The sequence below is a fragment of the Zootoca vivipara genome, chromosome 10 (assembly GCF_963506605.1).
Source record: "Zootoca vivipara chromosome 10, rZooViv1.1, whole genome shotgun sequence".
NCBI classification, from domain to species: domain Eukaryota; kingdom Metazoa; phylum Chordata; class Lepidosauria; order Squamata; family Lacertidae; genus Zootoca; species Zootoca vivipara.
Genome location: NC_083285.1, coordinates 19,616,429 through 19,688,517, shown reverse-complemented (window position 1 = coordinate 19,688,517; position 72,089 = coordinate 19,616,429). Strand labels below are relative to the sequence as shown.

The 72,089-nt window shown below is 40.4% G+C and overlaps 1 protein-coding gene across 1 annotated transcript; it reads left to right on the top strand.

Moving 5' to 3' along the window:
• Positions 1-14,300: 14,300 nt before the first annotated feature.
• On the top strand, positions 14,301-63,550 carry MDFIC (MyoD family inhibitor domain containing). The gene is made up of 5 exons (XM_060279586.1): positions 14,301-14,556; positions 14,923-15,111; positions 23,018-23,149; positions 44,249-44,515; positions 57,185-63,550. The coding sequence occupies exons 2-5, from the start codon at positions 15,018-15,020 to the stop codon at positions 57,430-57,432; spliced, it is 741 nt and encodes a 246-aa protein (XP_060135569.1). The 5' UTR covers positions 14,301-14,556; positions 14,923-15,017; the 3' UTR covers positions 57,433-63,550.
• The last annotated feature ends 8,539 nt before the right edge of the window (positions 63,551-72,089 follow it).

Below are 72,089 nucleotides of genomic sequence, written 5' to 3'. Positions count from 1 at the left end.
AGGCAAAAGCACATGTGTGTGCGTGAAGAAAGAGCAAGGAAAGGTGTTGGGCAAGCTGCCATTTATCGATCTCTGCAAGCGGGCCCAAGCGGGCCCATTGGCTGGTTGGGCCTGCTCCCAGAGGAACACACTTCAGAGGCTGCCGGCATTGGTCAACCATCCAGTCTGCCATTCGCAAGATCTCTTGAAAGATCTGGGGCCTGGCCACAACACTGCCCACCAATGAGAATGAGTGGACTTGCAGCCTTTTTGACAATTCCAGGCATTCTTAAAAAATCTGGGAAAACATGACAGACTTCACTTAAGTATGTAACATTGCAACCTATCTGCAACAAATTTCTAGCTCATTGTTTTGTTTCTGGTTTATGGTGTACTGTGGGTGGGTGAAGAGAGAGTGCATGTAGTGTTTAACTCACACTGAAAGTGACTGAATCTGGGCTAGTGGAACACTTTGAAAAGACCTTGCAATGATATAATTTTTTTTTTGTTTTCTCTTTCACTATTTATTTCTGTGAAGTGCCCTATTGAATCTCAACTGTCTCTACTAGGAGAGTGAGCCATCCTCTGCTTACTGTGATAGGTTGTCATCTACTTTGCAAACAAATTGCTTGAGTATTTTTTCATCTCAGAACCAACAATTAAGGCACATATTCTGACATATTGTCATTTCAGAAGGACATGCTATTGTTAGTTTTTCGGCTGAAGCACAAGTCTCTCAACATTCAAAGCAATTGTTGCTTTATCATGGTGGGGGATTGTGGTTTGATACTTCCTACCAATCTAGAGCTGTTGCCTAATTGTTTTATATTTTTGGAGAACTTTCTAAAGCCATGCTTGCCACCATGAGATTTTTGAACTGTTCTTAATAGATAAACGGAAGAGTCAATCAATCAATCAATCAATCAATCAATGTTTATTACGACAAACAGCTAGCATATAAATGGAAGAGTTGATTGTCTTATAATCTGGAAATCACTATATACATGCTAAATAATACACAATCACTCTGCATTCAAACTGTTTTATTTCCAAACTTTGCATCATCTCGAAACCAGAAGGACTAAAGCTCTTTGAGAAAGGTTTTGTCTAAGCTTGAGTAAAAATTAGTGGGATAAGTCAGCAAACAGCTGTATATTTAATTTTTTTTTCCAAATATACTGAGAAAATGAGATATTCTTCATTTTGTTTGTGAATCCTGCTTCTGCCTTGTTGTTTCGCAGTCATTAATGTTCATGGGGCTAGAATATTTGAGCAATAAACAGCTTCTGCAATTACCAAATGCCTGAGCTCTACTTCAGCATCTAATCACTCTTGAATGCCATAAATTGCCTCATATATTTCTCTCCACCATGAGCATTATCCCTTAATCAAAGTTTTAGAGATATTACACATTTTATATGAACTCTGGTGGATCATTAGAAAAATTAGCCAGATGCAGTGGCAGTGTGTGTGTGTGTGTGTGTGTGTACACACACACACACACACACACACACATTTACGTACCCATACATATGCATACATACAGTGGTACCTTGGTTCTCGAACAGCTTAGTTGTCGAACAAATCGGCTCCCGAACGCCACAAACCTGGAAGTAAGTGTTCCGGTTTGCGAACGTTTTTCAGAAGCCGAATGTCTGACGCGGCTTCTGCTTAAGTGCAGGAAGCTCCTGAAGCCGTGCTTTGGTTTTCGGGTGTTGAACGTACTCCCAGAACAGATTAAGTTCGAGAACCAAGGTACCACTGTATATACAATTACACACATGCATACTCTCAGCTTATTCTGGAGACTTATGGTGATTGATATATTTTTCAAAACAGAAATGTGTTGAAAATTTGAACTGATTTGGAACTAGAGGCAGCAGCGCCTGGAAACATGATAAAATAGAAAGCATGAGTCATTCATAACTTCTTTCTCCTCACTCCTGCACAATTTTCAAGTGAATCCAAATAGAATTCCCTGTATTGTCTTTTGAGGTACATACAATAGCAGGACCTTTCACTTCAATAAGCAATCCAGCATTCTAGATGAGGGAAGTCCAGTATCCTGTTCCCAGACTGTGCACACATTCCTGTTTACTCTACCCCACTGGTGCGCTCCCACCACTGGTTTGGAAGTGGTATACACATAGCATTAGCCACAATCCATACCTATCCTGTAACTATCCTCGTTTCTCATGAAACAATGCCTTTTCATGTGTTTTTCCCCAAACCAGCTTCAATCCGAATTGACAAAATTTAAAAACTTGGCTGTGTTGTAAGATGGTAATGCGAACACAGCCTCATGGTGGCTGATCAGAGGCCTGTGAGAAACAGGCAAGCACTGCAAGAGCTTCAATTTCCTCGCTGTTTTTCTTTTGAAGTTACTGTCTTGATGCTGCAAGTCTCATTTGTTATTCTAACTGATAAAATATGTTCTATTATATTTAAAAATGCATAATAGATGCACACTTTTCTTCATCAATATGGCAGTACTTGAAGGCGAGTATAGCTATAACTGGATGTCCATATAGACCTTTTAGGAATATACAGCCATGTGTTCCCCATAACACACATTTATGCTCCCAAATTACTGAAAAATGTCATCATAAACCAATAAAACAAATAGTTTAAGCCCTTGAAAAAGTGAATAGCCAAGTGCAATTCTACACATGTATACTCAAAAGCAAATCCCACTGTGTTCAAGAGCCATACTCCCAGGTTCTACAATCTTCACAAAATTAAGGTAAAACAGAAAAGGCTACTCAACTGATGGCACATTTTCATATGAGACCTGAATGCATTACTACTTATCAGTAATACACATTTATCCCAAGAAACCCGCTATATTCTCTCCCCTCCATTTTATTTTCGCAACCAGTGAATTTCATGGAGTAGAGATTTGAACCCAGGTCTTCCTATCACACCATGCTAGCTCTATAAGTGTGTGCCTACTGCCCACTATTATTCCTTTCTGCAGAATATTACATATATTGATTAGAATCATCTTTGTCCTCAAAGAATGCTAATAATAATGACCAGTCCTTTTAGTATCATCAGAACTGTCCACTGCCCAGTTTCTTCTCATAAAACATTTCAAAGAAAAAGAGATTATGACTTCCATTTATGACAGCTGCAAGGTTTTTCTCAAAATCCTTTGGATTCTTTATGTTTTTGGTATTATAAGACATTAGTGCTATGGTTGAACCAGGGTCTTAAAAGTAACTCTTTTATTAAAAAAAGACACACACACACACACACACACACACACACACACACAAACTTTCACCCCTCAAAGTTTCAAAGGCTTCATATTATTGTCAGGAATCTCTTATGAGCACTGAGTTTCTAATTTGAATTACCCTCATTCTTACTAATCAGTGTGGGGAGGTGAAAAATCAGAGTGAAAATTACTTCAAGGCTATATTTTGAGATAAACTTTCAGTTTCAATTTTCACGAATCAATTTATCTATCTACCTATCTACATATATGGGAGGAGTTAATGTTATATTCAGGACACATCTTATTGCAAATTGCATTTTTCATTTTCTTTTAATGAGTTTCCTTATATTCCTTGTTTTCTTTCTGAAGTATATGAGGGCCTGTCATATTAATAACTTTGTTTATTGTTTTGTGATTCCGCTAATATGGCAGACAAAATGAAGACAATAAGTTAGAAGATAATAAATGTTTTATATGATCAATCACTTTTTGTAAGTTTCTCCTATTCATTTATGGACATATTTATGCTTTGTAAACATAAAGCAGGAGAATGTTTTAGGAGCCTTAAGTTTTAGGGCTGGGGGGGGGGGGGCTGGGAAAGCAGGACAGGCCAGAAGAAAAGAGAGAAGGGAGGGGAAAATAGACAAAGAAGAGATACAAAAAAAATAAAAATGGAGGAGAGCAGTGTATGCCACCTGGAGCTGATTGGTGGAAGGAAAAAGGGAAAATATACAGTGAATGAATGAAAGCAGAAGAATAATACAAAGTCTGCAAAGTGAAATATCTTAGCTGCACCAAAAGATGACATCAAAGACCAGAAGCGGCACTTCAGGTAAAATTGTTCACAGTTAAAATCTCACGAGAAGGCAGATCATCTCCTTATCTTGGCAATACCCGCCTGCAATACATGCAGCAGGGGTGGGGAACCTGTAGCCGGCTACAACTTCCATTATCTGGCTATTGGCCATGCTCACTGGGGCTGATGGAGTCCAACAACATCTGGAATGCTGCAGATTCCTCAGCCCCACTCTACAGCCTCAGGTAGAATGACAGACAGTTAAAGAAGCAGTAGTTGCTTTCCAGGTGGGCACAGCCTTTGAAGCTGCTGCTCTTACGGAAATAAAGGTAAGAGAAATCTCTAACTGCTGGAAAAAAGAAAGGCAGATGAAGTTTTTAATGCACTTACATAATACTTTCTTTTAAGAGCTAATGTTTTTAAAACCTTGTTCTCACATATATTCCGGCTGTCATAACCAACATGACACAACTTCCATCCTGGAATAATGATGATGAACTCCAAATGCCATACCAAATGGTTACTAGAAAATCAGTTGACCATGGCCAATGCTTCAGATTAGGCTCATGCAGCAAAGTTGCAATCTTACTAGCTCATGTAAACTGACTTTGGTGTTCTGACCTGTGCCTAAGATGATTGCACCAAATTGTAATGACAATGTAATTTGTTTAAGGATTATTAACTAATTTCTAAGGTGCCAGCATTGTATGTGGACATAAGCTTCAAGAAACTATGGGGAAGAACAAATTGGTGTCAGTTAAACCATTTCAAAATGAGTGAGTGAAGAGAAAATAACACCCTTTTAAAAAGAGATTATATATATATACATATACATATACATATACACACACACACACACACACATATATATATATATATATATGTTCTCAAAACATAATTCTTAACATAATTTTGCTTCTCTGGCTTCCTAACATCAGATAATGTTAAGTGAAATTATTCTTTTAAAATTATAAGTTTTAGAGCATTTAAACTAATACTTTAAAATAGTAGGTATAAAATATATTGGAAAGAGAAAGGGAAAGAAATGAGGGAATTTGTACAATGTAATAACCCAATCCACTAAACTATAATGGTAACTATTTCTTTTATAAAGTGAGAATGCTAAAAGTTCATGATTTCTTCCCCCGTAATACTGATAAATAGTCGTGCCAGTAATATGAAGATTCTGTTGGGTAGGATTACCTCTCATTAGGCACCTTTCTGCGTCTAGTTACTATATTATAATCTTTTAATTCTCCAGACAGTGAAGCATATTTACTTACAGGTTTATAAACGTTTGATTCTGGGGATTTTGGCACGTTGCCATTAATTACATGAGTTCATTTTAGAATGCACTTCATCTAGTGGCTCTGAAGTGATATCAAGATTATTAAATGCTTTCAGATGAAGTACTTTTCACTGTTCACCAATCACAATTTTTCATTTATTCCCTGCTTATTTCAAGTTTTACTATGGCATGATAGTGTTGTGGACTGAACAGGGAGGGGAGATGATTTGTCCAGGTTGGGGAGATGCACAAGTTTTATTTTGCATGCAAAAGAATTGTGGAAGGACCAGAACAAGGTACATACTTCTGGTCCTTTTTTGCTGAGCAACACTGTTACTTCCAAAGCTGATTCTGGGTAGTGTGAGGCAGGGATAATGTGTTTCAGCCCTTTCTGTCCCTGGCTCCTGCCAGTTCCCTGCTCAGCGGGTGCTGGTGTTTGTTTGTTTGTTTGTTTGTTTGTTTTTTGGCCCTTCAGTGTTGCTTTTGTCTTTTCTCTAAGCCAACTGGGAAACAAGTGACCAAGTTTATGGCAACTCTCCATATTCATCCATATTGGGTGGACCTATACTCTGAGGTTCCCAGTCAGTCTTGCTTGATGGCAAGAGTGGGTGGATACCATTGGCTTTGCAGGGAGTTGCCACAGCATGGAAAAAGATCAGCATCCAAGAACATAAAATCAGTTTGAAGGTGGTGAGTGATTATTCTTGGAAGTTCTCCCACCAAATTCCTGAATTAATATTATTGTGGAGTCCAGCTTTAAAAACCTCATTGTTCCAGATCTTGTATGTTAGGGGAAAGTGTATGAATTAGGCAGAGAACGTTTTACAAATATTTAAGGGAGGAAATAATGTCCCACTGAATTCCCTTCCCCATTTTGAAATGCTCAGGCAGCATGAAACTCAGCCTCTCAAAATGGTAGAAGCATATGGTAAAGCATGAGTGAACAGGTTCTGTGTGTATGTATAGTAACCATTTTTAAATAATATGCATTTCTTACTGTGGATTCAATATTATAGACTCATAATATGCAAACGCAGTCTGCTTTTAATACACATTCATGGCATACATGTTAATAGCTCCAAAGGAGCTGTTACAAGATATGCTCTGAATATGTATTAGGAACAGTACACAATATGTAACTAAGACCATTCTATATTATATTATGAATCTATAAGGCAGAATGCATAGCACAGTGTTATACCTCAAAAGGAACTATTATGATTGATGTTATGAATGCCTATTAAGAATAATATTGACAAAATATTTAGCTGCTCTCCAGGGTAATATACTACATAGTATTTCTTTTTACTGTATTATTCACTATTTACATAACATTTTTTAAAAGATATATTTACTGTTTTAGGAAAGGTTAGAAAGGTATTCTTTTGTTTAGAAATTATTGTTGTGCTTTGTCTCTGGCACTTTTATTACTCTTAACACCACTGAGTAAATTCAATGCAATTTTATGGGTGCTTGCAACTCTCTACAAATGCATGTTAAATAGAGATTTCAACCGACACTGGGCTGAAACACCTTTTACTTACCAAAATGAAAGAAATACCATAATCTCGGAAATCTCATTTTTCCTCCCAGTTGTATTTTACCTATTATGTGTACAAATAACATCTAAAATTACTGTAATTGAAATACACTAGTGTGATAAAATTGTTTCCATTTATTCAGTTTGTTTACTCTGTGCATCTGATAGCATTTTTTGTACTGCTGATATTACTGTTTGCTGATGGTGATTGGTACTTTCCTCATATGCTTCCTCCTCCACTAGCAATTTCATGCTGTTGCTATTCAATCTACTTTGCTGGAAATCTACTTATAAACAACGGTTATTCAGAAATTCTTTGAACATGTTTCTAAAGAGCTTTTTTAAAAAAGAAAAGAAAAAAGTATGTAATCTGTGATGGTGCTGTTTAGATAGCTAAGCATTATTCATACTTGGAATTCTCCCTCGGATTTGGGCCACACCTTCTGAAGTTTGTTTCTGGGAAGATATTATAGTGCCAATATCCTAATTGTCACAAGGTAATTTCTTTAGTATTACTGCATTTTCAAATATGTTTGTTTAGAGTATAATGAATTACTAGCTGATTTTTGTTGTGTCAGTTTGTTTGCTTTTTACTGTGATCACTTCCCTTTCCACACAAGATACAGATGTGTGTGAATTCAATAGGATTTACTTCCTATACTCGCTGCCTTGAGGGGCATCTTCAAGAGGGGAAAAGGCTAAGGAGTAAACCCTACAAAAATCCAGGGGGGAGTCCCTAAAACGGTTGGATGATGTCTTGTACACCTCATTCCGGCAACTCCTACAGCCAAGCTGCTGCCAAATGTATTGCTCTACTTTCCTTTGGAAGGCCAAGAGATGGGGTCTTGTTGCCTGGGCAGCCCAGGACTGTGCCCTGGAAAGATCACTTCAGTGCTGCTAATGCAGCAAAACAATGCAAGAAGCAGCAGTTATGAGTTGTTGTTGTTGTTTGTATACCGTCCTATGCCCGCAGCTGTCAGGGCAGTTTCTGCAGCCACAGCAGGCAATGTGATTGTCCCGTGATTTGACTTCACCACCACAGTCACACTCCATTGCCTCTCAAAACAGATGCCAACAACAGCAAATTTTGTTAAATATTTTTAGGATTGTGGGCATAATTCCAGTCACCAGTGCTATTATACTAATGGGACTAAATCTGACTTTTTAATTTTAACTGAGTTGTGGCCAGTTAAAAAGCTAAATTAAGTTCTTCTCCACTGCCCATATCCATAATATGTTGTACTAGAGCTGAATAATAGCAATGGACTCAGCAGTCTACTTTAACAGAGGAAAATTGGGCAAATGAAACTTGTTACCTATTTTAGCCAGGAGTCTCACTACCCCAGTGGAAAACCGTTTGTACGCAATATTCAAAATGTTAGCAGGACCAATAATACACCCCTTCTATCACACACACTTTAGCACAGACACACAATTCAATTGACTCTTCTCCCTTTTGCTAAGCCTCCTCTCCTCAGCTGGGCCATGCATATCAGCAGAGACAAGTTATTTTCAACACTATCACCACACAGTGGGTGGGGTTTAAAGCACCATGAGATGAGGATTAAAATCAGGCCTTTCTTACTTCCTCATGCACATCAACTGAGTAGTGAGGAGGGCACAGTGTGTATCCTCACTATGGTGTGGAAAGGTTTAAATCTCCATATGCCACAGTAGGGAAGACTGCTCCCTCCACAGTTTATCAGAGCAAATTAACTGACAAGGAGATTAGTTTCATCTACAGTGTGCCATGAAGGGAACAAAAAAAGGCCCTGCCTATTCCTCAGCTAAAGGGGGATATTTAAACCTCTTCCTCACACAGTGTACCACAATGGAAGAGAGAAGAAGAAACCATACTGGTCTGGAGGGGTCCCCAATGAACCAGTGTGCTTGCTGGTGGGCACCAGTGTTGGGTAAGGTAGGAAGCAGGATGTGAGGAAACGCCAGGGGTTAGATGCAGAGTTTCCTGACCTCTTTTTTCCTTTATCAAATTTAACCAGGTAAGACACCCAGGTAGCGCTGTGGGTTAAACCACTGAGCCTAGGGCTTGCTGATCAGAAGGTCAGCGGTTCAAATCCCTGCAACGGGGTTAGCTCCCATTGTTCAGTCCCAGCTCCTGCCAACCTAGCAGTTCGAAAGCACGTCAAAATGCAAGTAGATAAATAGGAACTGCTACAGCGGGAAGGTAAACGGTGTTTCCGTGTGCTGCTCTGGTTCGCCAGAAGTGGCTTTGTCATGCTGGCCACATGACTTGGAAGCTATAGGCTCGCCAATAATGTGAGATGAACGCACAACCCCAGAGTCGGTCACGACTGGACCTAATGGTCAGGGGTCCCTTTACCCTTTACCTAATTTAACCAGGTAGTTACAGGTAGGTAGCCGTGTTGGTCTGAGTCGAAGCAAAATAAAAAAATTCCTTCAGTAGCACCTTAAAGACCAACTAAGTTTATATTTTGGTATGAGCTTTCGTGTGCATGCACACTTCTTCAGATACCAGGTAGTGTTTAAACTAAAGGGAGCAACTTCTCAAGTAACTCAAGACTCTTCTTCTGTCTGTATAAATCATGGAAATACAGATGGTTCAATAAATTACAACATTTATTTAGAAATGCCAGGTTGGTCTTTATCCAGCCATGTATTCAGATTTTTTCATACCATGATGGAGGAATGAGTTCAAATAGGCACTTAATTAAGTTACAAACCTAATTTGCTTGCAAGGTTTCAAGTTACAGACAAGGCAGGGACAAGGCAGTAAATGAGAAATACATGCTCCCTTAGGAATTAAAAAACCAAAATGGAATACATGTCTGAATCTCTAGCTCAATTTAGACCTCACAGAGCCCTTGAAAGACAGACAACAGAGAAAGTAAGGCCTTGTGATCAGTACATTAGCAAAGCTGGAGATTACTTTTGAGAGCACAATAGTACAGTCAGTTGAAACCAAATCTGATTGTGTGTTGATGAGAAACCAGGAGGCATTGCTAGGTACTTAAAGGATTCGGGGCATGGGCCCATGACACAAATTTGCATGTGCTAATTTATATGCATAGAAGCCTCTGGGCAGATTAAGATGGCAGATGGCTGGGGTGGTCTCACCAGTACTGCACTTTGTAGTGGACTCAGATGCACGGTAAGCAAAGTATAGTAACATCCCTGATTATAATGTTAGAGATTTATTTTTTTGTTTTAAGTGATTATATAAATGAGTATAGATTTTTTTAAAACAGCAACAACAACACACACACACACACACACACACACACACACGCACACAAGACAAGGTTTTTCTCAATTTTCTCATAATTTTGCAAGGTTATGGAGAAATTATGGAGCAGGCCATGGTCTGAAGGCATATGAGGCTTCCACCCTGCTGCTGCTGCTACTACTAATCAAGTCTGGATCTAGTTAATGCCTGGTTGGGAGAAACTTAAGTATCCCTGCCTTACCTTCCATGAGGGGCCAAAAGTGGAGATATAAATTTAAGGAAAATAGATAAGTATATGCAAATTATGCCTTGCCATACCACTCCCCCCTCACATTTGAAAATGCAGTTGCATGAAATAAGAAAAACAGAACAAGATGCATTTGGGACATAGAACTTCTTGTAATTGTGAGGAAACTTACCACAAAATCATTTTCTGGTGGTTTCTTAAGATAGGGTTCACCTCTAGTCACAGTGATAAGTGTGTAAATCTCCCACAGGTCATGACAGATACATGTGTTTTGAGGAGTCTGGCTTAATTATCTTCCTGTTATAGCTTCACACATGCTGCAGCCACAAGGTTTAAATCCCTGTGCTGCTCAGGACCAGTTTACTGCAGCAGAGACTGTCTTACATCCCAGTAGGTCCCTGCATTCTGTAGGAGGGTGTCTCCTTGAAGTCCCTAAGATAGCAGAAGCCTACTCCACAGCAATTTGGAGCAGGGCTTCCAGCATGCATCCCTACTGAGATATGAAATGTGCCCACTATTTTTTACTTTGCAGAAACAAGTAAAGACATTTTTGTTTTGTTTTGACTTTTAATATATATCCTTGAGTGTTTTATTTGTATTGATTTAAACCTTTTAGTTGTTTTTATTGCCTTTATTTCTAATTTTAGCTTGCTATTATTGATCAATTGTAAACTGCATTGAAACTTAAGTGAAAGCTGATTCATAAATTCATAATTCTCCCCTGCTTCACTGTAGAAAAAGTAGGGTATCTGAACTAAACTGCCTGAACTGAAGCAGGATGCCAGGACTAGATACTGTAGGCATTTAGCCTGATCCAACCAGGCTGCTCTTACCATTCTGAGGGAGTTGATCAGTATCACTAAGTATGCTGAGTATGTTTTTAGTAGATAAGACATGAAAAAAACTGATCTTCTGTATATCCTGTATTAACATGGGCTTTTAAAAAATATATCCAAGATTAACCAATGGGAGGGGAGAGAACCTAGTGAGTCATGTGACATTGGGCAGTCAGGACTAGCTGTCATAGTTCTGCTCCTAGTTCAGGTGTTGATTTCCCACCCCCAAATAATGGGTGGGGAGGTAGCAGAGGTCTGAATAACAGAAGTCATACCTTTGCTATTTTACAACCACCTTACAGGTACCTTACCTGGTGGTCTGGCTAGAGTCATTCCACAAAAATTAAGAATTTTTTAAAAAGTGTGCTGCTATGAATTGCCTTTGGTTTTCTGTGATTCCCCATCTAGTACTGTATTCTACAGCATTTGCTATCTTTTTGTGAAGCATTTCAGAAACTGTTGTAATATCAATAACATACTCAGGTGCTGAGTTGTGATGGTTGGCAACCCCTGGCTTAACTCATAGGGTAAGAGGCTGCCTTTCACATCAGTTGGTGCATTTGCTGTGAATCCTTTTGTGCACGTCCCCCTACCCCCCACAATCTGGGAGGGGGGACAAAATAGGACCCAAAGGAATACAGCTGTACCTTGGATCCTGAACACCTTGGTACCCGGACATTTTGGCTCCCAAACGCTGCAAACCCGGAAGTGAGTGTTCTGGTTTGCGAACGTTCTTTGGAACCCAGACATCCGGCGGGGCTTCCGCAGCTTCCGATTAGCTGCAGGAGGAGCCACGCTTTGGTTTCTGAATATTTTAGAAGTCAAATGGACTTCCGGAACAGATTCCGTTCAACTTCCAATGTACGACTGTATTCCAGTAATTATGGGGTCAACATTGGGCTTCATTTGATTTTACTGCTGAGGTTCAACTCTGGAGGCCTACAAGTTGGTAGCAATAGTAGTGAATAAAATACCTTTCCCTCACCTTTGAATTTCTGTGATGTATTCTAGGCTTCTGGGAAAGACAGAGGATTCTGTTGGGGTACTTTGCATGTGAAGTCTGTTACTACAAGTACAGCTATCTCCCCAGTTATGCAGGGGTTATGTTGCCAGGTACCACGTGTATACGTGAAATGAACTAGAGTGGGGAACGCCATTTTAAAAGCCTGTAACAGCCAGTAAACCTCTGGGAACTCTTTAAAAAACCCAGCAGCACTTACCAGACTGGCATGAATGATGGCACTGGTGGCTCTTAGTCTTCCTCATCGCTGGAGGATGATGTGGAAACGACAAGGGAGCGGGTAGACTGGTACCCCAAAGTCCTTGGCCATGGTTCAGATTCATTTGCTGCTGATGGTACTACTGCAGGTGTCCTGCAGAGGAACAGGGTAATGGGCAGCTGGCGCTGTTGTCTTTTAAGCTGGTCAGGGTACGCTTGGGAAACCTCCTTGTCCGTGGATGTAGCTTCACCAGTGGTGTGGATTTCCTTCAAACTGAAGTGACCCTACAAGCGGTGCAGCCAACCAGAGCTGATTTGGAACGCCTTCACAGACTGTTTCCTCCCTCCAGAAGCAGACTTGAAGTGTGCGAACAGCCTTCTGGCACAAGGTGTTGCCATCAATGGGGGCACGCTTGCGGTTCATGTCCTGCAGCCACAGGTTCAGCACCTTCTCTGTCTTCACCAGAACCTTGTCCCACATATTGCTGGTGACCTTTGCAGTTGTTGGTGCACTCGCTACCACTGGTGCCCATATTTCCTTCTCCTGTGTCTTGATGGCACATTTGCTGGACTCGTTCCTGTCTTACTTCCGTGCCACAGCACACACAGTCATACCATCTTGTAAACAGCCCAGCGCTTCCAGTTTTTCCTTCGGCATGAGCAGCACTTGCTGCTTCTTGGGTTTCTCGGCACCTGAGGAAGATGACAATGCCTTTGTGTTTAGGTGCCATCTCTGAAAACTCACCTGAAAACTCTGCCAAAAATCCACCAAATTCCACCACAATTGCTCCCTCCAAACCTCCTTTCAGGCTCATGGGATCAAAGTTGCAAAGGCTGCTGGGATTGCTAGCCCCTTTCCTGCTCTTTTTGGACCGTTTTTGCCCCTTTGGAGCCATTTTTGCAGTTTAAATCAAATTATTTATTTCCCTGCACCACACATTTACATGGTCATGTGCAAGTAGAACGTCTCACATTGGGTAAAAAATCCTTGCATTGCAGGGCGTTGAACTAGATGACCCTTGCGGCCCCTTCCAACTCTACACTTCTATGATTCTAAGTGTTGGGGGGGAGGCAAGGGCTGCCAACTTGAATAAAACATTGGGCGGGGTGTGTGTGCAGGCAATGCCCATCAACTTTTTGGGGGTGGGGTGGTGGCCCTCTTCAGATATTTTATGGGGGGAAGGAAAGACCCCTCTGCCCCTAGGAGTTCACTCCTATGGGGGGCACACACACATGTACTCCTACATTTACTTGTGCTTCCTTAGAGAAGGAACAAATTTTGAGCATAATCAGGAAAAAACGTCAAATCCGATGGCATTTAGTATATTTAGGGCTGCTGGAGCCAGTGCTGGATTTACATATAAGCTAAACAAGCTATAGCTTAAGGCCCCACTCTCGGGGGGGGGCAAATATACTTCTTCTTAGTTGTATTTCACTATTAATATACTTCTTAATTGTATTTCAGTTCAACAATTACTTTGATAAAGTACGTATTTTGTTATGTGCAAATGGCTTTAGATACCTATTAGGTCCATAAATTACCATATAGCATTGAGTATTTGCAACACAAAAAACAGTGACAATTACCTTCAGTAGCTTAGGGCCTCATCAAACCTAAATCTGGCCCTGGCTGGAGCTATATAAACTTCCCTGGGCCTAAAGGCCATCAGGTGCAACAGGTCCGAGTCCATTCGTCTTGTAAAAAAAAAGTTCACTCCATTCAGGGACAACAACAACTATAGTCAGGCTAGTTGTTCCTTAGGACCAAGCCAAGCTCGGTTTTTTGTTTTTTGTTTATGTCTTCTTAAGTAAGTACCGCGCTGCCTGTCTAAAAAGAAGAGCCAGGCGGTTTTCGTGAGGAAACGATGACGGCTGGTGGGGAGGGGAAATGAGAAAGAGAGCGCGAGAGCCCCACTTTTGGCGGGAGGGGCGCGAGCCGCGCTCGGGCCGAAGCTGACGCCAGTTTCCGCGCTGGGAGGCTCCGTCTGGGGCCAAGCTAAGCCGCTGCCCCGGTGGGTGGGTGGGGTGCTAAACAGCCGGAGGAAAGGAAAGAAAGGGGGGGCGCGGAAGAAAGAGGCGGGAACGGGAGGGGAGATGTTGGGGAAGCGGCTGGCCTGGGAGAAGAGATCCTGCTAAAGTTATTTCTCTCTCCCCCCCTTTCCTTCCTTCTTTCCCTCCCAACCCCGGGAAGGAAGAGAGCAGGACTTCTTGAGAGGAAATGCCAAGGTAAAAGGCGCTGAAGGAGGTTGCTTTTGTTTTGTTTCGGCCCGAAGCTTTTGGCTGGCTCCTCTTCTTCGCGCGCGGTGTTTTGGGTTAAAAATAAACAACAACGTGTGTGTGTGTGTGTGTGTGTGTGTGTGTGTGTGTGTGTGTGTGTGTGTTAACATTTCAGCAGAAACCGGCGCGCCCGGCTGCTTTGCAAAAGAAAAGTTTGGGCTTCTCTTTGGCGGCGGCGCATCTCCCGTCCTTTGCCTGCAAGCAAGTCAGATAATACGTACTGTATATACCGGGGTATGTGTGTGGTTGTGTGTGAGAGAGAATGCGCGCCTCGAAGCCCGTCTGAAAGACTTCTTCATTTGTTTCTTCCTTCAGGGTCTTGTGTTAGCCTTGTCGAGAGGAGGAGGAGGAGGAGGAGGAGGAGAGGGGCGTTTAAGCTCTTTATTACTCGGAGGAAGAGAGCTTGGCAGATGTCCCAAGCGAGAGAACCTCTTCCTTCAGGGCCTGAAGGGCCAGAGCGCGCAGCTCCGGCTGAAAACAGCTTTTTGATCTCGCTCCCTCGAGGTAAGTTGTTCGAAAGTTTTTGGTTTTTTTCTGGGGGAAGAGCCGCGACGGCTGAACAGCTGAAACGATGCAGCTGAGATTAGGCTGTGTGCATTGGGAAGGAGAGGTGTGTGTGTGTTGCCTTCATAGCTGCCAAGTTATCCCTTTTTTAAAGGGATTTTCCCTTATGCTGAATAGGCTTCCTCGCGAGAAAAGGGAAATCTTGGCAGCTATGGTTGCCTTTTCTACCTTCCCCACATCCTGTTAGGAAAGTGGGTGGTGGTGGTGGGATTCTTCTGCAAAACAGGCATAAAATGAGGGGGTTTGTGTCCCTGTGTCACTTCCTTCTCCAGTGCTTCCTCTAGATGCGTTCAAAGAGATGGCTGTTCTTCACTCCTGGCATTTTTTGTTGTTGTTGCCATTTTTGCCACACCTCCCAAATTCCGAAGCAGGCCAAGGAATGCCGGACTAAATATGTACAAAACTCTTATTTTTCGCTTTGTAGAGTATGTAGTAGTTTTGAAACTGGAGGGGAGGGGGCAGGTGATTTCAGGCTAGGCCTTTATCTTCTCCCTCCAAACTGCCTGAAAGTGTGCATATGAGCAGCTGCTCCAGAGTAGATATGCTTTAAAACAGGCATCCCCAAACTTCGGCCCTCCAGATGTTTTGGACTACAATTCCCATCATCCCTGACAAATGGTCCTGTTAGCTAGGGATCATGGGAGTTGTAGGCCAAAACATCTGGAGGGCCGCAGTTTGGGGATGCCTGCTTTAAAATGCTTATATATGCAACAAAATGTTTGTAGGGGAAAGACAGTAGCTCAATGGTAGAATGTCTGCTTTGCATGTAGAAGGTCCCAGCATCTCCAGGTAGGACAGGGAGGGACCGCTATCCGAAACCCATGAGAGTGGCTGCCAGTCAGTAGGCAATACTTGAGTTTGATGGACAACCGGTTGGTCAGTGCAAGGCAGCCTCCTATGTGTAGATGGCTGTTTACTTTCAATTTTGTTTTAAATTTTGGCTTCCAGTTTCACCAGGGGATAAGTTTAAAGTGAGCACATTCAAGTAGGAGGATGGTCATGTGACACTGTTTGTTTATGTAAAGAGTTCTGTGTTTTAACAGCATTTAAAGTGTTTTAGATTTTGGAATACCCTTTTCTGTAAATAAAATGAGAGGCATTTAAGTGATTTTCTTTTTCTTTTAAAGGCAATATCTAGTATTTTAACCACTTCATGGTTTTTACTCTTTTAGAACTGACACTTTGTCTTTAAATGGTTCTCCACTATGCACAATAATATTTGAAGACCAAAATAAATACTTACACTAGTCCACAACTGTATGGTGACAATATTGTTGCAGCAGCAATCTAAACTCAAGGATGAATTTGACACACTAGAAATATGTGTTAATAATAACAAACCTTCATTATTGTAGAAGTGCTTAACTATCCTTGCCATGTAACTTTTGTCAGAATTAAACTTCTAAAGAATTCATAGGGAAAATCAATAACAGCCGATCCAATGAAGGTTTACTTTAAAGTAAATCCCACTGTGATCAGTGGGATTTTCACCCTCATAAAGCACATTTGATTGCAGCCTCTTAATAAGTTAAATGTAAATTCCATTTAACATGTTGGTTTTTACTGAATAAAACATGCTTAAGATTGAACTGTATGGCACCAAGTTGCTGTAGAGGTTAATAAGGTAACTTTTCCACTTACACAATGGCAGTGACTAAGGGTATCTTTTACCAGTGTTGTCTGGTGCATGAGTTACACCTCTCCCTGGCAAAGTCGGGCAAAGTCATGGTCATTCATGCCCTAGTGACCTCGAGGTTGGACTTCGGTAATGCATTCTAGATAGGATTGCTTAGTGTTTTCAGAAAATTCAGCTGGGACAAAATGCTGCTGCCAGTTTATTATCTGGAGTTGGGTGTATGCCTGCATACATCAGAACTGTTTTATGAAACACTTTTTGAGTTATTAAGGAACAATATATAATGTATGGACATACTTAGGCCACTTCCATGAGCATTTCTCAGATCTGAAGCCTATCTATGCGCTGTTGCAGTGTATGGGTATCTCATTTACTTAGCACACATGGAGATGTAAACAAGAATCAAACTTACTTGCTTTTTGAGATGTCTCAGGACTTTAAAAAAAGCAAGAGTCCTTCCCATAGAATCTGTATGAGAACCATTCCTCTTTGTATGGCTATGCTGCCGTCAAAGAAACAGTGATGTGAAGCTTCCCATTCATAGTTTGTTTGCATGAAACAAACCACAATCCCTGGGGTGAGCTCCCATTGCTCTGTCCCAGCTCCTGCCAACCTAGCAGTTTGAAAGCACGTCAAAGTGCAAGTAGATAAATAGGTACCGCTCCAGAAGGAAGGTAAACGGTGTTTCTGTGTGCTGCTTTGGCTCGCCAGAAGCGGCTTAGTCATGCTGGCCACATGACCCGGAAGCTGTATGCCAGCTCCCTCGGCCAATAAAGCGAGATGAGCGCTGCAACCTCAGAGTCTTCCGCGACTGGACCTAACGGTCAGGGGTCCCTTTACCTTTACCTATAAAGAGAGATGATATATTTAGGCTGTTTAGTGCTACAGTTGAAAGATCAGCCTCAAAACTTTTACATTTTCTTAGGCCCAAACTATCCTGTGCAGCAGACCCACATCTTTTAAAAGCAGATGAACACCAGTAATGTATAAAGTGGAAGATGAGGATGTAATTTAAAAGGTCATAAGGGTGTGTGATTGTGGAGAGAGGAGGTCGAACTTTTTGCCTGCCAATGAAATTAGGAGTTGTCCGGATGTCAAGCTGCCACCCTATTTCTCTCACCTACTCACCTTCTGTAATTCTAGATGTATGGGTGATGGTCAGTGGTGAGAAGTATTCAGCACATGGTCATATAGTTGTGGTTCACCAGTAGTGGAACATTCTTCCTAGAGATTTTTGCCCTACAGGTGCTTTTCTATCCTGTTGCTGCCAGGCATATACATTTTTATTTTCCTAAACGTTTTAGATGCAGTTTTAATTTTGCTGTTTTATTATTTTGTGGCTTTTAGATTGCTGTATTTTTTGTATTTACATGTTATTTTCATGTTATTTTGTAAACTGCCCTGGGAATATAATTGAAGGGTGGCATAAATATACTTATAACAAAGCAAATTGTGAAGTTCCTGCCTTCCTTGCCATAATTGAGGAACTGCAACCAGACTTGCAATGATTGGTTGGTACCTTCTCCTTCACACTATCATGCTATCATTCTGAATGGTTAATGGACCTCACCATTACAAAAAATAAAACAGTGCAAGCAGATACTTCCTGAAACACCTGAAACAAAGACTGATTAATTGAAACATTGGAATGTTTATAATTAGGAGGAAGATATTATTCTGGATGAGAGCTGAGCCCTGGCTGCTCAGGTCTGAAGCACAGGACAAGGGAGTGGGTGTAAGATTTGAGCCAAATGGAGCCAAACTCTAATATGGAAATGTGGGGAGGGATGATTCTGACAGCCTAGTCTCTCATTGAAATTTGGCCAATGGAATGGACCTCCACTGAGTAGATTATGCTGGCAGCATTTGCCTTTGTATGATGATGCTAACAGGAGTCAGTAATATCTGCAAAGCTTGAGAGACAGCAGCCCATAATACGTGCAGTTGAGTCATCATGTAACTTACTGTAAATGTTTCTGAGTTCTGATTTGCGTTGGAGCTTTTTTTAGTTTGGAGAACTGCAACAAGTAAAGTGATGCAGCCTTTTAATTTTATTTCTCCTGCTCACCCCCATTCCCCTTTGGTTAGAGAGGCTTCCCACTTGTGTTGCAGTTGCCTGACAGTGCCACTCAAGACTCATAGATCTGTAACCTGTTGTGAACTAAAAGTATTCTAGAACAGTGGTTCCCAATTGGTGGTCCAGGGATCCCAGAAGGTCCACGTAACCCACTCAAGGTGTCTGTGGCACCATTCACATAACAAAAACTACCATAAAGGTATCAAAAAATTTAAAAGCAGGGGATCCATGGCTTGGATTTAAAACAACAACAACGGGGGGGGGGGGCACCGTACTTTGCTAACGGGGGACCACTGTCCTAGAACAGGGCTTACCCAGTAGGAAGCCCTGTTGTGTTCAGAGGTGGTGTTTCCCTTATAAGTGTGTTTAGGATTTCAAACTTAGTGATGTTTTTATTTACAGTACTGTTTAATAATACAGAGAATGATAATGAACAATGTGATTTTCTAAGGATGTTTTGCTGCATATCAACTCCAAACTGGGTTGTAACTTGAGGTTGGTAAGTGTGAAATGGATATAGCAGTCACACAGTCTCTTAGATGGGTAGATATGCTTTGGAAAGAGGTACTTTTTATGAGAGAAAGCTATGACATTTTTGCTATTGTGCTCCAATAGAAATAACAGTAAATCAATACTGCTAAAATCTCAAGTTTCACAATTACTCTAATTTTTCCAGATTTTGCGCCACCCTTTACTGGTAACTGGTTTTAATGTTATGAGTAATTGGATTCCCCCTCCTGCCCCTCTTAACGGTTGAAAAAATGTTACTAAGATTTTTCATATTTATTAAATGCTACAGTTTTGAGTGATGAGTAATAATACCTTTTGAGACAATAGTGTCTTGTATTATGTTACAATGTCTTATGTTACATTGTTCTTCTTGCTTCTAACACAACTATGAATTTATTAGTATCAGCCAAGAAAATGCAAGATTTCTCGACAAGCTTAAGTGTAAATGTCGCAAGGACATACTTCTGCATTCAGTTTCTTGTGCATAATTTCAGTTAAGATGATTAATGCCCTTGTGGCAGTGACACATGCATATTCTTCTGAAGTCAAAGCCTAAATGACTTTAGTGACATTGGCTTTTACCTCATACCATCTTGGTCTGCTTAGTACAGCAGTTTCCGATCTCGGATTCCTTTCCAGTCAGAACTTTGAACCGAGTGATGCTGTTTGGGCAAATGCAACATAGTTGATATTTCCTTTGAAGTTTCTGCTGCAGTCATTGCGATGCTAAAAAGGCAAACAGCTTTTTACTTTGAAATATGACATGGGCTATTTATCATGGAATTGTAGAGTTGGACTAGATGACCCCAAGGGTCATCTAGTCCACCCCCTGCAATGCAGGAATCCTGCCCACAGCCGTTCCTAGGTGGGCTCGAACCACCTGCCTTCTGGTTAACAGCCAGAATGCACTGATCCATTGCAACACAGAGACCACCTGGCATGGAACCTTTAAAGAAAGATCTGTCATCAATCACAGCTCTTCAGTGCACATGTCCATTGTTTAATTGAACGGCAATACACATATCTAAAGGATGGCCATGAAAATATATAAAATGCACTTCCTAAATTCAAAATGTTTATGCAAAATTTGCTTTCCCTTTAATTATGTTTGCCAATTCTAAAATAGTGCAGATTAGGGGGTATTTGTGTAATCGCTAAAGTATGTAGGCTGGAAACTACTTCAAAAGTTGGCCACATAAAGATATCTGGAATTGCTTTATTAAATAGGATTTTGGTCATATGACAGCTTTGGGTTTTTTTAATAAAAAAAAAAGATATATGAATGTGACACTTTTCTGTGTATCAGAAATCTTCGGGTTCTATGCATGTGTGGATGGGTGGTTTTGTATACACACACACACACACGGTGAGACTTTTAAAAGAGGCCCCGTGGAACATGTGTACTGTGGTACCTCAGGTTACAGACGTTTCAGGTTACAGACTCCGCTAACCTGGAAGTAGTACCTCGGGTTAAGAACTTGGCTTCAGGATGAGAACAGGAATCGCGTGGTGGTGGTGCGGCGGCAGCAGCAGGAGGCCCCATTAGCTAAAGTGGTACCTCAGGTTAAGAATGGTTTCAGGTTAAGAACGGACCTCCGGAACGAATTAAGTTATTAACCTGAGGTGCCACTGTACCCTGTATTCACGGGGCCTCTTTTAAAGGACTCACCCTGTATATACATACATATATGACACGACTAAACAGCAACATACATGCACACACACACACGCACACACACACAACAGTGTATCTATGCAGCATGACTCACCCTTTCTTGTTATTCTGGCCAAAGTACTTTGGAGTTTCAGGTTTTCAAATGGACTGTGAAGAACTTTGGAGGTTCAGAGTTTTTAATGGTACATAACTCCAGTGCTTTCCAAATAACACAGAGCCAGTCCTGTGTTACAGAGGGAACATGATTGTTGCTCTCTTGAGGTTTTATCCCATGCGATCAGTGATGTTGGAATGAGGGAGATCTCACACGAGAGCCAAACAGTAGGGTTGCTTGCCATACTAACGTGTCTTGCCCATGTGACCAACACTTTATAAGACCAGCAGGGTGGCCTTTTGGTGCTTCTCTCAACTGAGGATGTAAGAAATGAGAGGGCCTCTAATAAGGCCTTCTCAGTATCAGCTTCAACACTTTGGAATGACCTCTTGCACCATCATTGCTTTAATTTAGTACACAGATGTGGAACTATAGGTATTACAGAATTACAGTATAGCTGGAACTTCTGCCTGCTTGCTGATACTATTGCTGATATTTTAGTTTGCTGTTTAAATGTTTTATATTACGTATTTATGCATTTTTTTTTAAAAAAATTGCAGAACTTCCTGTGACCATTTTGTAAATGCTGGTACAGAAATCCTTAATTAAGTACAGTGGTACCTCTACTTACAAATTTAATGCGTTCCAAACACACATTCGCAAGTCAAAAAAAATTGTAAGTTGAATCCCATAGGAATGCATTGGGAGAAAAAATCCTATCTAAACAGCATCCAAGATGGCGGACGGAGCTCCATTCATAAGTAGAAACATAGTAAGTCGAGTCATTCATAAGTAGAGGTACCACTGTATATAAAATAATACTTCAAAATGATATCATTTCTACAGTAGATGGCAAAGGTTTCCAGCTGTTTAGCAATAGCAACAACTAAGGACTCAGCTATACAGCTGCAAATAAAATGTTTTAAATGTGTTTTAAGTGCAATACACAATGTGACACTAGATGGCGATGGTGAGCCTTATGGAAAATTCAATGTATTTTTAAAAACACTTTTTAAAAAGCATTTTCAGAACATTTTTTATATGTGTGTAGATTCCACATAAAACTCACGCTCTCAGTTAGACAACAAAAAAAGAAAAGAAAAGAAAAAGAAAACCAAGGGGAAAACCTGGAGTGGATTTTTGTATGAAAAGGTTGAGACTGAGAGTTCAGTTTTGGTTCTCAAAATAAATTCCTGTGCTAAGTATATGTTATAAGATACTATTTACCCTATTTACCCTGTGTGGACTTCTGAGCTACTATGCAAACACTTGGCTCCAGCTTGCGGAACTCTAAGATCAAGTAAAAACCACCACCACCAAAGCAGATCCCACAAGCGTGAAGTCTCTTTATCCCTTAGTATGTTTCAGTGAGGGAATGGTTAGGACAGAGGGAGAAGTAGTTTTCTTAACTTGCTGCAACTAAATAATAAATTGAGAGAACAATTATTAAATAATTTTAGTTATCCTTAATCTTTTTGCTACCGTGTTTCTCATATTATAAGACATGTCTTATATGTATTTTTTCCTCAAAAAAACACACTATGGCTTATTTTCAAGGGATGTCTTCTTTTTTCCTCCTCCTCCTGCCGCGGCCGGCATTGCTGCTGCGCCTATCACTATGTCTTATTTTCGGGGTATGGCTTATATTCCTTGAATGCTTAAAAATCCTGCTATGGCTTATTTTATGGGTATGTCTTAAAATATGAGAAACAGGGTAATTCTTAACTCTTACAGCTTAGCCATGAACAATTTATAAGAGAACAGTTTGGAAAATTCTTGTTGATAAAGCAGCTTGGAAAGGAAGGGGTAAATCTTCTTACATTGCTTATAGTGTAATGCTTTGTTGTTATTTAGAAAAATGTGATAGAGGAAGAACAGCGCTAGGAGAGAGAGAGATCAGAGAACCTTCAAATAACCCAAATACACAAGTAGATGCAGAAGACCAGCCTGTCTGGGGGAATTGCACTGGTGATGACCTCATCAGAAGTAAGTATTTTCAGAGCTAATTGCTGCTGTTTAGACTTGCCTTTTTAGTGTAATCTTGTACTGACTGTTGATGTAGCTAAATGTGTGTCAAATGCATTTGTGTAGAACTCTAATGTGTGTCAATATAATTTCTTCTCAGGGATGATTTCTGTCAGTCTTCATCATCAAAGAGCACCTAGAGATAAACAAGCTGTTTTTGTGACATGAGCAAACATGCATTATACCATGTCAGGCAGCACATCTGTGCAATTATTATTTTAAGATCCCGTAATGCTGTTTTCCATTAATTCCAAGGAAGGCAAATGCCCTTTGAACAATCTTGAGATTTGTCAGTCTTGTTGTGTGTGAGGGAGAGAGGAGAGTACCTTCAGATTCTCTATAGAAGGCAGTGATTCAAGTATTCAAGTTATAAATTCAAATTTCATCCAGCCTGATCTCAGTGAGTAGCTAGTCTTAATGGCACAAATTATCTGCTCGTGCCTGTCTCCCCCTCATACAGATGGGATGGGTCAGTCCTATCGAATCCTGCTTGTGGATTTCCCATAGGCATTTGGTTGGTCACTGTGAGAACAGGATGCTGGACCTAGAGGGGGTGTTCGCCTGATCCCACAGGTTCTTGTGTTCCTGATTTCGAGGTCTGCAGTGGACAGGGATTTTCACAACAACAAATGGGGGGGGGTGCAGGAAAGTGCAGTGTATGTAGGAAGTTGTCTTATGTGTGAAATCTTCACTTCTGCCTCAGTAGCTTTAGAAGATTGGGATTATTGTTTGCATGTTTCGTGCAGCACGAGTTCTTGATGGGTCTTCCCTAATGGTCTAGTAAAACTGCATTGGAATGATGAGATATGAGCATTCCATTGTGTAGAAAATGGAATCAGTCAAAAGTAAATTTTGGATTGAGGACATACAAAGCAATTATTTGAAAAAAAAATAAGAATTTAAGTAACACCAATCGGGTGTTGTGGCTGACCAATCTTACCCACCCACAACACAGGGTGTCGGTTTGCAGGTCTCACCGCAACATGTGCCCTCTTTGAGGGAGGACCCGATTTACTGCTACTTTAATGACTCAATATTTTTTTCTCCTTCCAAATGGATTGTTTATCCACCTACGCAGTTTCAAATATTGCTCTGTTTGTTACAAGTCTTCTCAGCTTTCCCATTATAAATGTTTCCAGATGTTTCATTTTTCTTATTATTGTAAAAAAAATAAATACAACAAGATAATAACTTTTGGGGAGTTAAACAGCTTAACACTGTCAGGAAATTCTTCTTAATGTTCAGTCTTAATCTTTGTTCTTGTCATTTGGACACCTTGCTTTAGCTTCTACCCTGTGGATCAGGCCTGGGGAGTTTTGTTCAGCCTGAGAGCTGCATTCTCTCATAAGCAGCTTTCCAGGGGCTACATGCCACTGACAGGCACAGTGAGAAGCAAAAGTGGATATGACACTTGCCTTCCACAGTAGGATACATTCCAGCCTCACAAAGGTCCATGATTCTGTCCCACCTCTCCTTCCAGGTATTAGCAATAAGAGGGATCATCAATGTTCATGAGCATATTCCATCCAGGCAAAAACACTTGAGATGGACACAGAGGCCTGGGAGGGGACATGACCTAAGGAGAGCCCTGAAGAGCTGCTTTTCATAGAATCATAGAGTTGGAAGAGACCACAAGGGCCATCCAGTCCAACCCCCTGCATAGCAGGAAACACCATCAAAGCATTCTTGGCATATGCCTGTCAAGCCTCTGCTTAAAGACCTCCAAAGAAGGAGACTCCACCACACTCCTTGGTAGCAAATTCCACTGCCGAACAGCTCTTACTGTCAGGAAGTTCTTCCTAATGTTTAGGTGGAATTTTCTTTCTTGTAGTTTGAATCCATTGCTCCGTGTCCACTTCTCTGGAGCAGCAGAAAACAATCTTTCTCCCTCCTCTTTATGACATCCTTTTATATATTTGAACATGGCTATCATATCACCCATATAACCTTCTCTTCTCCAGGCTAAACATACCCAGCTCCCTAAGCCGTTTCTCATAAGGCATCGTTTCCAGGCCTTTGACCATTTTGGTTGCCCTCTTCTGTGATTCTTCTGTGATTGTGACCTTGTGGCCTGAGATTTCTCACCCTTTCCATAGAGCAGCAGAAAATAAATAGGGTCCATCATGTATGTGACAGCCCTTCAAATATTTGAAGATGACTCTTAAATCTCCTCTTAGTCGTCTCTTCTCCAGGCTTCATGTATTTAATTCGTTCAATGATACCTTCTTTGTGTTTTATTTAAAATTGGCATTTCCCTAGTAAGGTAAAGGTAAAGGGACCCCTGACCATTAAGTCCAGTCACAGACGACTCTGGGGTTGCGGCACTCATCTCGCTTTACTTGCCGAGGGAGCCAGCGTACAGCTTCCGGGTCATGACTAAGCCGCTACTGGCGAACCAGAGCAGTGCACGGAAATGCCATCTACCTTCCCACTGGAGCGGCACCTATTTATCTACTTGCACTTTGATGTGCTTTCAAACTACTAGGTTGGCAGGAGCAGGGACCGAACAACTGGATCTCACCCATTCACGGGGATTGGAACTGCCAACCTTCTGATTGGCAAGCCCTAGGCTCTGTGGTTTAGACCAGTGCTCCCCAACCTTTTTATCGCTGCGGACCAGTCAACGTTTGATCATTGTACTGCAGCCCACTGAGGGGGGGACGTTGATTGTTTATATTTTATTTAGATTGTTTTGATTTAATAATTTTAATTTAATTGTATTTAATGTTCCTTGGGCGACCCGGTACCAATTGATCCACGGACCGGTACCAGTCCGTGGCCCGGGGGTTGAGGACCACTGGTTTAGACCACAGCGCCACTCACATCCCACTAGTAAATTAAGAAATTAAAAAATGAGAAGTAAACTTAGAGTTGTTATCCATGAAGAGTACTAATGCAAGTAAACTTACTATTGTCACATCGTGCCTTGCTATTTTCACCCTTCAAAGTGCAATGTTATGCAGCTGATCATTTCAGCATTTAATTTGAGCACCTTTAGGATCTTATGAGACATTTTCCTTGAAAAGAGAAGCTGTCTGATTCCATTGTCACCATTCACATAAGAACATAGCCTATTCTGCCAAATTCCATCAATATACTTGTTTTTTCATTATTTTTCTTTGTTGGAATGACACATTACTGCAAAATTATCGTAGCAGGAGTTAATTCAGCACTATTTGTTCTATATTCTATAGCAATAAGCAATAGAAGTTGAAGGAGCAATAGGCATGGGTCTTGTAGAGTTGTTCAGATTTAATCTTCCTGTTGCTCAAACAGGACTTCAGCTTTGTGATATTTAAGAAAACAAGAAGCATCTCCCATATATTCAAACTGTCATGAATAATTGATTAATAATAATCCAGTTCTCAAGATTAAATAGCCTATTATATGCTGAAGTTTTACAGATAGAAAGGTCACTGCCATCCATCATTTCAGCTTCAAATTTATCCTCTTCTTCACTAAACATCCACCTTGTTCTTTCTGGAAAGGGGTATTTTTATCCATATTGGAGGGAGCAGGGAGGATAAACTTCTGGGATATGTTGTGTACTATTCAGTAAGTGGAGAAATTTGGTAAACCATAAACCATAAAAAATGCAAAGGAAGCACCTTTCAAGGTAATGCACTAAAATAAAAATAAATAAAAATCCCTCACAGTGCTTGAGAAACTGAAGTGGTAGTTTTTTCAGTGTCTGCATTTGCACGTATTAGAGAATTGTTCTCTGAGGGGCTAATCATTTAGGACTGATTCACATGATCAGTCTTATCAGATAATACCTTGCTTTTGTGACATCTCTATTGCATTATCAGCTCTTAGGTGGAGTTTCCTTATTGGGTTAGTTTACACTGAGGCCCCACAGAAAATATACTGAAAGCTACTTTGTGCCAAAGTTATTTATCCAGTCAGATGATGTGATAGCTTTCAAAGAGTGATTTTAATAATACAGTATACAGGACTTTCACTCATTGCTCAATTACCGGTATATGATGTTTTCCATAATGGGGTGTTTCCAGCTACCCCAACCCCTTGCCCTTAGAAGTCTTATAAGAAGCTGCTGCAACATCATGGGAGGGGTCTTTCTAGGACTAAGGTGAAACCGTGAAGCTCCCTTGTTATTTTTGCTATTGGATGCTGCATGTTTTATTAATCTTGTTATATTCATAGTATTGAAATGTGCTTTTTTGTATGGCTATTATATTTGCTATTGTTTTGCTATGAAATTGTTTTTGTAGTGTTTGTTTGAAATGCATTTCTGTTTTCTTTGTTGTAAGCTTATTTGAGCATGATTTTGTGTGTGTGAAAAAGCGGCATACAAATTGAATGACTGACTGAATAAATGTTTTCATGTGACTGGAACCAGCTCTTGAATGAGAACGAACTGTCAGTGTTAACAAGCTTTGTATTAAGAATTACCCATATATACTGAACTTAAATCTAAGAGAAGTACACGAGTCTACTATCTTCTAATTGTTCAAAAAGTGTTGGTCATATTAATAGCAATGATTCTAAAGAGGACTAAATCTACAGGCAGTGTGTTATCTGAGGGAATAACTTTGCTTTCCAGCCTAAGATTGATGTTTGCTATTTTTATTATGTATGAACAATCTGATGCTCATTTGCTTGGGTGCAGGGTCCAATGAGCAGAGTGGGATATGCCTGTTAGTAGACATGCACAGGATTATGCTGCATCTTCAGGCATTAATCCAAAAAGTTTTAGGTAATGTGAACCCCAAGTCAGAAGATCATTATCTTAACAGGGGGGAAGTTCTAATTGTTTGTCACTATCCTTTCCTTGTTAATATCTCCATAACTCTGATCAGCAATTAAAATTTTGATGCTTTCTAAATAAAGCACATAAAGCAATATATTGTTTGAAGCAAATATTACTTAAATCGCTCTCCCCAACCCATACCTGTAATGCATCCTAATGAACCTTCCAGAAATAAAGCTGCATTTTATGTTAAGATGTATGTTTCCGTTTGGTTCCAGTATATTTCAAAGAAGCTTGCCTGTGTATAGCATACAAAAAATAAGAACCTGCCCACACCTTTCCTGAAATAATACTGTGGAGTAAGTGAACTGGCATTGTGATAGTCTGCAATTTTCGAGAGTAATGATATATTCAATTAACCATATTTAGCATTTGAAACACAAAATTAGATACTTTGCCAAATTGTAAAGGCGTAAGATGGTTTAAAATGTTAGCCATCTCCAAAATAATCAGTCCTTTAGTAGCACAAGATATTTTAAACAAAAATGGTGTGGTAAATACTCACATATACTTTATTACCATCTATATGACAATAGCTCTTTGTGTATATATAAGGTGTATATCTGAATGGATTTGTATTTGTGTGCTCTGCAGGTTGTCCTTGAACGTAACTATGAACAAAAGCACACTTGCCTACATCTGTCTGTGTACCAAGGGTTAACTAGAATGGGTAGTGGCTGCATAGCTGATTTTATTCAGTTTTCAGATATAAGTCTACACTTCATAGTGGTATATAGATAGAGACAGCCTCTCACATACTGTATTTTTCAAGACACACTTTTTTCCTCCTAAAAAGTAAGAGGAGATGTCTGGTGCATCTTATGGAGTGAATGCGTAGTCCCTGGAGCTGAATTGCCCAGGGGCTAAAGGCAGATCCTGCTTTTTTTGTTTTTTAAGAAAGAGCTAAAGGTTAACAAGAGGGAAGGAGAAAGGAACCCGCTCAGCAGTTGATTGCAAGAGATCGGGGAGGGAGATAAGAGAGCTAGCTCCCTTCCTGGCCCCTCCTGGCCCCTTGCCTAGGCCTCAATTGTTGTCTGCAGAGGGAGACATATGACTGGCTGATTAGATTATCTGTCTGGAAACTGTAGAAATGGGTCCCTTTCCTAGAGAAGTTGCAGAACTGTGAGTTGAACCCCATAAAAACAGGATTTTTTTCCCTTTGCAAAGAAACTCAGCAACTTTGAGCTGATCCTAAAAAATGGAGCTTTCCCCCTTTGCAAAAAAGATGCACAACTCTGAGCTGACCCCCCAAAAAGGGGGCTTTGCCCATGTGCAAAAAAAGCTGCACAACTTTGAGCTGATCCTTTAAAAAAATGGAGCTTTCCCCCTTTGCAAAAGAAGCTTCCTCAAATATTTAATTGGGGAGGGCAAAGGCACCTAGGCCTCTAGGAGTTGGCTGCTATGCCTAGGACAATTCAAGAAAGCAAAATATTTTTTCTTGTTTTCCTCTAAAAACTAGGTGTGTCCTATGGTCAGGTGCGTCCTATGGAGCGAAAAATACGGGTTTTGCATTTCACTTGCCTCGGAAACACATTGAACCTGGCTACACATCTACCAGAATTTGACTGAGTGTTGTTGTGCATCTGGAGGTTTGGGAAATGTTGTAGACCTTGCCAAATACTTGCCATATTTTTCGCGCCATAAGACACACCTGACCATAAAACACACCTAGTTTTTAGAGGAGGAAAGCAAGAAAAAAGCTCCCTGTCCCAATCTGACAGACCACGCAAGGGAGAAAGATCCCCCCCCCCCTGCGCTGGGTCCTGGCTGCTCTCATGCAAGTCACAGAGCCCTTCGGACAGAGGGAACTCTAAAGAGTGTTCTAAAGCCCTCTTCCCCCACCTCACCTCTCCCCACCCCCTCACGCGGGCACCGCCATTAGGACGCTTGCACGGGTGACGTGCCACGCCCCTGTCACTCCGGGAACCAAAGTCCCCAGCTCCGCCGCTGCCAGGGACCACACATTCACTCCATAAGAGACACAGACATTTCCCCTTACTTTTTAGGAGGAAAAAAGTGTGTCTTATGAAGCGAAAAATACAGCAGATATGGAGGTCTCTTGCATGACAGGACCTGATGTCACTGTCAGGAAACTCCAGTGCATGAATATACAGCCTGTTATGTATCTAAAGACTGCAAATTTTCAGTGAGTGGAATTCAACTATGAGAAAGATTCCATAGATGCACCTCTAGAATTGCCAATGAATTCAGTTATTCAGTACTAATACTATACTGGAGTAGAATCCAGTAATTTTGTCCACTTCTGAGTTTAGAAGATGGTATTAGTCCATGAGGCCTTTTCTCTGGCACTTCTTTAAGGGCTGGATAAATGTTTCTAAGAACATTTATAGTTAGTATCAGTTGGAGCTGTGTTATGGTTTAAATTTAAAATGTAGAGATATTGTGGTTAAGAGTTGCCTCTTAAGGATGTAAGGAGGAGGATAGCAGACCTGGTTTCTTTCACTTTTGTGGTGAGCTGAGTAATTATATTTTGCTTAGGGCATGAGAGTTGGAACTGCTGCTACTTATAATTTGTACTTGGAAATGCAGGCATATATTGCATATTATGTGTGGCTTTAAGCCTATTCCTTTTTGAGCTAGAGGGAGTTCAGTATGTGTGAAGAGTACTTCACTTAGAAATATTCACAACTTGAGGTGTGTCCCTGTGCTATAAATATACCACAGTTCACTTATAAAGCCCTGAAAACAATGGGACTAATGCTTCTCTGCCGTGGTACACGGAGTGCAGCAGTATCCCATCAAGATTGCTATGGGGATTGGGAGCTTGTGTAATTCAATGGAGGGGAGAAGACAAGGCTGGATGTGAATTGTAGAAGACACATAATAGCTTGATATGGAGTGTGTGTGTGCGTGTGTGTGCGCGCATGTACACACACACACACACAATGGGACTGGGGAATAATAATAATAATAATAATAATAATAATAATAATAATAATAATAATAATATATTTATTTATACCCCACCCATCTGGCTGGGTTTCCCCAGCCACTCTGGGCGGCTTCCAACAGAAATATTAAAATACAATAATTTATTAAACATTAAAAGCTTCCCTAAACAGCGCTGCCTTCAGATGTCCTCTAAAAGTCTGGTAGTCTGTTATGAGTTATGTTCTATGTGAAAATACTTGCATACATGGGCACTGCAAATAAGAACACTCCAATTACAGTTGTACCTTTGAAGTCGGACAGAATCCGTTCCAGAAGTCCGTTCAACTTCCAAAACGTTCGTAAACCAAAGCGCAGCTTCTCATTGGCTTCAGGAAGCCAATCGGAAGCTGCAGAAGTCCTGTCAGTCATTCGGGTTCCAAAGAACGTTCGCAAACCTGAACATTCACTTCCAGGTTTGCGGCGTTCGGGAGCCGAAACGTCCGAGTACCAAGGCGTTCAGGATCCAAGGTACGACTGTATTTGATTTTAAAAAATAAAATAAAATTATGATTCTTTTAATGGCTTCACCAGTAGATTCTTCTCCATGAAGTTTGGAAGGGGAAAGGAAAGGAAAATTATTGAATAAAAATAGGAAAATATTTACACATAACTGTGTGTGTTAAACATTTTTCAATGTACAAAGTATTTTTTGAAAAATAACCTAATTTCATACAAAAACATTGGTTATGTTTGAAATATTTGTAAATGTGGTGTGTGCTAAATAAGCTCTAACAGGACAATGTTGTTTTGTTCTATACATTTTTAATTGAAGTAGTCTGTTGTGAATGCTGCATGTATTTTATCATGGCATATCTTTACAATGTTGAAAATAAAGCAAAAAGCTTTGCTGATATTTGGTGCCCATTCAGTTAATTCCAGAAGATAAGGACTTCTGAGTACCTCTGGCCTCCGCTATATTGAAACTATGGGAGCATAATGATTTCATAGAGATTTATATCTTCTTCTGTGAACTGAGAGGAGGATCAGAATTTTAACTTGCTGGGGGGGGGGGGGAGAGGTGGAATAGCATGGATAATTTCATCCCATTATGGCTGCCTTTGCCATCTCCTTTGTGAATGTTCTTTTACAAATCTACAAGAGCAAGATGACTGGTGTTTTTCTTTTCTTTCTCAATTTTGAAACCTTGTGGTCACTGCTTATAAGGGACATGAAACTCTATACAGTATTCTAGTAAGAAAAATGCTTTAACCATGGGGGGGGGGGGTTGAGAGAGAGAGGAGTTGGAAACCAGTATTGTACCTATAGTATTTAGCATTGATTTCAAATAAGCTACACTTGACTTCCTTTTAGGTAAGAAAGTGTATAAGTTTTAAGGAAATTTTATCTTTGCAATCCATGGTCAATAATATTTCTTGCATTGCTGTGGCAGAGTACTCGTAGGAATTATTTTATTAGTATTGTTAGAATATCTTTCATGTCATAAATATAAATATTGTGTGCAAAGTTCTTTGTATTAAATAATACAGTACTAAGTTATAATTTTGCCAGAAATATAGTAGTGCACCCAACATTGCAGTTCCATAGGCACTACAGACTGTCATCTCCAGCCCCCTATGTAACCTCAAAATCAGCTATAGAGGATTGAAGGACCATTTGAAGCAGATTTTGGGGGTGCACAGACAAAACAGAGCACTGTTGTGCGAGTGGAACACAACAGGTCGGATATAACCCTTTACTAAATTTTAAGCATCTGCTTATGGCAAGTAAATATAAAAATATTAATTTCATCCTTCAGCTTGCTGGTCATGGAACAAGCAGGTGTATCCTCCTCTGTGGCCAGCATGGGACCCAATTGGTCTGGTGGAAAAGCTATGCCTCCTCTGCTAGCCTGCACACCTAACCATATATAAAAAATTCTACCTGCCTACATGGAATTCCTTATCACCTATGGATAATTAAAGTGTTATGAGACTGATTTATTTAATGTGGTTTGCCAGCAACAATTAAAAGCCTACACCCTCCCCAGACATGTTTGTGAAAGTGATGCCAATTGTGGCTAGCATAGGCTGCCCCCACATCTATAAGGGCACCATTTTGGCCATCCATGTGCTAGTTTCCCTTTGTCAGTGTCAGGAGGTAGCAATGCAGACAATATGTGAAGTGGCTCCACATCACTATCCAGGTAGCCTCACAACAAAAACAAATGATAATGAGTTAATAATGCAGTCCCTTCTGAGCAAGCACCAAGCTGCTGGAGCCTTTGATAGCATTTCTGGCATATCCAGTGTTGTTTGCAGTACTTGTGAGTAATGGTCTAGTAGGTATAGTATTTTGGCATTATAAACCTAAAGCACTGTCATAAAACAAATTAACTGAGAAAACAAAAAATAAAGGAACATGTTCTGGTATGTAAAGAGGAAACTGAATGGGGGAAAACCCTTAGAGGAATAACCACCTGCCTTGCCCTGAGACCTCATAAATTTTTACGTGACAGAAAACAAAACACCCTTGATAATGTGATTAATGAAGGTGTAAGATGCTGATCAAGAATACTAATGCATAAAATGTTAGGGAGACTATAAATTAGTGTTATAAAATGTTGATCACTGTTGTAATTGGTCATAAAATTAGTGGTTCCAGTTAAGTGCTTTGAAAATGTACAAAACTAGAGGTACAAATACAGTGATTTCTTCCCCATCAACTTTAGTATTCATTACTGGCATTTCATAGCTTGCCATGAAGAGAATGCCCAACTCCCACATGGGCTTATTGTGGCCCCTCTTTCTTGAAGCTAAATGGCTACTAAGATTACATTTCAGATATTATTTTCCTGTTGGTAATAAAAGGGCTGAATCCTAAACTTCCATTCTGTTTTCAGAAAGTTCCTGGCAAAATGGTTGTGTGCTGGCTGAGAATTTCATTTATACTAGATTGGGATAAAATGGCCTGAGGAGACCATCTGGGCCTTATGTCTCTTAGGCCCTTGTGCATCATTCCTGGAACTGGCTAGTAGGTAGAAACCATAGATGGGCCAAGTGTAAGCATACCATAGAGTTGGTGAGCCCTTATATATCACCTAGTCCAACCCATGCTTGAAACAGTAAATTCAGAGCTAAAACAAGGGGGAGGGAAAATGATAATGCTTGTGGGGGAAAGAGACAGATGGGAAGGAAGGGAGATAAAATGACAAAACAAAAAAAGGAAAGGAAAAGGAAGGCTGGGAAAATGAGAGAGAAATGCAGAGAGTAAGAAAATAGGGGGATAAAAGGTAATCTTATGTTTCAGTGTATTACACAGCACCCATTTCTTCTCAAAACTGATTGCAGATACGTAATTTGGCAAAACTAATTATGTTATCAAAATGCATGTTTTGGGATGCAGAACCCAGTTTCCTAGACTGCATTTGAGCAGAACCCCAGATAAACTTATGGGGCACCTGCAAAAGTTATAATGGCTAGTACATATAAAGGGGATATGTAAACATCTGTATTTTTGCCCTTGGAATATCTGTCTGCTTTTAACAATTTCTCTTTCTGTTTGAATTTTTTTTAAAAAAAATTGTCCAGTAACACCTGAGAGACCAACTAAGGTGCTACTGGTCAATTTTTTTATTTTATTTTTTTTATTTTGACTGCGTCAGACCAACACAGCTACCTACCTGAATCTCTATATTTGATTATTTTTATTAGAAAACCATGTACCAGAATATGCAGAATAATAATAACTACCTTTACCTATAGCCCCAATGAAACTTAATTTTTACTTGGGTTCCAATTTGTAGTATGAAACCATCAAGTTTGTTTTAAGTTCCATCACATTTGATATTTGTTTAGAACAGGGGTCCCCAGACTTACCGGCGTTTGGGCCAGTTCCCACCGCGCCGATCGCGCGGCGGGCCGGAGGGCGGGGGAGCGCGCGCCTGTGCGGGCCGGCCGGCGGGGGAGTGCGCGCCCGTGCGCATGCGCATGGGCGCTTACTGGCGCGGCGGCGCGCTTCCCGGGTGGAAAAAGCGCCGAAAATCCGTTGTGCGCATGCGCGTGGGCCTCCCCCGACCCGGAAGTGCACCAGAAATGACTTCTTCCGGGTCGGGAGAGGCCCATACGCATGCGCAGAAGGGATTTTCGGCGCTTTTTCCCCAACCCGGAAGAGCGCTGCCGCGCTGCGCGCCGTAAGAGCGGGCGGCGGCTGCGGGCGGCGGGGGTCGTCGTGGGCCGGATTGGCAGGCTAATTGGGCCGCATCCGGCCCCCGGGCCGTAGTCTGGGGACCCCTGGTTTAGAAGTACAGATAGCTTTTGCAGCAGAGAGTTCTTCTGGCTTAAGGATCTCAGCACAAAGGGTGTGTTCTTGGGATGCCTTGCAAAAATGATTTAAGTAGAGTGAGAACAATGTTATTAAATATCCCTTTTGCATCCTATAAGTGGAGTTCCGGGCTGTCTTAGCAAGGAATTTTCAGTAAACCTTCTGAAAAAAAATCTACTTGCAATTTTGCTGAAGTATTTCTTCACAAAGGAAATCCTGTTTCATAATGATGTATTTCTTATAAAACATGAGGAGGTTCCATAGTTGATGGCTGATAGTTGGTACTTTAGTTTCTTTGTAAAGTCAGCATGGTATTAAAAATTCAGTATGAAAAATTGATTTTAAAAAGATGGATTGTACCTTGATCATTTCTTGTTGTTTAGTTAATGTATGCCTTCTGTGATGTAGAAGGTGCAGTATATGCTACTTATTTCCTAGGAAATATTCAAAAATAATTGCTGACAAAAGCCACTTTACAGGTTGACTCAAAGGTATATCTTGCAACTTGAATGTTAATATTCTAGATGGTTGTGCATAGCTACCCAGTGAAGATTTGACAGGAGGCTAGTCAGAATTCTTAAAAGTTTGCATTGTTATTGATACTGTATCTTTATGACTTAATACAGACATTTTGAAAAACCAAAATGGAGGACCTGTTTCAGAATATATATAATACAAATTTAGGGTAATTTACAGAATACTGGAAACATTTGTAAACCTCCCAAACTCTCCTCAAGCTAGTGGTTGCATAGATTCGACTGGCAATTGTCCTACAATGAATATATTTGATACTATATAGTGCGTATCATCTAAGGCGTTGATGATTTTTTAGAATGGCACAGGAAATAAAGAGATGACTTCCTGATTCAAACATAATTTTTACCCTCCATAGTATATTATAAATCCAGTTTGACAAAATATTTCACAGTTCTAAGTACCTCTGGTTATGAACTTAATTTGTTTCGGAGGTCTGTTCTTAACCTAAGGTACCACTTTAGCTAATGGGGCCTCCAGCTGCTGACGGCGCACGATTTCTGTTCTTATCCTGGAGCAAAGTTCTTAACCCTAGGTACTACTTCCAGGTTAGCGGAATCTGTAAGCTGAAGTGTTTGTAACCCAAGTTGTTTGTAACCCGAGGTACCACTGTATCAAGTCCAATTAATGTTTTAAGGGATAAATGAAAGAATCAGACTAATACTAACCTAATACATTCCCTCCCATTTCCTTTGCACATTCATCCAAGAGAGACTTCTGTTCTGCTATCAAAAAACAATACATTTTCCAACCCTAGCCCTTGCATGAAACAAAATTGCATGCAAATACTATATTGATTTTGAAAGGAACATGCTAATTTGTATTTCATTTTTGACGTTGCTAATGGGATGCTGTGTAGAGCAAATCCCAATACAGTTTGTTTTCATAGCAGGTTCCTGTAATAAATGATCGTACCAATAGTCCCACCCCCCCCAAAACATGTTCATGCACACACACATGCACATACACACACACAAAACATATATCTGTATCTGAAGAAGTGTGCATGCACATGAAAGTTCATACCAATAACAAACTTAGTTGGTCTCTAAGGTGCTACTGGTAGGAATTTTTTTATTTTGTTACAAAACATATATATTAAGGGCACCGTTGTCAGGGATGAGCCTGTGGTTCCCAATTCCCCGGAGGGGAGCCTGGGGGGGGGGGAGGACGTTGGGCCCGAGGAGGAGGGAGATAATGAGGGGAGAGCTGTCGGAGGAAGTTCATAGCAGCAGCAAGGGTTAAGCTCTATCTCAGAATCAGGGGGCGGTTTACCCCAGCTCTCGCGAGATGTACAGAAAGAGAGAGCGGGAGAGAGAGGGAAGGAAGGAGGGACGGAAGGAAGGAAGGGGTGAAAGAGAGGGAGAGAGGGGTAAAGAGAGAGAGAAGGAAGGATGGAAGGAAGGAGTTAGAGAGAACGAGAAAGGGAGGGAGGGAGGGAAAAGAGAGAGGGAAGGAAAGAAAGAAGGGGTAAGAGAAAGAAAGAAAGAAAAGAAAGAAAGAAAGAAAGAAAGAAAGAAAGAAAGAAAGAAAGAAAGAAAGAGGGGGGGGAAGGAAGGATGGAAGCTGGGAGGAGGGGCGGAAGGGGCTCCCTTCCGTCTCACCTCGCTTGCTGTCACGGAAGCAGCCCGAGAGCCGGTTTCCCGCTGCATGCGGCTCTGGCTCTAGCTCTAGCGCGTGCTCTGGCTCTCGCATTTACTCCATAGGACGCATAGACTTTCCCCCTTCCTTTTTGGGAGGGAAAAAGTGTGTCTTATGGAGCGAAAAAACAGTGTATATTACTTGGCACACTCAAAATAATAACTGTGCAAATGTTTATTATTCTGTTATTATTCTGATGGGTAGAGTGCTTGTTAATTGTTTTTATATTGTATGTCTGAGTATCTCAAATTCTTCATGGAGTATTTTAATTTTATTCAATATGTAAAAAAACTAATTTGCATATTCAATATTTAAGTAAATTTTCTGAAATAAATAACGACACAAACATTGCACACGTATTTCCAACTTCACAGGTGTAAATTATTTAAATCAAACTCAAAATAAGCCGCATAAATGAAGAATGTAATTGTTTGAACATACTTGTTTGATTTTTGCATTCTCGGGGGTTTTTTTGCACTTGTGCCCTCATACAGGTGAAACTCGGAAAATTAGAATATCATTGAAAAGTGCATCTTTTTCAGTAATGCAACTTAAAAGGTAAAACCAATATATGAGATACGTAGATGCATGACATGCAAAGCAAGATATGTCAAGCCTTTATTTGTTGTAATTATTTGTCGTTAGGCGGGTCAGTTATAAATGGAATGTAATTAATGAAATGTAATAGTGATGTTTATTTTTTGTTTATTTTTGTATTATTGTAATTATTCATTTTATTACTGTGGAATTTCCAAAGGAAAGCATATAAAATTAAAATAAAAAACAATAAGTTGCATTACTGAAATAAATGCACTTTTCGGTGATATTCTAATTTTCCAAGTTTCACCTGTATATTGAAAACTGAATTCTGCTCAGAGTGCATTTCACAGTCCTTATAGCTGTTTATTAATTAGTGTTTGAAAATAGTTTTAATTTGTTTGAAAATTGTGTATCTATGTACAATGAAAATAAGTCTGTCTATATAAACACAAATAAAAAAATTCCTTCAATAGCACCTTAATGACCAACTAAGTTTTTATTTTGGTATGAGCTTTCGTGTGCGTGCACACTTCTTCAGATACACTGTATATATAAACACAGTTCACAAAATATATTCAATCAATACTTTTTTGTCAGCTGGAAATTGCAGCAAGTTTGAAATCAGAATAATAACGTGTGTAATCACTTCGTTCCAAGTCTCCAAAATTTTAGTAATAAATACATGTTAAATTCCTGGAACTATTTTATGCTATCTACTAACCTTACAATTAAATTACTGTGTAAAGTTGGTTAAGTAACACAAAAGTTATTATATTAAGGTGTGCTTTATGAAGAGGCCAATGACAGTACTGCAGTGAAACATGCTAATAGATTATATGCTGTAGCAATATATTGCCTTTTTATTGCTTTTCCACAGGCAGCAGATTCATGTATAGTTATTACTGGCTACATTATCTGCTAGTTTTCTATCAAAAGTGATTCATTCTATTGAATCATTAATCCAATACTTATCATTCTTGGTGAAAATTTTCTAGTATTAACACTGTATAAAAGATTGACCTAAATCCACTGGTTTTGCTGCACTCCAAGAACATTTTAACCATGGAAGAACAGTATTTCTTAAGACAGTTTAAAACTATTCATTGTGGATACCATTTAACAAGGTAGCATTCTGTGTTGTGAGACACACACACACACACACACACACACACACACACACACACAGGAGTTGGTGACCAATGCCATCCTGGATTTAAGCTGCTGAATGTTCATAAATCTAGTACTGGAAATATTGATGTGTATTGAATTAGTTACTGAATAACAAGAATAAAATTTTGCTCTACATAGTGCAAAATGGGGGCTTTTGTAGCAGCACATGGTCTGTTTAGAATGATATAACAGACACTGAATGTTCACATATCAAACAAAATGCCATCTTTCTGTAGAAAAGAGGTGTCAAAAAGTTTCTTTGTACCTTTAACGCATGTGATTATGTAGTACAAAATGCAGAGTTTGTAAAATTTCTTGAATATACAGGCAAAAAATGAATAATTCAAAACAACTCATAAGTTCTACATTCTATTGTATCTTTTATAACGCAGGCAGAAGATAGCATTGTGTTCCCAGTAGAGCTGAATTTGCACAAGTTACACCTCTGAAAATGCCAGATGGTCTATGGTCTACTTTTCAGAGCTGTCACATATGTAAAGATTTGAAAAAAAAAGAAAGACAGCTGAATGAGAGCAGCGGATCATTAAAGGGAGAGTGAAAGTCCCTGGGTATCACTGTGTTTTAAGAAAGCATTGTGTCGTTTCCCGCATTACGTTTTTCTTTTCTTTAAGATATACACAACCTTTAAAAATAAGGTAAAAACATTGCTGTTTTAAACTGAATGGTTGTGGCTTAATCTTAAAACTGTCAAATGCTTTTTTATTCTTTATACTAGAATGCAGTCATATGGTTCCTAATTGGTTTCAAGTGTATTTTAACCATAAGATTCAAGTCTCCCCAGTGAAAAATTATCAATAAAGTTAAAATAAATTTAAATTGGTATAACTAATACATTTGGGGGTTTTATTCACTTTTGATTTGACCTACATATCATATGTGAATACTCTAAAGCCAGTCAGCTAAAAAGTTGTATGTTAATGTTACTGAAATAAGAGTACTTTGGGAGCAGAATTTATCTCTTGATCCTACTAAAAATAATAAAATGAAAGTAAAACAAATAACTTTGCATGGCTAGACTTCCCCAAGACTTCGTATTGCCCATTAATTGGCAAAATAGGCCTGATGTTTTAAGACAGGGGAGATAATCATGTGTCATGTATTGTTATATGATATTGAAATGTAAACAATTGCAAACAACCATTTCCAATTCTGCTAGATTCTAAAGGTCATAACTGTCAATTCTAATAACTTTGTCATTTAGATTTACAGAATTCTTCCTATGTTCTCTCTTCTTATTTATTGACAAAGGATAACATCTTTTCCAACAGCTGACAATTGGTGAAGCATAACATTTTATATCTAAGAATTCCAAATAATGCATCTACTTGCCAGACTGTTAAGTGGCAAGATACTTCCACATCCCAGAGATGATTACCTCTTTCTCAATACCTACATAGGGTGAAAATGGAACAAGATCAAATTAGTCTTGCATAGAAATGGGGAATGTTGAGTTTTATGCCAGTGGTTCGGATAAGTTGTCTCTGCCTATGCACTTAAAGGGAGTATTCTATATAAAAGCTATTGCATTTTAAGTTCCTGCTACCACCTTTGGGGATTTCCTTTTGTCAGTGAATTGCAAGAGTACTTGTGATCACTGGAGGTACTTGAAATGAACTTATACTTCTATGATTGAGTGGAGCTTTGGTGTTGTGTCTTTAATTCTAAAAGGCTGGGTTGACCCAAAAGGTTTGAATTAAATAATAAGTTATCAGCCTTGCTTATAAGAGCAAGGGAGTGTGTGCTGCTTTTTAAAAAAAGGGGGGGGAAGAAACTTCCTGCCTGACCACACATATCTAGTTAGCCATGAGGCCTGAGAGAAAGACAGAACTATAGAGCTTCACTGTTTTTTAGCTTAGAGCAGGCATCCCCAAACTGCGGCCCTCCAGATGTTTTGGCCTACAACTCCCATGATCCCTAGCTAAGAGGGCCAGTGGTCATGGAATCATGGGAATTGTAGTCCAAAACATCTGGAGGGCTGAACCAGGCAAATGTTTATTTGCAGGTCTAGTTATTTTGACAAATATTATTTCCTTTTTCAATGTTTTAACTAAGGTCCTTTTGACATACAGTGGTATAAATGAGGCTTTTATGTTTTCAGTAATATGTGTGTGCACTAGGAGCAGAGGGCCATTGTGATCAGCTTTTGTTTTTGTCCTTATGGTAGTTGAAAACCCTTCTTCCCTTGAAAAATCAAAGGCTGCTATTACTAGGAGGATGTTCTGACATTGATTTTATACAAAATAAAGAGCAGACTTTATATGGTAGCTGCATACTTATGTTTAAGGTGGGCTTCTGGATAATCATCCAGGATTTGATTTGCTGTTAGCAGAAGTTGGTGGTTTTTTCATCATGTTCTTTGGTTTTTCTTCTCTGCCTTTGTCGACCAGCTGTTTTTGTTTTACGCATTGTGGGTTTTAGCATCATTGTTTTAATATTCATCAATTGTTCCAATTTTATCTAAATGGCTGTGGGAACTTGCTGGCTAAAATGCAACCCAGAAATGTAATAAATACATTCAGTCCAGTTTAGAGAATCCTGCTTTGACTCAAGATATTACATTTTCTCTGCTTGGCTTCACAGCTCTTAAGATTTATATTGTTTAACACGGGAATCCTCAAAGTATTTTGTTTTTTAAGATAAACATTACATGTCGTCTATTTTATTATAGCAAGCAGTACTTAATAAATACTTAACATTTGTGTACAGCTGTCAAGTGCTCAAAGCACTTCACGCGCATTATCTAGTTGTAATCCTTATAACAGCCCTGTAAGACAAGACAGTAATGTTATCTCCTATATTGCAGACTAAGTTTGGGAGAGAGAGTAGCTTTCCAAAGGCCACATTGTGAGTTCAGAGCAAGGTTGAGATTCAAATTGGGAACTTCTTGGCTTGCAGCTCAGTATCTTTACAACAAACAAATCTTTCATTTTAAGAAAAGAGTTGACGTTCTTATAAATCCACATATCTTCCAGAAAGCATGGCAATAGTGAATTACTTAATAGTCTTGGATACTGTGCTCACTTGTCATTTAAGACCAAACTAGATGGGATGTGAACATATGTATCTGGATATTCCAATCTATTATCTCAAGAAAGGAGCTGGGGAGCAGTAGTGATGGAGAAACTAAATTGTTGTAGGGCTGTGGCATTGGAGGGCATGGGATTTCAAACCTTTCTGCTGATCTAAGTCCCTCCCCCTGCTCCCCCGTGATACTTGTTTCATTAGGGAAAACACACATGCATATACACACATTGCATACCGTGTTTTCCCTTTTTTAAGACACCGTCTTATATTTATTTTTCCTTAAAAAACACACTATGGCTTATTTTCAGGGGATGTCTTATTTTTTTATTAAGTATGGTACAGCAATCTACATTTATTCGATTTATTTTTTTAAAAAACCGCCCGGATCAGATGGCCCCAAAAAATAAAGACGTGCCGCTTCTGCTGCTGCGTTTCCTTCTAAATGCACAACAGAGGAGGCTGCAGAGTCCCAGCCACTTGCAGCGCGATCCTATGGCTCCGAACTCAGAAGAAAGCCCCGTGGAGTTCAGCGGGGCTCTGACAGCCAGGGACCAGCTTTCGGCTGCGATCCTGCTGCTACTGCCGCCACCGCCGCACACATTTTCCCTGGGGGTAAAGCGCGCCACTGAATGGGCAGGATGGCACTGTGCGCGAGCGAGGGGACGAAAGTTAACTGACCCAAACGGCAGATCCCCAAACCAAAGCGCACAGTAGGATCAAATGCCTGCGCCTCCTTTTGTGCATTGCTAACTCCCTCCAGCCCCGCAAGAGGGTTAAAGGCAATAGGGCAGCCCAATCCTGTGCAGAGTGAACCTCCATCCGCCCGCGCTTCAGTGTGCGGGACCCGGGAGCGGGAGACGCTGCAGCGAGGAGAAGAGGCAGCGATGGCAAAGGGGGAGGAGGAGGAGGCGGGGGAGGAGGAGGAGGAGGCGGGGGAAGTGGCTTCCGCTTCACCTCCTTTCCTCCCTCGCAAGGCTTCTCAGGAGCCCCGGCGCTAGGCAGAACCTTGGGCCCGGGAGCCGCCGGCCGGCACTCACCAAAGGGAAAGGACCCAGCGTGCCGGCGACGTGCGCTCTGCACCAGGGCCACGATCCTCACCCCCATCTCCTCCAGCCTCCCTACTCGCCCTTCCATGTTGGATGCCTTGCAGAAACCTCGCTTCTGTAGGTGCAGAGTTGCAGCCGGACGCTGAGTGCCGCTTCCCGGCTCCCCCCCCCCCTGCGGTTTCCCTGCGGTCTGCCTCGATCTGAGGCCAATCAGGCTCCCGCATTGCTTCGTTCGATCGCCTTGAAAAAAATCAAAGCGGGGAAATGGCGTGGGCGGCGGCCGCTTTTGCTCTCTTTTCATCCAGTTCGTCTAAATACTTTCTTCCTCGTTTTCACTCAGGTTCTTCAGCTTTCCTTTAATTGCTGCTGCTGCCGCCGCCGTTCCTATTGTGCTTTTTACAGCAGAGTGGATCCGGCGGCCTGCCGGGTCGGCGCCGATCAGCGCTGCGCTGAGCACCGGATCGAGGAAGTGGCCTGCAGGGTCGGCGCCCAGCAGCGCCACACGGAACACCACCTCAATCCAGCACGGCACTGCTGGACGCTGACCCTGCAGACCGGCTCCTCGATCCAGCACTCTGCGCGGTGCTGCTGGGCGCCGACCCTGCAGGTAGACCTATGGCTTATTTTCGGGGTATGTCTTAAATTTTACAAAGTTTAAAAATCCTGCCCTGGCTTATATTATGACTACGGCTTAAAAAGGGGGAAACACGGTATATGTATGCAAATATGGTAATTTGGGGTAAACAGTGGTATATTGGGGAAATGTTGCGGGAGAGGGTTAACCTGGTCCATTGCTTACTGCTTTTGTGCTGTGTGGGTTTTTTCCAGGGAAAATTTTAGGATGTCCTTTCCCCACATCTCCCAAGTCCCTCTGGCTTGGTCCTTGAGAGTCCATACATTTTCCATTTGCCCTTAACTTTCGAGCCCAATCCTCTTCCTCTTCAGGTTGGAAATGACACTGAAACTGAAGACAACATAAAAATAATGCCCTAAGGCTTCCTAGGCCTTCAGTGTGTTTTTGTGTGGATCTCAAGAAGGAAAGAGTTTCTTCTTCATAGATACGTGTTAAACCACTGTCTTTTTTTCTTCTTCTTTTTAAAGCACAACCTCAGCGTTTGCCACAACCTAATGCTTCACCACTGGAAAAGTTTAAGGAAGAAACAGGCAAAATACAAAATGGCCATACTGGGCTGAGTAACACGAGTGGGATGCACAATGGAGTCAAGTGTGGGGCACCAGATAGCAGAAAGTTCTCGGCACCTGTTTCCCAAAAAATGCACAGAAAAATTCAGTCCAGCTTGTCTGTTAACAGTGGAAGCAGCAAGAAGAGCTCTGCATACTCGCACAAACCAGGCTCTTCACCTGAAGGTAAGCTGAAACCTTATAAGTAAACTGAACACAGAATAACCAAAAGCCATTCCCGCTAATAATTACACAATCAGCTAAAAATAATTGAAGAGCACGAGTCGTGCTCCAGAAGCAAATAGAAATCATTACAACAAAATGCAAGTTACTTCCCCAAAGGAAAAGATTAAGTATTTGAAGGAAATTGAAATGAGAGATTTCCTGCTTTCAAAACATTTGTGCACCTCACTGTTGATCATATCTGTAGATGGAGTAGCTCTGAATTGCTGTTTGGCAATGCCATCACATATACAACATGGAGGGGAAATGATTTGACTTGGGACAGGGAAGGGGAACCTGATGGGCTCCAGATATTATAGACTCCAGTTGTCCCTTACCATTTACTATGCTGCTTGAGGCTCGTGGAAGTAGAGACCCAACAACCAGTAATTTTTTTCAGCTGGAACTCAGTTCCGGCACCTCTCAGGTGAGCGCCATTGCCATTATAAGAGAACATGGGAGGCGTCCATGGTGAGTTCCAGCACCTTTTTTAAATAAAAATAGCACTACCAACAACATATGGCGGCTCACAGAGGCTGCATTCGCAATGCAGTTTATTCTGTTTTTCTGACATTTCCCTAACCATATATTTATTCATATAGCACATTATGTTCAAACTTTCACACGACAAAACCAAGATACCTCTAGAAACCAAGTTTAGTGTTCATTTTCTTGTTACTTACTTATAGGAGAAAACAAAACCATTTGCGAGCCTGGAATCTGCTTGCAGCTCCGGAAGTTTCTATAGATCTGTGCACAAGCTGAGGCTTTGCAGGGTGCACCACAAGTGACTTTAGTCACCTGTTGCAGAGCCTCACACCCCAAGCAATTGGCCTTACCCCTCAACAAGCGATCTTGCAGGCTCCAGTAGAGGCTCATACTACAGAATCACCCCTCTGCTCAAGAGCTGATGAGCAGATGGGTGGATCCTGGTGTGTGTGGTGCAGCCAGTTGCTTTCCTTAAAATAGAAAAAGCCACTGTGGAGCCTCACCACCACCACCACCCCCAATTGCCTACCCCCCATAACAACTGTGATCCTGCAGGGTCCTGATTATTCCCCCCTGCCGCTGCCCTCAACAAGTGATCCTGTGGGGTCCAGGAGAGGCTCCACAACTGGATTTCCTTAAGGAAAGCTAGTTGCGGAACCTCACACCCCTAGGATCACCCACTCCCCATAACAGATGTGATCCTGCAGGTTCTAGGTGAGGCTACGCAAAAGGCTTTCCTAAAAGAAAGCTGTTTGTGGAGCATCATCCCCACCTCTGGACTGTTCAACTATTTGGTCAATCCTGGGCTGGAAGCAGGGCCGTCTTACCCATAGGCACTAGGGGTGCAGGGCACCAGGCTCTGAGGGGCGCCAGGCCGAGAGTCCAGGGCCCGAGAGTTGAGTCCGAGAAAGAGCCCGCCTGTCAGTTGGAGCGCCACGATGGGCTCTTCTGCTGTGGACAGCTCTGTGCCACAAGTTTGGGGGCAACCAAGCCAGCAAAATGCTGAGGCGGCCAGCCAGCTCCGCCCTCCTGCATGCCTGGGACTGGGCAACCTGCGGGGGGGGGGGGCGGGTGGATCTTTGCACCCTGGCGCCGCATATGCTTAAGACAGCCCTAGCTGGAAGTTGGGTAGGTGATGCTCCACAAGTAGCTTTCCATTAGGAAAGCTGCTTATGGAGCATTACACACACACCAGGATAAATTATTCTGCTTATCAGCTCAGAGGTGGGATCCCGGTTTTTAACTTTAACTTTCATTTCAGACTGCAGTTCCCAGTGGTGTGAATGAAATTTAGAACGCCATGGCCAAAGGCACACAATAATACAAAACAAAACACAAATTAACCCCATGGGTGAATGCATCCAGGTTCCTCATCCCTCTCTTAAGAGATTAGCAAATACTTCAGTATGTGTATTGGCAAGCTTTTTGTCAATGAAATTTTGTCATTGAAAATTGTATAATAAATTTCTGAGCAGCCTGTATGTGCTAGGCCAGTGCTTATATCACCACCATACTGCTATAAAGCCAATACATAATTCGCACATACGAATAGTTTTCACATATTTCTCCTCACTGTACAGCGCATGTCCGTTAAGTAAACATATTTCATTTATATGCGTGTTGCTGACCACAATTACTCTAATGGTCCCATGGTTCCTGAGCCTGTTTTAAATCTGCTGCTCTCCTATTCACGACACTGCGATCAGCAGACTTTGCTTCATCTGTTAAAACAGAAACTGGTAGATTCTCTTATTTTTTGTTGGTAGTCAGACACCAATTCACATCAGGTATCTGTCTCACTGTGCTTTAGGGAGTCAGTTAAGAGAGGTTTAAAGGCCCAAACGCGCATGTTTAGAGATATAGAATATGAAGTGTTTGCATTGTTACAGACTAATTCCTGGGAAGTAGGATAAGAGGCTGAAATAGAAGGGTAGAGCAAAGCAAGAAATACATTTTGGACCCAATCAGCAACTGCTCTCTGTTAGAAAGTGTCCAGGTGAATTTTAACAAGCTTAAATGAGGACTTTGTAGACTTTTCTCCTCAATTTCTTTTGCATATCAGTTTATAATTTTACATGGTCTGATTATGGTCCAAGCTGCTGCTTTGTCTTTTACCAGTCATTCCTGTCTTAGCCAGCCATGGCTAACGTGCTTGGGCTTGTAATCCATGCAGTCCTGAGCTGTGTTTAGTTTTAGGAAGTATCCCCCAGCTGTATTAGCACACTGCTTGGTGGAATGAAAAATCAGGAACAGAGGCTAAATAGAGTCTCTCATACAGACATGAAAATGTATTTTAAGAAGTAATTCCTGGCAGTTTCTTGGAACCTAGATTTCCATAGATGAATTAACTGTTTACGTCTAATACATACAGATGTTTTTACACTGCTGTTACACTTCTAAATTTTACCAGTTTGTAGGGGCTTACTTTGTCAAAGCCATGATTTCACTTAGCACTGCTAGTCTTCATAAATCAATTCTTTCGTTTCTATACATTCAGAAATTCTGAATGGTGCAGTACATCATAAACAGCACCATTTCGTTTTGTAGATTGGAGACCACATTATTTAATGTTCCCTCATAGCATATTCCCTTTTCCCAAGTGTAGAAAGCTTGCCAGGGAGAATGCTCTAGCCTTGCATTTGTCATGCTTGGAAATTCTTGACATGGGACAGCTTTTATGCATTGGAGCCCCTAACTTGCAGCCTGAGATGTTATAACTTAGGAAGCGCCGTGCCATACGATATTTCTGAATATGTAGATTGGGTCTAATTCCTGTACGTTAAGTGGAATATAATGTAGGGCTGTAGAGCCTGTGATCAAAATCTGTTTAAGGACGTCAAAGTGCAAGTAGATAAATAGGTACCGCTACAGCGGGAAGGTAAACGGCGTTTCCGAGTGCTGCTCTGGTTCACCAGAAGCAGCTTTGTCATGCTGGCTACATGACCTGGAAGCTGTACACTGTCTCCCTTGGCCAATAACGCGAGATGAGCGCCACAACCCCAGAGTCGGTCACAACTGGACCTAATGGTCAGGGGTCCCTTTACCTATTAATGTAGTCTTTTAAAGGGGGAAAGAACACCATTTGTCTCTGAACAGGTGTTAAATGTTACCATTGGAGGGTAAAACTAACACTGCAAAGCAGGATGTTAAGTGTGACCCTGAAGTGCCATCCTGCTCTGGTTTGAGACCGCGAGTGTCCTACACACAAGTAATGCATGACTAGGACTCTCATTTGTTTAGAAACACCCGGTTTGAGCTCCTGACATTTATTCTCATCTTCTGAAAGCTGTGCCATCTTATTTCCTGTACCTATCGCCTCTCTGAATTCTTCCGCTTCTGTGTCTAACTTCCTGCACCATGCCAGTCTGACCTTCTCAAATCCTTGCTTACAGGGTTTGCTGCTTCCCCAGCACTCAACTGAACAATTTTAAGTTCCTCTTCCTTGCTTCTCTGGCAATATCCCCACAGTGTCATCAAGCATACTCTTTGGAGGATTGTGCCCTTGGATGCCAGACCACCTCATCTACTTCAGTTATTTTGTTTAGAAAATGTTGTTTTAGGTTGTACAGTGCATTTTTTTAAAAAAATACAGACCGCTGAGTTCCCCTTCTTTTTAACAGATGTTAGGATCCCTGTCAACAATGTTTCTGTTGGGGAATATTTTTAATGTATATTTGGTTTTGGCTACTCCTTCCTGGCTTGAGCATTAATATATTAACCCTTGCCACACTGGCTGTAGTTATTTCAAGCAAAGTGTTTAAAATTAGCTTATTTTTTTGTGGCCAAGCTGTATTGTCATCCTGTGTATAGGTAGATGATGCAGTGGCTTAATTCAGCAGATTAAAACTGACACGGCTAGCATTTTTCTTTTTAAAACTGCAACTCTGAAGTTACTACAGAAAAAAAAAAACGAGTTACAAACTACACCAGCATGTGTTTAAACCCGTATCTACCCCAATCACTCATAAAGCAGGAGATCCAAATTAAAGGGTGAATGGGTCGCACAGGTAGAGAATGTGGGGGCCTGCCTGCAAGTTGTCCCCCACCAACCCCCACTTTTTTCCTATATGGGCTCACTTTTGGTATGGTAGCTTTGCTGAAGAAAAATGAGAGTCTGCAGTAGAGATAAGCCATGAACATGGTAAGGCCTGAGCATCTCCTAACTCCCAATTCTGATGTGATGTATACAGATCTGGATTTAAATAATTAGATTTGCCATTTTTTTGTATCATTTGAGCTTCGGTTTTCTTTGGGTCCTGCTACAGTTGCATCCCAATTCTGAAAAATGTAATTTTATTTAAAAGGTCACATTTTAAGAGTACCGAATCTTGTGACTTACATGCTATTGATCAGTTTCTGAACTGGTGGTGGTGGTTTTTAATGGTGCCAGCTTATGGACTAGTACACTGTCACTGGAGCAGGTAGTTGTTTTTTAATCAGGGTTAACTGTGCATAACAGAATGTTTGTGTTCTTAAATATGTTTGTAAAGGGAATTATAAAAAACATATATTTGAATCATTATTTTTAATTTTTGAATATTTAATCAGCTTATATAACATCCTAAGATGTTCTTGTTGGCTGTTTTGGCTGTGACTTGACTCTTGAAATTGACATTCAGAGTTTGCCCTTGGCCTTCACCATGCCTATGTCTGGTGTATATATGTCTTGTATCTCCTGCTGGGACTTCTGTTCCACTCTCTGCGGGGCCTTGAGTAAAGCCTTGTTGAGGACCTCAGCTGCCACTTTGATAGTGGTTTTGCCCGTTTGATTCTTGCTGTGAGAGAACAGAGTGCTTACAGGTTTTCTTTGAATTTCCTGATCTCTCTGTGAATATAGCTGAAAAAAATCTGACCCAGGTCAGCATTTTGTAATTGAACATATTTGTCATAAAAGCCTTTTGTAAAGGTTTAGAAATTGGCCTGTCAGTTCCAAACATGGAATTGTTTATTGTTTAACAAAATTATGCAGTTTGTTGTTAAGTCCTCTTTCCTAAAGAATAGGAAGGTTCCCAATGTCACACTTGTTCTAAAAGTTGCATCTTTTTAGAAGCAAAAAAAATTAAAGGCCCATGATTGGGCTGATGTCTGTCCCAGATAAATTGGTGGGAAGTATTATTGAAAGTAGAATTTATAGTAAACATATAGAAGAACAAGCTCTTGCTGAGAAAGAATTTGTATGGCTTCTGATGAAGAGAAGTTATTCCTTACAAATAATCTTATAGAATTCTTTGAGGGCCTCACCCAATTTCCAGTATGATTTGAGTGTGTGTGTGTGTGTGTGTGTGTGTGTGTGTGTGTGTGTGTATGAACTTCCCAAAAGCTTCGCACAAAGTTTCTCGCCAAAGACTCCTAAGTAAACAGGTGAATGTCCTGTGTGAGTGCCTGGAGGCGGTTGGAGGACGGATGGTGGCTAACGGATTGAGGTTGAATCCTGACAAGACAGAAGTACTGTTTTGGGGGGACAGGGGGCGGGCGGGTGTTGGGAACTCCCTGGTCCTGAATGGGGTAACTGTGCCCCTGAAGGACCAGGTGCGCAGCCTGTGAGTCATTTTGGACTCACAGCTGTCCATGGAGGTGCAGCTTAATTCTGTGTCCAGGGCGCCTGTCTACCAGCTCCATATGGTACGCAGGCTGAGACCCTACCTGCCCGCAGACTGTCTCGCCAGAGTGGTGCATGCTCTGGTTATCTCCCGCTTGGATTACCGCAATGCGCTCTATGTGGGGCTACCTTTGAAGGTGACCCGGAAACTGCAATTAATCCAGAATGCGGCAGCTAGACTGGTGACTGGGAGTGGCCGCCGGGCCACATAAAACCAGTCCTGAGAGATCTACATTGGCTCCCAGTACGTTTCCGAGCACAATTCAAAGTGTTGGTGTTGACCTTTAAAGCCCTAAACGTCATCGGTCCTGTATACCTGAAAGAGCGTCTCCGCCCCCATCGTTCAGCCTGGACACTGAGGTCCAGCGTTGAGGTCCTTCTGGCGGTTCCCTCATTGTGAGGTTACAGGGAACCAGACAGAGGGCTTTCTCAGTAGTGGCAGCCCCCCCTGTGGAATGCCCTTCCAACAGATGTTAAGGAAATAAACAGCTATCCTATTTTTAAAAGACATCTGAAGGCAGCTCTGTTTAGATAAATTTTTAATATTTAATGCTGTATTGTTTCAATACTCGATTGGGAGCCACCCAGAGTGGCTGGGGAGACTCAGCCAGATGGGTGGGGTACAAATAATAAATTATTATTATTATTATTATTATTATTATTATTATTATTATTATTATTAAACCTTGCAGCAATGGAATTGGAGGAGTTGCCTTATGGATTGGTATCTGGTTAAGGAACAAGAAGCAGAGGGTACAAATAAACTTTGTACTTCTTCACAGCACTGTGTAGTGAGAAATGGGATTCCCTCGAGGATTGTATCAGAATCAGCACTTCCTAGTAATAAAGATTGGGGGTTGGGTATGAGGAGTAAAATAGAAAGTTGGTGGAATGGCACCAGATGGTTCAGGATGGTGAAAACACTAGTTTACTATGAAGAGCTTCAGAACAATCTCTTCAAACCAAAAAGAAAAAAGAAAGAAAGAAATTATGTTCACAAAATGTAAAGAGATGCACATCAGTGCAACCTCTTTCCCTCAACTTCATGAATACTGCTGATAATATATACACTACCATAGTTGTTTAACTGCTGTATATATTTAGTTTTTAAAGCTGGAGATTGTTCATCTTTAGTCAACTTGGCATTTTGAATTGTTTATTTTTCTTCTCTTCCCTACCCATATATCCCGCAATAAATTGAAACATTATGCCTTGTATGGGTGGGTGGATTGCATTTGTAGCTTACCTTCTTTCTCCAATAAGCTCAAGGTGGTATACACATAGCTGCCAAGTTATCCCTTTTTTAAAGGGATTTTCCCTCATGCTGAATAGGCTTCCTCGCGAGAAAAGGGAAAACTTGGCAGCTATGGGTATACATGGTTCTCTCCCCCTCCATTTTATCCTTACAACAACTTGTGAAGTGTAGATTAGGCTGAGAGATGTAATGGCTTACCCAAAGTTGACCAGTGAGCTTCATGGCCAGGTGGGGATTTGAACTCTGGTCTCCTAGGCCCTGGTTTGACATTCTAGCCACTACACCACCACTGGTTCTGTGGTGTAGTTCAGTTTAAAATATGTAAGGGTGAATGTATGGATTTGCAACAACAGATGTCTTTTTCAGGATGTCTTAACTTGTGACCTTCCAGATGTTTGGATCTCTATAACTCCCATCAGCCAGCCATTGGACATCTTTGGTGATGGGAGTTTTATTATATCAGCATCTGGAGACCCACAGGTTATCCACATCTGGCCTATAAATAAAGGATATCTGCATCGTCTATATAGCATAGAATGGTTGTACCCAGTTATTATAAATGTGTGGTTCTTACTACTTTTTAAAAATCCAAAATATAATATATTTCTGAATGTTTACATAGAATTGGACCATTTTAGGGAACTGCCGGATGCTATTTGTTTTATTGTGTGCATGTGGGTCCTGCCTTTATATTCTTGCTAAAAAGACTCCTTACATATGCTGTTAACAGTGGCAGTGGCAGCATTTGCATTGCTGGGAAAATAGAGACACTAGATCATAAAATCAAATTAGTTGTGTGACTTTTTAGGCAGCTGATAAGAAAGCTAGGACTAGAGCAGACTATGTACTGAATTGAAACTTCTTTAGGACAATGGTTCTGAAGTATATTAGCTTTTGGGGTAAAATTGACCATAGTCTAGATGAGCCATCACTATGCTGGTCCTATGTATGTATGTATAACTCTCATTAGTCCCAGCTAGTATGTCTGTGTCATTGCAGGTTGTAGTTCAAAACATCTGGAGGGCACCAAGTTGGGGAAGGCTATGTGTAAACAGACAATAAGGCTATTTTGGATATGTAAACTTGAAATGGAATAGCAAAGTATAGCCATCTAACCTATGTTAACAGAATGTGCATAAAAGAAAACTTTTAAAAACAATTCACATTAATACCCAGTAAGAATCATTATATTTTCACATTTTTCTGTGTAATTGAGCACGCATAGACCACTTTAGCCATTGCTAATTATCTAAGAATGAAGTGTCTTTATTTAGACGAGTGTCTTATGTCTGTTTACATAAATAGAATGCAATGGCTCTTTTCAGAGCTGAAATGCAGCCTTAAGAAATCAACTAGGTTTTTTTTTTTAAAGTAGTTGTTCTGGATAGCCCCACAAACAGAATGAAGTTCATTGTAGGTAGGTGTATGCAATGTTATTTGTCTTTTTAAAGTTAGATTTAATTTTGCATTACAGTAGCTATTTGTCTGCATTCTTCTACAGTCATTATCTTCATGTCGTTGACATTTTCTTTCTCTGTTTGAAAATATTTTTTGCCCTTTAAATAGACTGAGAATTTCCTTAATCTATTTACAGACTAAAATGATGGTATACAATAACGCAATAAGAGTATTTCATAATAATAAATCACATCTGTGGCTGGAGTCTTCCTTAAGGGAAGGCTTGTATGAAACAGAAGGGTGTCAGCCATATGACAAAACTTGATTTTAAAGAATCAAGAAAGAATTTGTTGTGCTGTATTTCTCTCTCTCTAAGCCTCAGTGAGAACCTGTTGAATGAAATAAATAAATACCCTCTTTTTGATTTCCATCAAGCTGCCCGGATGGAGGGAAAAATAAGATACACTTATTTTTAAGTGTTGAAGCCAATGTAGCTGTTTGTTCCTCTCTGCTCATCCTTTACATTAAAAAAAAAAACAGGGAGGAAATTGTATTAGATTTATTCAAGTACAATCTCCATGACAACAAGCTAATTAATCCCCATCAATCTGGCTTTGGTCCTCTTCACTGAACTTGTACTCCCCAGCTTTACTTCGCATGTCATATCTGCTGAGCTTTGGATGAAGGTCATTTACAGGTGCATTTATTCTTCATATAAAGAATCCCATTTAATGCACACAACCACTCTTCTTATTTTACCATCTAGCTTATTTAGTATAGCTCTTCCCCTTTTTTTGTTTCTCATAACCTCTTTTCATGCTACATTCAATCTATTTGCATATTTCTGACCATTGTGTGTAGGAATGAGCTAACAAATGCAAGTAATGCTGCTTAATCCAAGATGTTTATGTATTTAGAGGGCAAGCATTTTAGCGGTTGTCTATTCTTCCCAATAACTCTATTGTCACAATTTCTACATCAGTTTCTTCAATTAAAAAACACATTTTCATCATTTCAAGGGCGGGGGGCTGAATACACATTTCTTCCCAGTCATTTATCATATCTTATTCCATACTTCTCAAAAACAGCAAAAGGGGCTTAAATTAATGTGAAATACTAAAACAATTAAAATGAAACACACAGCATATAACCCTCAATACAGTAATAAACAGAATCAACATGAAAAATGCCACAGTTAAAAGGCAACCAAAACATAGCATGATGGGGAGCATCTAGCCCTCTAGATCAGGGTTTCCAGACTTACCCGGCTTTTGGCCGGTGCCCGCCGCGCCGATCGCGCGGAGGGCGGGGGAGTGCGCGCCCGTGCGCATGCGTGCACACACTTACTAGCGCAGTGGCGCACTTCCAGGTCAAAAAAAGGGCCGGAAATTGTTTGTGCGCATGCGTATGGGCCTCCCCCGACCCGGAAGTGCACCGGAAATGACCTCTTCTGCGTCGGGAGAGGCCCATACGCATGCGCACAAGCGATTTTCGGCATTTTTTCCTATCTGGAAGAGCGCCACCGCGCTGCACGCCGTAAGAGCGGGCGGCGGCGGGGGGCGTCGCGGGCCGGATTGGGAGGCCAATTGGGCCGCATCTGGCCCGCGGGCCGTAGTCTGGGGACCCCTGCTCTAGATGTTGTTGACTTCCATCTCCCATCAGCCCTGTCCATTTTGGTTGAGGCTGATGGAAGTTGAAGGCCAATGACATCTGAAAGGCTACAGGTTCTTTATAACAGATGTTTAAAGTCTGCTTTCCAGAGCAAAAAAAAAAAAGTGCATTGTTCTCTTTAAGAAGGAGGGGAAAATGAGAAATCCCATATACCTAACCACATCTGAAGGATAATTCTAAAAGGTGGGAGCCAATAGAAGCGTTTCACAGAGATCTTCAGTGGCTCATATTAAGAGATGTTCCCTGAAGGCCATCTTCAGAAGCTGCAACAGGAAGTTTCTGGTGTATTTTTGTTTTGTTATGTATTTTCTTATTTCCCTTTTTTCAGGCAAAGTGTTGTTTGCTTGCTTGTTTTAAGTGGCACTAGAGGAAGTATGAGTGGCTCATCCTTACTTTCTCTGAGGAGGGGAGAGTTGAGAATATCCCGGGGGGGGGGGTATGTATACATTTTCTTCCTCCTGTACTTCACCTGAAAGTGGTAGAAGAACATCTCTACTGGATCAATTTCCAGGTTCTACTTTCTGAGATGTTTGACGAAAACAAGCACTTTGATATAGTTGACTTTGTAAATTCTGTAGGGTGACTGGTAGAATTAGGACTGTACTCCTTATATACACTCAAGTGCAGGATAGCAGCGTTAATGAATTAAAATGTAAACCTTATTTCCCCCCATTTTTGTTCAGTTGTCTGAACTGTTCACTACAAGACTGTAAGTTTAACTTGACACTAGTACAGTCTGGCTGCCCCAAATCAAAAAGATATGTTCACTTTATATAGTTTAGAGGCTTGACTCTGCTGTCTTGCCTGTGTCAAATTTTATTTTTCAAGTACAGTAATGCCTGGATTGCTGGTCTCTCCCTCTCATGCATGCACACATGTTTCAAAGAACTGTGAACCTGATTCCATGAGCCCAAGAAGCTTTAGATTTATTTTTCTCAAATATCAGCCCCAACCCATCCAATATCACATAAAAAAACACTTTTTGAACGGTGGGAGTTTCAAAAACAGTTTGTGATACAGCTGAGGGCTCAACAGTTCAAAAGAAAAAAACCTCAAAGTGTTCACTAGACTAGTGTTATGACCCTTTTATAAGCCCAAGCATCTTTGGGGAGTGTCTCAGATTCCTCAACCTTGATTTTTATTTTTATTTTTGAAGTTTGTGAAATAAACTAGATAAATAATTCCTGAAATTCTGAATTTTCTATATAGTTTGATTTTGAAAGTGAATGCAATTCCCCTTGCCTTTCCCCACCTATGTGCTAGCTTCCTATCCTGTCCATAGGATATCCTGTGGCTAAAAGGCAGGTTGGGATTCAGTGCAAAACAAGAAATTTAGAAGCTGCGTTTCCTCCACTGATTTTAAATTCAGAAACTTCTTTGTTCTATACCTTGTTGGCTGTCTTGTTGGTGGGTCTGATATCAGCTATAAAACTTGTAGAATGTCTTGACAAAGAAAGTGTTTGATGCAGAAAACCTCGACCCTCCAGATGTTTTGAGACTACAATTCCCATCATCCCTGACCACTGGTCCTGCTAGCTAGGGATCATGGGAGTTGTAGGCCAAAAACAGCTGGAGGGCCAAGGTTGAGGAAGCCAGGCTAAGACATTAAAATGCACATAGCTGGGTCTTAGAGCATTGCATTAAGTGCAATTACAAAATGCATAGAACAGACTTGGGAACTGGTGCAAAAAATTACTAGAAATATATACGTAAAAAATTCACTTGTGGGACAGTAGTATCTCTTTTAAAATAGTGAAAGGGATGGATTGTATGCTGAGTGTGTAAATGCCGCATCCAGAAGAACACCAGTCTGGAAGAACCACCCTGGCTCTCATTTTTCTGTTTGCTAGATAAAATTCAATTAGGAGTTGTATTTTGTAGCTTACTGGCTGAATACTGGTAAGTCTCATCAAATGGAAGAACAATGTCAACACCTTGTTGACATGTTGGTCTATGCTAAAATTAGTTATAGACTGTGAATATATTGTTCCTCTCAGTGCTGAGCTGCCGAAACCTGTGTGCAGCACAGAGGCAGAAATCAAGGAATGTGAGCTATGTATTGTGGGAACAAGAAAAAAAGTACCGGTAACTTCAATTTGTATTGCTTCTCTTTAAAAGTCCCCCCCCCCCCAAAAAAGCGGGCATTTAGAATGCAATTTTAACTTTTTATTTCCTTTTATCTTTCCTCTTTCCCTCAACATGCTGTGCCACATTTCCAAAGATTGCTGCGTGCACTGTATCTTGTCCTGCTTGTTCTGCGAATTCGTCACCCTCTGTAGCCTTGTCCTGGGACAAGCGTCATGTGGGGTCTGCCCTGTAGAAGCCTGCTGTTGCTGCTGTGGAGAAGAAATGGGAGATGACTGCAACTGCCCGTGTGATATGGACTGCGGCATAATGGATGCCTGTTGTGAATCATCAGACTGCTTGGAAATTTGTATGGAATGCTGTGGGATTTGCTTCCCATCATGATAACTTCTTATCACTTTTTTTCTGTTTTCTTAAAAAAAAACACAACGTAACTGGAGAGGGTTCTTGGTTTTGTGTGTTTCTCTGAAATAAAACAACAACCCCTTTCGAAGGACACATTTAGACCCTCTTGCAGCAACCTGGTTTTCTGCATTGTTAACTTGATTTTATAAACAAGTGTTGAAGAAAAGCAAGCTCATAAGAACAAATGCTTGATGGTCTAATTTTCTGTAGTGGGTGGTTGACTGTGCAAAGACCTGCTCACAGAGGTGAAACAACCATTGGTGGTTGTTCCTGGATAAAGACAAAAGGTTTTTAGCCCTTTGTAGTTTCCTGTTGTGTGCAGGCAGGGGGTTGACAGAGTTTACCACCCCTTCACTAACAAACAAGTTACTAGAAGAGATAGAAAACAGTAGAGTTGGAACAAAGTAACAACAATTTCATGAGGGCTTTCCACTTAAGTGAATCTCTTGGTGGCAAATATTTGTAATAGGTTATATTTTTTTTAACAAAAACAGAAAACAAATGCTTTTTACTGTGTTTTTTGTTTTAACAGCAATGTGAATAAATATTTTATTTTCTCATCTGTAGATTTATATAATTTAAGTTTTATCTAAAGTGCATCACGAACAAACTGACTCATATTTTACAATACATGTCTACTAAAAAAACAACTCCAGTTGAGATCAGTGGCACTTGTTTTGCAGTAAGTACAATTGCAACTTTAAAGCGCTTTTCACCCCATCAAATTACGTTTATATATATATATATATTTATACTATACAGTTGACTCACAACTTGCATAGAAGTTACATTCCAGGAAAGGGGCTTAAAGTTGAAATCAAGTGTATAGTCAAAACAACCCCGGAACCACACTTGTGTGCATCCCTACATTTCCGAAGCTGGTGCACTGAGTGTGTTTTGCCTTACAAAACTTTGGGATACTCTCGCGGGGTCATCCAAGATCTCGTAAGAGCTTCCCAGAGTCTAGTAAGCAAGCTTAAATGTTCTTTTCATGCCAGGCTTTCCTGGCACAAGTTAAATGCGTGCAAATTTCCTGACACAAGTTAGATGTGCAAGGTGTGAGTTCTCTGTATTTAAGAAAAACTAATTGGAAATGTGATGACAATTCAGGGAAGCGCTGTGTGTTTCCTTTTGCCCCCATCCTCCAAGTCCTGTGCAGAAATAATGTTTGGTATTTTTATTTAAGACAGCAAATGCAGAAATGTTGATGTTTCACACAGCAGTCATGTTAAGAATAAAGGAGAACTGGGTAAGACTTGCTGCACAGGAAGTGCTTCCCAATGAAATGAATGAATAAAGCTGATGTTTTTTAAGTTTTAAAATGTTGTGTGATTGTTTGAAAAAGTATTTGAAGTTATTTAAAGAAGGAATATCATACTATGGTATCTTAAAAGTAGCAGCTTTGTAGTAAACTTTTAGGAGTGAGCAGCACACTTTGGAAATTAAATTTGCCTTAATAGTTCTCATGGTGTAATTGAAATCTAACCCAATGCATTGAGTGACTTCCAGATTTCCATACACTGGTGCTAATTTACTGTGACTTCCAAGAGTTTTTAATGTGACTCATTAATTCAGTCTAATTCAACTACCTGGTTAACCTGATTTTTCTTTGTAAGTCCAAATTTCCCAATGGCCTGTTGGTTTGGTAACGTTTGACCTTTGTCTGTAGGTTATGCCTTCTTGATCCAAATACAGTGGCAAGCATACATTTTATTATAACAAATGGCCCATGTGTGTGGTGAATAAAAATTCCAAGAAAATGAAAAGTTAAGCCTGAACCTTCAAACACTGATTTACCAATGCTTACTACTGAGTTGTTACTGAAAAAGAAAATGTTAAGAATATACTTAGGTATTCTATGGAGCTACCTGCTTGCTTCTCAATACATTCGACATGATAATGTAGAGGGAGTGCCTTTCTCTCCTCCTCTGGTAGCTTTCCCCTTTTTTTCTTTTGTTGCTGCTGCAACTGTAGGATTGGATTCTGATCTTTCCTCCGTTGTACTTCAGAGAGGGAGAAAATGTCAGTAAAATGTTATTTTTATAGCGGCATGATTTCATGGATGTTTTCGCAACGGAAATTTTTAGAACAAACAAATTGAGTAGACCAGTAAGCTCAGGGTCAAGGCAGAGGGGACTCAGTTACGCCTCCTAAAAGTAAGGAGCATACCTAAAGAGAAGTAGCACATAGATTGAATGGTGGTGCCCAGAGGGCAACTGGAAAAGGAGGATACCATGAGGAACAAGATGGACATGTGGTACATTGGCCAGCTTTTGCTGTTGCAGAATTGGCAAATGCTGTAGTGATATACACTGCCCTGATCAAGGTTATCCCATTCTTTGATGTAGGGGTTCAGCGTTGCCAGACAAACCAACAACCAAAAACACTATTGGAGCCCATTTAGTGAAATGAGCATTTCTGTTTTGGAACTTTTGTTTTTTTGTATGCTGCAACCATTATTATATGGCTTTATCTTTTTCCCAAAGTTATTACGTATCAAGCTTTAATTAATCCAAGAATATTTAAGAATTCAGTATCGTTCTTCAAAAATGAATTACTGTACATATCTGTTCGTACTGCGTTTTCATCACCTTTGGTAGTCTATTTGTAATTCTTTTTACCTTGTAGAACACTTCATGAGCAGAACTAGTGTCACACTGTTAGTTCAAATATGAAAATTATGGGAACTGTACTGAACTCCTCCTAGAATGTGATTTCAGTATTATAGAAAATGCAAGGGTTGCATCTATTTTGTTGTTAAAATTTCTAACTACTCCACTATAGCACTTCTTTATGCAGTCTTCAAGTGCAAAATACTCAATAGTGGAAGTTTTCTAGCTTGGGACATATAAAGCCTTCAAATGATTGGGAGTTATCATATGATTATTAACACTTTTTTTATTCCAAAAATAAAAAATTGTGTGAATTGTTTGACATGCTAAATATATCCTGCTACTATGTGTCATAGAAATATTAATGGTGTGTAATATTTATCTCCACAGGAGAGCACATTAGTGAATAGTTTTTAAGAAACTTTTTTCTATGTTTAGTTTCTTAAAAATCTTCCATCACTTAGCCTTTCTGGAGCCAACCTTTTGGGAACCATCTATGATTAAAAGTTAAGCAGTGCAAAAGTGCAGTTAAAGTAACAATTTTCTTGTCATCTAATCTGTCCATTTAACGAAGACAGAGGTCCTCAGTTAATACGGAATTGTGAACTCTTCCAGATATATATATTTTTTATAAAAAAGCTTGTTACTTGCTCTATGACCTTTCTGTTAACTGGATCATTTGATATTAAACACTATTTTGAAATAAAGAAATTTATTTTGAATCCTTGCCTAGTACTTTTTATTAGTTTGTGTTTTACTGCCATAAGTGTGCAGATGGTTGTAGAAAGAAACAGACAGTGCTTTCAGTGTAGCTTCCTGTTACACCCGTTACTGACTATCCTGTTTGCTCACTTTGGAAGTCTTGGATGTTATGAGTGGAATAATTTACCCCTGCATAACACACTGAACCTTGAGTTCCTGAAGAAATAATTTTGGTCACAGTAATTTCATTCTAATTATCTGTAATATGAGCACTAAATGACCAATTTAATCCCCTTTGTAATTCTTTTTACGTGGAATAGTACCTAAAATTGCATGATTGCATTTGAAACATTTACTAAAGTGTTCCTTTTCAGGTTACTAAAACTTTTTATGTCAGCTTAAATATACTGTACAGATTCCTGTGTACATCTGAAGGAATGCCCTTGAAGGAAGATAGATGAACACATGTTTATTGTGCATGAAGTGCTAGCTAGAATAAGGAAGGTGTGAATAGCCCTAATTTCCTTAATCTCTGTGGGTGATCCCTACTCTGATTTTCCATCTAGGAACAGAAATAGTTGCTTCAATCTACTGGTACCTGTGACCACAGTTGAAGGTTTATATGCACCTGAAGGTTTTGAGTCCTTTCAATGCTAGGACTTGAATTTTTTGTACTGACATGGTTCTGTGTTTGCCAATAGCTGTAGTCCACATATTTTCTCCCTCTTTTGCAGTCTACTGCAGCCATGTACCTTCAAGGTGTTTTGAACTGCACAGTACCCATCAGCTTCAGCCAGCACAGCTGTGATGGTTGGGGCTGAGAAGTTGCAGTCCAAAAGATCTGGAGGAACCCAAATACCATTAACTATTTTCTAACTATGCTTATTCAGTACACTATAAAGGACATTGTTGTCCCACTCCCGCCCCACCAGTAGCTATTCATGGCTCACTCTGGGACAATCTGTTTAAGGCATAGAATAGAAGACACCATCCTAACCATTGTAATCAACTCTAAACTATTTATGAATTTGCTTAATGGTGTGTTTACATTGTATATGCATGGAATGTTTGTTGCATATAGATTGTGTACTAAGATTTTCAAAAAAGTTTTCAATGAAGTAGCTCACCAAACACTCCTGAGTAAGTTTAGCAGTTGTGAAATAAGAGCAGATCTTTAACCAGTTACTGATCCATAAGAGGAAGCAAAAAGTTGGAATAAATGGAGGGATAATTTTTTTTAAAAAAAATGGTGCCCCCCCCCCAAAGAACAGTATTGGGACCAGTGTTTTTTAAACTTGTTAATACATGCCCTGGAGTTGGGGTTGAGCAGTGGGAGTGTCAAATTTGGTGATGAAAACAAATTGTTCAGACTGGTTAAAAGAAAAAAAAAGGATTGCAAAGATCTTCAAAGGTAACTTCTGAAAGTGGGTGAATGGGCATTAAAAACTACACACGTACATCTATGGGGTGTGTACAGTAATTGATGGACCAGAAAAAAGTTGGGATTGAAAATAAAACTGTCCTAACGATGTAATGCAAATCTATGCCTCACCTCAAAAAAGATACTGTAGAGATAGAAAAGTTTCAATCAACATGATCATCTTTCTTCTTTGGCGGTCATTCATAGCCAAGTAAGATTGTCTTCCATGAATACGGTCTCAACAGTGTGTCCGTAAGTGACTGTGGAGGCTACTTTTGGATCTGCACATCCTTCCACAGTGGAGACATAGGTTTCCGGATGGTAGTTGACCACGGTGAGGATTTGCCAAACGTGCCTTCCTCTTAGCTCGTTTCTCCCTTTCATTCTGAGTTCGTGCTTCTTCAAAGTCCATGATGCCTTTGGTAAAGGCTTTTTTCCAGTTGGAGCACTCGCAGGCCAGTGATTCCCATTTGTCGGTGTTTACACTACTTTTTTATTACAGTGGTACCTCGGTTTAAGTACACAATTAGTTCCGGAAGTATGTACTTAACCTGAAGCGTACTTAACCTGAAGCGAACTTTCCCATTGAAAGTAATAGAAAGTGGATTAATCTGTTCCAGACGGGTCCACGGAGTACTTAAACTGAAAGTGCTCAAACCGAAGTGTACTTAAACCAAGGTATGACTGTATTATTATTTGCCTTGAGAGCTTCTTTAAACCTCTTGTTGTCCAGGGCTAGAACAACTGCATCAGGAGAGCTTTCAACATGTGGGGCTTTATAGTTTAGGAAAAAAGGCAAATAAGGCATGCTTGATAGAGGTGTATACTATTATCCATGGTGTGAAGAAGATGGATAGAGGAAGGTTTTTCTCCCCCTTGTGTGGCTAGAACACAGTCATCCAATGAAGCTGACAAAACAAAGCACTTTATCATGTGTTACATAGTATGAGATTTGCTACCCAAAAGTGCAGTCGCGTTCAGTAGATGGCTTGAAAAGGGTTTAAGCAAATTCATGAGGGATAAGGCTATCGCAGCCATGACGGCTGTGTATTATATCCAGTGTTGGAGGCAGAATACTATTTGTTGGGGAGCAATAATGGGGAGAGTACTGTTGCACCCATGGCTGGCTTGTGGGCTTCCCATGGACATCACTGTCTGAACAGAATGTCTCTGGGATCTTTTATGTGCTTGTGGATTTTGATATTCAAGCTGTCCAGAAGATGATGCTGTATATCCACAGATAGTATTTGATGGAGATGTTGCTGAATCCACATCTGCAATGAAAGTGCAACCTGCGCAATCTTTAACCAAGATAGATTATTTTGTCTCTTATGTCAAACAACAAACCCTAACATGGTGCTTAAAGGTAAAGGGTAAAGGGGCCCCTGACCATTAGGTCCAGTCGTGACCGACTCTGGGGTTGCGCGCTCATCTCGCATTATTGGCCGAGGGAGCCGGCGTATAGCTTCCAGGTCATGTGGCCAGCATGACAAAGCCGCTTCTGGCAAAACCAGAGCAGCACATAGAAATGCCGTTTACCTTCCCGCTGTAGCGGTTCCTATTTATCTACTTGCATTTTGACGTGCTTTCGAACTGCTAGGTTGGCAGGAGCTGGGACCAAGCAACGGGAGCTCACCCCGTCACAGGGATTCGAACCGCCGACCTTCTGATCAGCAAGCCCTAGGCTCAGTGGTTTAACCACAGCGCCACCTACAAAACACTTAACTTTTCACTTTCAACACCCGTCATTCTGCTCAGCAGCCAAGACGGATTGCGGTGGGTGATGTGCTTGAGCCGCTTATCTTCATTGCTCATTTGCATGCTTAGACCAACAGCAATAGTCTCTTTTCCCTGTATCCCAGCAATATAAAATACTGAATAAGGGTGAATAACCTCTTATCCATCAAACACTCAACGATCAGGTCTTCTATGTTGTGGACTATAATGTGTTGTGTTGCCTCTACCTTTTATGTATCCTTGGCTACACAAATTAACTGCATTCTGCTTTGCAGTCAATGAGTTTAATTAGGAAACATTCACTTATTTATATAGAAATTCCTATCCAACACTCTGTGGGTGACTTAAACTTTAGAACATACTTATTCTATTCTAAGTTTGGATGCTCTAAAAGAGAGACTTATCTAGCGATGTTGTGCAAGAGTAACCAGTGCTCCAAACCAGGAAATGAGCTATTTCTTCCTGGCACTTCTAGTGTGACTCTTTAAGAAAGAGGTACCAGTAAGTGCTTTCTTTCTGTTATGAATTGCTAAAGTTTACATGTATTGGCACATGTATTCCCCCACCCCAAACTCCATGGCTATTTCTCCCCCTAAGGGGTGGGGTGAGGCAGCCTTCCATTTCCATGTTTCTTAAAGAATCCAAAGGTATCTCCTGAGTTCTGGTTTGGTGGTTTAACAATAAAAGTGGGCTCTAGCTGTGTATTGATTGTGTGAAGGTAGGTTTCATTTACATAGCAGTAAAGCAGTCTCGATTTGTGCAGCATACCATGTATATTCAAAGCCCTCAAGGTTATTGCAAAATCAGTTTAAAATAATGGTTTATGAGGTCACAGAGTGCTTTGTGCTGTGTACTCCTGGCTTTCAAATCTCTCTGCCAACCTTGTCATGGTTGCTCTGCTTAGAACAAAGTCCTTGATTTAGTGTTTGAAAGTGCATAACATAGGCTTCATGCTATATTTACTAGAAAATCATTCATTACTTATTAAAACTATATTTAAAAATAATTCTGAGGTCAACCGTGCACATTCCATTTGCTGTCCAAAGCTGCATACATTTGCATCATAAACACCCTCAACCCTCATTGCTTCCCTTTGCTTAGGTATTTTCTTACTGTTGTACCGTTATTTACTGGCTCATCTTTCGGAGTTGAATGCGGCTTGTAAACGACTGTTGTAAGGGCTTTGGAAGCCTAGCAGCAATCTCTAAAAAAATAAAATAAAAGTGTCCAAAAGCCCTTAATCTTTTCCTGAAGTCATGGTACCTACCTACCGTCTCCCAAAATGCACTTAAAATCAATTAACATTCTTCCCACTTTTGCTAGATAACCACAGTGGCTTTTAAAATGTACAGTGGTACTTTGGGTTAAGAACTTAATTCGTTCTGGAGGTCCGTTCTTAACCTGAAACTGTTCTTAACCTGAAGTACCACTTAAGCTAATGGGGCCTTCCGCTGTCGCCGCCACGCGATTTCTGTTCTCATCCTGAATCAAAGTTTTTAATCCGAGGTACTGTTTCCGGGTCAGCGGCGCCTGTAACCTGAAGTGTCTGTAACCTGAGGTACCACTGTACATTTATAATGCGGTATTTTAGATTTAAGTCTGTGTTTTAATATTAAACTGTTGCATTCATACAGAAAAAAAACTCTTCCATGTTAGAAGTAGTCAAGGAATTTGGGGATTCATTAATGTTTGCCATAACACTGGTAAACATGGGAAGATCCCACAGATTATATCTCAGGGGACACATAGGATAGCAGGACACTCACAAAGCTGGGTATTTTGCAGTAGTTTAAGTTGTCAGTTGTTGCTTCAGTTTTTTGTATGCCGCTTAGAGATATGTTTAATGTATTAAGTGTTATACAAATTAAATAATCTAACCAAATAATCAAATATTGGAATGGGATGCCTGGTTAGGGCTGCTTTAGGTGGCTAATATGAATGATCACTCAAGTTACCACCCAGAAGGTATATCTGAAGTTTGACCATAGGAGTGCCAGGTAAACATTCTGGCTGGAAATCCATTCTGGTCTTCCGGAGCATTTCATAAAGAGAACTATGCCCTTTATACTGGTCTTAGCTGATCATGTATATACCATGTTTCTTCAATATTTATCAATGTAGCCCTGGTCAAGCCACTGCATTGCAACCCCAGTTTATCATCTGGTTGTCAGAATGCATGAAATGAAACACTTTGAAAGTGATCTACAACAATTCATGAGTGAATTCTCATCTTTCAGTTATCTTGGTTGAAGTCAGCTGGAGTAAACAGCCCACATTAAAGACCCATCTTCTAAAGAGGTGACATTTAGGAACGTTAGCAATGCAATGCTATACCTGTCTACTTTGAACTAAGTCCCATTGAGTTCATTGGGGCCTATTCCCAAGTAAGTGAAGATAGGCTTGCAGCATAAAACATATAATTATATTCACAATATACTGCTTAACTTTTGCACAAAATGACTGATATAGGAACATATAATTTGTGTGTCCTTTCCGGACATAAACTTTCACTAATCTCCAATCGATGGGAGCTAGAAAATTTCAGTTTGAGCCAAGCCATATACAACCTCGTAAGTTGACAATCTTGTTCCTAGAGGAAGATCAGTACATTTTTCTTAATGCTGGGAAATCATGTAGTCTGTTACGTCCATCGAAGTGTATTAGGAAGAAACTGGCAAAATGAAGCTCCAATCCTTAACCTGCTCCACTAGCACACAGCCCCATTAATTTTCTTCAGGATTATATTGGCGCTGCATTTTGAGGATTGCTCTTTTTAATGTAAAGTGAATTATGATTAAACAATATGGTTTTGCCAGTGTACCTATAAAATATAACTCTCAATATGTCTGTTCTGTGATGTGAAAGCAAGACTCCTTGATTACATAATAGGTTTCAAGTGATGGCTCATAATCTACAATAACCTTCAAGGTCATGAGCGCTGTCTGTAGCAGAAGAAATCAAATAGTTGGTAAGTGAGATCTCTGGTTTGGTTGAGGGCGACTGTCTTCACTGGGCTTGAGTATAAGTGAAAGGAGGCACACCTATGGTTGAATATTTATATTCAGTTTTCTTACAAAAGAAATATTAATTAACTATATTTACACAATTACATTTTGGTAAACTATTATGCCAGTTTAACTGTAACGCACATTCTTGCTAAAAATATATTAAGGAGCAATCCAAAAGCAATTTAGCTGCTGAAAGGCATTATTTTGTATGTAATTATTCCACAAATTAATGAAGAAAATTAAATTCCAATCACTAGCAAAAGAATGAAGCAGTAGTGAGAATCAGAAGTACCGATTACTTAAAGCAAAGCTGTGAAATGCATAATAGAATTAAAACATTCTTTTATTCAAATCCAATGCTTAAAAAAGAACAAGTCCATCATCGTGAAATTTGACTTGTAGCTTGACATTAAAAATAATATGAGTAGAATTTTCAGTGGGGTAAGCACAAAACTAGTTCAAGTAGTGTCACTCTCAATTAATGTACTCAGGTGGTGTGCCCATTAAAATTCCCACTTGTGGGTTCTGTTCTCTATGCAAATGGGGTCATTACCCGGAGAATTTAATTGGGTGTGACACTGGGAGTAGGAATTTTCCTTTTAAAATAAACCTACTTGCACACATTTTCACCAGGAATTTGATTGTTACACATCCTTCTATTGTTTGGCTCTATAAATATTTACCAAAAAGCCGGATTTGTCTTCACTTATTTATTTATTTTTAACAGGTGATTCATAATGCATCAAAATGACTTTGTGTCTTGCATATGCAAGACTTGGTGGAGGTCTTTGATTTTGGGTGGGTGGGTGCTTTGTTTAACATCGCATTGTCATTTCTTTAGTCTCCTTTCAGGCCATCCTACAGTGTTTGACTATGAAAAGTGCCATAACAACACTGTTTTGAAGCCTATGGAACTGAAGGCAAATACAAAACGACTGTTTAATTTATGAGAAGCTGGTGACATCCCCCGACAACTGAGAATTACTAGTTTTGTAAGTATAGGACCTACTAAATACAAAATTCCCAATTCTGCAAATCCAGAATATCTACACAGACACACCTTATACATATCAAGGAAATAGCCTGATAGTCTAGGTCAGCCATCCCCAAACTGCGGCCCTCCAGATGTTTTGGCCTACAACTCCCATGATCCCTACCTAACAGGACCAGTGGTCGGGGAGGATGGGAATTGTAGTCCAAAACAGGGGATGCCTGGTCTAGGTACTTTGGGTGACACATTCCTTTGGCCACCCACAAAAGGGGAATACACTTAATCATTGTGCATCTAAAAAAAGTTTTTGCAAATGCCCAGACTAAGTATAAAGAAAATTAGGCATATACAGAAGTGTTACATGTATCGGTTGTAAAATTTGTTTCCTGGCATCCCTCCCAGTGGCATCCCTTAGAGCAGTGGTTCCCAATTGGTGGTGGGGTCCATGTAACCCGCCCAGGCGAGTTTGTGGCACCAGTCACATAACAAAAACTACCATAGAGTTATAAAAAATTTCAAAAGTAGGGGGTCCATGGCTTGGCTTTTGAAAAACAGGGGGTCTGCCAACCTTGAAAATTCCACCAAACTTGATTATCTTGATTAAATGTAGGGGAACATTGAAAAACAGTGGTGTGCACACAAACTATCTTAGAATTCTACCTACTCTCTATTCCTCTGCTTGTATAGGCCAGGTCCTGATCACAAACTAATTCCTCAATGAGGTTTAAAATCCTCCTTGGCACAACCAAACATATTTTTGTGTGTCTCCCCATTCAGCCCATCCATTCCTAATTAGCCAGACAATATTTGGTGGGCACCCACCTATTTATTGATGCAGGTAACACCACATTTCTAAGGTTCATGGGAGTTGTTTTGGCCACCCTCGACTGCTATCTTACCTTAAGCAGGCCTGCTGCGATTAATGGGACTGTTCTAGACCACTTTAAAATTATATATGAAAGAATGAAGTTATTCAGGTAGATGTAGAATAGCCCGGGAGCAGAGGAGATGAGAATATTGTGTGAAGTAGTGGTCTAGGATAACAAGTAAAAAGGGGGAATGTCTTCAAAGTGATGGGGTGAAGAATCTGCCAGGGCCTAATTGTTTGAATAATAGTTAATTTCTCCAGCAAAAGGTAAAATACGTTCAGTGTTAATTCGAAAGGCAAAGCTAAATTGAACTCCCTGAGAAAATACTTTTAAATAGATGAACTTCCTAGAAAAATAAACATCATAGATAAAAAGTGAATTTGTTTAATATGAGAAGTTATTAAAAAGTGGGGAGGGGGTTAAACAGCAATGTACTGCTTGTTAAGATAAATAGTCCACTCGTATAGCAATAAAACATTAAAGTTCAAATATCCCACAGGGGCTTATTGAAAGTTTACAAGACAAGCTCCGGTTTGACATAATAAAGGAACTTTGGGATTTCAGCCTCTGGAACTATTGTGGCTTTGTTCACGCAACTTGAAAAGAAATTAGCATCTTGGAAGCTCTTGGCACAACGTTCTACTTTCCTATCTCCTAGTTTCACGTTTTGGCTTTGCCACACATGCGATAGTTTGAAGTGGGACAAGGTGGCAATGTCCTGAATTAGGACTATACCATTTCAGATCACATGTAAGGAGATGAGTGTATAATGTTTCTCCCTTCAAAATTGCCTCCTGAGGTAAACACACCCTGCTTAGTGGTAGCGCCATCCATGAATTTTAACACATGCTTGGCAACCCTTTTACTGTATTTGTGTTGCTTTTATGGATATATTAAAGTGGGTCTAAACATAATATAATTCTTTTTTACTCCATTTATATGAAACTTAAATTATATGTCTGTGCTTTTGAACTTCCACTAGAAGTTTCACTAATATATGGATTTTTCTCCCAATATGTACATTTTTCTGTTGGAGGAAATTTCAGAAAATGTGGGTTTCAAAGGTTTGCTGCATTTTGATTTATTGTTTCAGGAAGTGTGAATTATGCAGGTTTGTATTCAAAATGTGAACCAAAGAAAATTTGTCTCCTGTCCTAATTTAAACTAGGTGCTTGGTGTGTCCAGCTTGATTGGTATTGTTATTATGTTTATTTGCAGTAGTTGTCATTGTCACTCCATAACATAGGCAACATACAGTAAGTACAATATTTGCTGCTGCACCTGCCTATTTTGTGTTGGTTTTAATGGGATGCTGTTTTATTGACAGCTTTTTATCAACTTCACTTTGATATTTAGATAGACCATTGTATCTCTGTATTCATTTTATTGCAGTTAGCTGCTTTGGGCATATTCCCATGGAAAGGCAGGGTATAAATTTAATAAATAAGCAAAAAAAGCAAACGTGTGTGTGTGGGTGGGTGGGTGGGTGGGTGTGGGTGTGTGACACATACATGATACCCCCTGTAGATGTCAAGTATTCCTTCACAGGTAGGACATAGGAATCCTTTGTAGAGGGAAGTGCTGTGTTGTTTAGAGGGTTTGGAATTGAAAGATTGTTGTTGACTGCAAAGCCTCTTACTGGTACAAGCATCAGAAACTCAGAGACACTTAAAATAAATACCTAGGGTACTCTGCAAGTTCACATTCATGTTTCATTCAGCAATGCTTAGTTGAATAGCCTTATAGACAAAGTCACAATAAGTCACCCTACTTTGCAACAACTGAATTAGAACTGATACACATGTTACATACCATTCAACCTGACAAGTTAAATCAACTACTCCAAATGCATTCTACCCTGTTCAAGAGCATTGCAAAACTAGGCCATCAAGTTGAATTAAGACATAAATAACAGAGTTGGCCCTGTAGGTTTCCAACACATTCCCATTCCACATTAAGAAGTTGGAAGGTGGAAGAAGAGCTGATGCATCCAGAGGCGCTCAGAGTGAGCATGCAGACAGTCTCAAAGCTTGCATTATCTTCTCCTTGAGAAATCTCTGAAAATGCTGGATAGGGGCCAGCAGGCAAATTGCAAAGGAAACAATACAGCGTGAACCATATGCACTTCTCAGCCAAAAGTAACTCATCAGGGCTATTGTCTGTACACAGCTTGATATGGAAGGAATGACTATAATCTCCTCTGGATGTTTATGCGCACACTGTGAAACTCAAAGAGCAATCTCTATTGTGTCTGAATTTTAGTGTGTTGATATTGTTTTAAAATTATGTATTTGTGGCGAGTTGTAAGTCGCTTTGTGACTTTCCTTTGTAGGAAGCGATGAACTAACTAGATTAATTAATTGATGTGGTTGTTGTGGCCATGCTCAACCCTGGAGAATATAACACGAAGAGAACTTGGCACTGCTATGTCTGTAAACTGCCTCTAATTCAGCCTCAGTCTGAAGGTGTCCTCTTTGTGTACAGCAGCAGCAGCCTTGCATTTGGCATTAGTGGGAAGGGGGCCTAAACACGTGGTACACTTCTTCCTGAGGCAGGAACTCATGCATCCATCTGCAGGCACATAGGACTCCTGCACACTAATGCAGAATGGGTAGCTCTCAGAGGGCATGGCCAGTTGACACAATGATGTCAAGTGCAGGGTGAATGATGTGAATTCTGCTCCATCCTCCACAGGGGTGCAAACTTGAATAATATTTTTTTTGGGGGGGAGGTAAGCCCCCGCCCCACATAACCACATGACACAGCACACGCACACCATTTGAATGGCAATGCCCATCAACTGGGGGGGGGAGGCTCAAATATTTTATTGGGAAGGCGAAGCCCTCTAGGAGTTGGCTCCTATGATCCTCCATGTGTTTGCTGTAGATGTGGAGGGAAAGGTCTGGATCTTGCCAATTTTCAGGTGTATACTGCTAGGTTCATTTTGTGTGTTTATATATATTATAAACATAACACCTGTATAAAATAAGAAGTATGTTATCTACCTGAAGGTCTGATCTATTTCCCTAAGACAATGACATAAAGATTCTGACAATAAAATGAATAGTGTGTGTGTGTGTGTGTGTGTGTGTGTGTGTATATATATATATATATATATATATATATATATATATATATATATAATGTATATATAAAAGATATAAACACACACATACACATATATTTTATTTTCAGTATCCTTACGTTGCTGTCTTGGAAAAATAGATCTGACCTTCAGATATGATATGGTGTTTCCAATTTTACTTTGAAATGTGTTAAGTTAAGGAATACATGTGT

Coding starts and splice junctions, on each gene's coding strand:
- MDFIC (XM_060279586.1), top strand. CDS start 15,018: ATGTCCCAAGCGAGAGAACCTCTTCCTTCAGGGCCTGAAGGGCCAGAG. Junction 23,150..44,248: donor TGGTGATGACCTCATCAGAA/GTAAGTATTTTC, acceptor TTCTTTTTAAAG/CACAACCTCAGCGTTTGCCA. Junction 44,516..57,184: donor ACCAGGCTCTTCACCTGAAG/GTAAGCTGAAAC, acceptor ACATTTCCAAAG/ATTGCTGCGTGCACTGTATC.